Genomic DNA, 72,089 nt, shown 5'->3' on the forward strand with positions numbered 1-72,089 from the left:
TTTTTCAATGAATTGCGTTGTAAGGACTAATTTTTCCGCAATAAAACAAATTTTGATTTTATTTATTTATCCTTGCAATGACGTGTATGAAAAAATTGATGTTTGAATGTTTCTAATATGAGCAATAATGGATTTGATTCTTAATTATGTTGTTTGTGGAAATGTTGAGAATTTACCAAATAGGGAAAGTTTCTCATCGTCCAAGTTTCAATTAGACAGAAACTTGGAATCATGCAACTTGATTGCACGATGAATGAGAAATTTCATATTTGGAAATTAGACTAACTCATTGATAAAGTGTCAAGTGAAGGACTAAGAGATCGAGTACACAAAGTTGTGTGTTGATCAAGTCCACCATAAGAGTAACAAAAATATTCGTCATGATTTACTAAAGGTTTTGGTAAATATGATTAAGTGTAATTTTGAATTGATTGAAAAAGTTTAAATCAATAGCAGAACGAATAAGAAGAATCAAGTAGGCAGAAAGATAAAAGTTTCTCCATTCTAAGAAGAAGGGAGAGTACCTTTTATGCTTTATGATAGGTCTTAATGATTAAGAACCATATCTCAATTGATCCTCTAAGTGAGTCTTAGTACAATTGTATGTCTAAGAAGAGGAATCAAGAATTGAAGAAATGGTTAAATCGAGAAGTCAATCATACTTCGTTCCAAAACAAGTCTTAGAGTTAAGATTGTGATATTGAGTGATAAGTATTAAGAAGGTTTATAACATTCATTAAATGTGGAAAGTTGTGATGTCTTGGATAAGACAAAGACCAACTAGGACAAATTTATGAAGTGTTTTGATAAAAACTACACTAACTCTTGAATATTTGGTTGTCAAGAAATGTTTATTGACAAGAGAATCTTATATGTCAAGGAGTCAGTGGGAGTCTTAATGGTCTTGAAGGTTTCAAGAACAAATCAAAATAGACCTTATCGATCATCACTAGCACACGAGTTGAGGTTTACAACCTATCGTATAGACACTATTTTGTTTCTGTTCCATTCCAATTGAGTTAATTATGCATGTGAGTTCTATGAGTTCTCATTTGAATGCATAAAAGGAAAGGATCTTGATCAATGGAAAGTACATTGATAGGAAAGGGTGATCTGCTTAACTACTTGGAAGACATGGTGGGCAATTGTGTTACCATAAGGCAAGAAGTCAAGATTAAGAAAGTTTGGTCCATATGAGTTTGAATTTGTCGTAAACTTTGATTTTGACAAATTCACATGGATAGGAATACATACACCATTAAAATCTAAGTGTCATAAGATTCCCTCCTTCATGAAAATGACTGTGAGGAAATGCTTTCACTAATAGAGATTTTAAGAAGATAGTGATTGTGAAATTGTATTCTCAAATTTGATAATGGTTACGGTATCCCTTTCCATGATTCGAATTGTGAAATTTGGCAATTAGTCTAAATTGTTTAGACACACATATGAGCTATCTAAGGGAAAAGTGTATAAGATTAGATAAAGGATTATCAAATCATTAAGTATTAGAAACATGAACTTAAGAAATTCAATAAGTATTGTTTTTCTAGAAGTTAATCTGGTTTCTGAATAAATGTCAAAACTAGTGGGAGCATAAGTGTTATGTTTATAATAATCATCATGATAGTGGGAGCATAAATGTTATGATTGTATGATTATTATGGAAAGTATTGCAAGTTAGCAATATTAATTATAGAAAACAATAGTTATACTTTGCAAAGTTGCAAGAGTTGAAAAGTTGTTTTGCTATAATTAAGGGAGAGAATATTATGCTTCATTTCAAATCTAAAGGCTTAGGTTGTGGAATGTTAATAATTTAGTCAAGGAAACATAGTGTGTTCACAAATTTCAATTATGATTACGGCATTCCTCTTCATAGTTCTAATTTTGAGAACGTAGCACATAAAATATTATGGCAAAAGATTGATAAAGTATCAAATCTTTACGTAAGACATTATGCATCGTGTCCCATACGCTTCGGGTTTAGGATCGATTGCAAATGCTATAATATTTGACCATTCTAAAATTTTCCAAATGTCTAGCGCATTTAGAGGGAAAAAGGACAAGAATCGGTTTTGACTAAGATAATTAAACAACTATCAAAGGACAATCCAAAGTTCGCCGAGGATTGGTCGCTTGTGAGTAGTTGGAAGCATGATATTGGATGGACCATATCGACATTATTATGAATAGATAAGATTCTATTAAGAATGAGTTGTCATATGGAAAATATGGAAACGTGTCCGTATTGGGAATTGAATATTGAGAATCAATGTCTAGATTAGAAACTTTTATGCAAAAGGATGTTCAAAGGAATGTACTTTGAGTGAGAGACATCACATCTAAGGAATTGTATTGTAAAAATCTCCGATAGAGGACTTTGTAATATCATTGGCAATAGTCATTGTGACTTTTGTGCTATGGCATTACGAAAGGATCATTGCATAAAATGTTAGAATCTAGCATATTCCATAAGTAGCAAGAATTTGATATTCTTTCACTTGTGAAAAGGATTAGGAGTTGTGAAATGAGTATGATTAGAAAAGTGTTCATTTGATCTATTTCACAAAGTATGAACCATAGGTAAACATTGTGTGCATCCTAAGAGCATGGGACAAGTGTTGTAATAATTCAAGTAAAAAGTTGATTACTCGAAACAACAAATAATGAGTAATCGATATGGTTATAAATAAAAGGTGTTTTATTTATGCTCAAAGGTTTGAGGCCATATGGGATTAGTATTATTCTTGTGTTTCACTTTGCATGTTTTGACTTCCTGAATAATTTAATTAGTTGAGAACAGTCAAATTATTCGAACGGGCCACAGTCGTTCATATGTTAGAAGTAGGTATAAATAAAGACTGTCGTGAATTGGTGTGTGGATTGTCTAAAAGGTATTAGATATAAGCAAATGTTTGCTGCAACGTTCATGAGTGCTTATGAATATGATTTGAGCATTGGATTAAACCCACGCTCACTTGGATCACTCCATGAATTGTATCACGAGTGATTGGTGAGACGATAACATCTTATATTCATGAAACCGAGATGTGTGAGTTGTATCTTGCAAATCGGTTGCACATTGATAATATGTAAACGCACCAGTAACTTGGTGTCATAAAACATATTGTTGTGTGTGATTCGGTGAGTGAGTGCAAGCGGGCATTGAATCAAAGTTTATCCGTTCCTTTTATCCAATGTAGGATAAAAGCGATATCTTTGGGCCCCTCGATGATTTAGTGATGACAAATGTAAATGCTCGGCCGGGCTAGGGCTAATTTGATTTGTTCAATTAGTCAGTCGTCATAAATCGGAAGTCGAGAAATAGTACAGAGAGAATGATTAGAAATCATGTCTTATACGATATCTAGAATGGAGGAATATATGATCCCTTATCTAAAGGACACGCGTATCTGATACGATTAGAGTTGACAGTGGCTTTGGAAAGCTACGATTGCAGATCAGGATCTGAAGTCATACGCAGAATAGTTATTAGACTTATCCAAGTGGGAGACTGTTGGATTAGTGTCTAAGTCCATAACTATTTTGGTATGTACTTGACCCGATGGTGCATGGTCCTTTTGGGTTGCCTTCACCAAAGCAACTTGATAGGATGAATTATGGAGAGAAAGGATTAAATATGATTTATTAATATATTATGAGAATAATATACTAAAGGAGAAATCATATTGTTTAATTAATATTAGTCAAGAATTAATAAGAATTAAGTTTGTGACTAAAAGAGATTAATTAAACTTAAGGGACTGGAATTGTAATTATAAGATAATTGCAGTTTGGGCTATGGATTGCCTTATATTAAGGAGTGGACGAATTCTATGGGGAAACCCATTAGAAATCGTCCAAGGCCTTTAAGGAAAGGAGTCCATGGGTTGCTTAGGGCTTAAGCATCCAAATTAGGGTTTCCTTGTTAGATAACCCTAACAGCCTTACTATATATAGAGCCCTTATGCCCCAAAAACGTGAACAAGCTTCCTTCTAGGGTTTCCATATGTTTTGGGCAGCCTCCTTCTCTTCTCCTCTTCATCCTCTTGCTCTTGGTGTTTATGAACCATTAGAGGAGTGACATTTGTGACTCTAAGCTTTCTAAAGTCAATACAAGGAGGATTTGAGATTGTTATTGCTACATAACAATCAAGGTATGATTTAAACCCTAATTATATGTTATATTAATTATCATATGCTAGATATAGGGTTTATAGTCTTGGATGACTTGCATGTACAATAGAGAAACCTAGATCCAAGCATTAGGGTTTGTATGAGCACATAGGATGTTCTTATGACCAAAACCCATCACTTATAACACCCTTGTACCCTTTATTGATCATCCTCCACTCCTCGATACCCTAGGATCGAAACCCTAGCCTCCCATAGTGTGTTCTTGAGCTTTGGAAGTAATTTTGTGTTGTATTGTGTGCATTGAAAAAGGTGGTTCTTGGTGACTAAGCTTTAGTTGGACTTAAGGTTGTAGATCCATAATCTTTATCAAGTTTGCTTGCTCCAAAAGGTATAAATTTCTTATCGTGGAACCTCTTTGTGTTAGATTGAGATTAGGGCTTGTTTTTTAGCTTATTATTGTCTTTTGGGTTCTCTTTAGGAGTTTGAGTCACTCCATGAGCTAGGATGCTAGATCTTAACCCCTCTGATGTTCCTTGTGGAAAAAGGTGCCATCTTGATTAATCATATTGGTCCATGCATGAGTTAGAGTCCTTATTATGGGTCTTAATGGATAAAATCGGGTTTTGGGTCACATTAAGACTTGCAAGGTGATAGAATTGCCAACTTTATGCATTAATACCTTGAATGAAGTAGATTTGAGGTTTGGATGTGACATCCCCAATTTGGCAATTTCACGGCCGAAAAAGACCGATTTGTTTATGCTTTGTTTTATAAATCAGAGTAATCGTTTAAAGAAAACAGTTGCAGAATTTGTTCCCAAAACAAAATATGATAAGAATTTATCAAAGCATTTCTTTAAAGAAACGTATTTTCATTATTTAACAAAAATCTCGGGATGTCATGTTCAATATAGAACAAAAGCATAAGCAGAACAATTTGACCTTACAACAATTATTTACAACTACTGGTCTATTATCCAAAATCTCTCATCAAGTCCACCAACTTATACTCTTGTGTCATTACCTGTAATACAAAGAAAACTGAGTGGGTCAGGCTTGGGAGCCTGGTGAGCATATAGGGTTTTCATCCCACAATGTTATATCATATATTTATAAATATAGAACATTCAAACTTGTACATTTTCACCATATAAAGACAACTCTTATCCCACCCCATCGATCCTCACAATGACACGATCTAAACTCTCGTATCTAAAATTTTCCTCTTTACCTGATCCTTACTCACGAATCTAAAACTATCCTATTCACCCGATCCATACTCACAGATCTAAAACTACCTGATCCATACTCACGGATCTCTAACTCTCCTCCTGATCTGATCCATACTCCCGGGTCAATAATTGTACCCAATCCATACTCCCGGAATAGGAACAATTAACTATACCTTAATCCTGATCTGATCCATACTCCCGGATCAATAACTATGCCCAATCCATACTCCCGGACTAGGGACAATTAACTTAGTCTTAATCCATACTCCCGGACTAATAACAATTAACTTAGTCTTAATCCATACTCCCGGATCTAAAACTAACCTCTTGGTCTAATCCATACCCACGGATCTAAAACTAGCCTCTTGATCTGATCCCTACTCACGGATCTAAACTAATCTCTTGATCTGATCCATACTCACGGATCTCATCTACCCATGTCCTACCCAACATATTTATAGTTACAAAGTACATATACAGTTTAACTCATTAAAACCTATATAGTTCGTCCATTCCACCAACATCTCAAATAAACAACAAAATATAAACACATAGCACGTATTTCATAGCAAATACTTAATATTTATATGTTAGAAGAAAGTGACCACACACTCACTTGATTAGAAGATGATCGGATAGCACTACGGCTCTTCAAGTAGAAATTCTTCGGTGAAACCGGGATCACTTCACACACCGAGTTTCTCGCGGGCAGAGCTTCGGCTCGGAAACTCTTTTCTTCTCGGGATCTTCGGGCTTCGGGACTTGCTTCAGGTCTCGGGGTGGTACAGGGGCTTCGGGGGGTTAAAATTTCACGTAAAACGATGTAATATGGGAGAGAGATGAGAGAATGAGCAACCAAACTCGGCTGGCCCTTCAAATCTATTTATAGGGCAAAATCTGCCCTTGCCACGTCCTGGCACCTTTTTCCACGTCGTGGGCTTGGTCGTCACTGCATGCGTCATCGCAAGTTGCATCTGGGGGACTCCCGGAGGTGTCAGAAGACTTGCCACATCGTGGTATCTGACAGTTTTGGGGTTTCGCGCCCCGAACTTCAAAAATTCACAACTTTCGCATACGAACTCCGTTTTTGACGTTCTTTATATCGACGCGTAGGTGAGATTATGCTCTACAACTCTCGTTTAGACTCCATTGGCTAATTTAGACTTTATTTTTAATATATTTTTAATATATTACTTATATATTATCTTTAGTAGGCCGGGACAGGAAAACTCCGTTCGAAATTCATAACTCCTTCATCTGAACTCCGTTTTTGTCTGTCTTTTTATCGTTGGACTACTATAGAAGACATATTCGACTCTCGTTTAGATCACTAAGGATAGATATCTATCTACCTTAAATTCACTATTTACGTCGCGCTGGGTCGTGTCGGTTCTGTCGCGAAACTTCGACAGGTCATAACTTCTTCGTTATAACTCGGATTTTGGCGTTCTTTATATGCACGGAAACCTTATGACATATACTAAAACTTGGTTAAGATTAATCCTTCTAAATAATCTTCCATCAAAAAGTCATTTGTGATGCTTATCATCTCTAAACTGACTAGCCCAGATCTACGGGCGTTACATTGGAAGTTAAGAGCTTGAGTGGTTAAGACAAAATTGGAAAAATTGGGCTTTGGCCGGTACGCGATGCATAATCTGTGCGTATTAGGTCAACTATCGTTTTCAAGTCAACACTCGTATGTCGCGCGTACGAAGAGTATGTTGAACATACTCGGTGAAGTGGATTTTCTTTGTTTGGGCCTTTTGGACTCAGGATTATTTGGGGCTTTTAGAGTTTGGGTCATTAGACTTCTGACTTTGGGCTATGGATGGACTATGGGCCTTCTATTAGGTCCATGATAATTTTAGGCCTAATTAGGAAGTTGGGCCATAATGAGCTTCGGGATGCCATTTAGGAATTTGGTCCTTTTGAGTAAATGGATTGGGCCTTGGTTTTGGGCCAAGTAAGAAAAGAGTAAAATGGTCTTTTACCCTGGATGTTGGATAAGTAATATAGATTCTTGATTTTGGGTCAAGATCCAATTATTAATTGGATATTATTGATGATGCTAGTGCGGGGATTTTCCGGATCAGCAGACTAAGATTTTATCTGAGAGATTCAACAGTTTGATGTGAGTTTCCTCACCGTGTTTAACGGGTCGAAGGCACCACTGCCGACCCATGGTTTATTTGTAACATATATAAAATTCATGAAAATTTAAAACCTTTTCAAGCATCCAAAAGCCATTATTTATTACAAAGATTTTTCAAAATAGTTTCATATCAGAGTATCCCACAAATCAAAATCATAAAATGTGAGGATGTGCATGTTCAAGCATTCGCCTTCCCGCGATCATCCGAAATACATGAAACAAAATCCAAAACTGTAAGCCTGAAGCTTAGTCAGTGCCTCTAAAATACCAATGACATACAAACCATAACCATATCATAACAAACATTATGCATATAGAGTTTTTAGTATGACTGGACTGCCCTCACCGGGCCTTTAGTCTATCTGGCCCACTCTCAGAACCTTCAGCATGTATGGTCCACCCTACCGAGCCTCCAGCCTGTCTGGACTGTTCTCCGGGCCTTTGGTCTGACTGGTACGCCCCATCGGGCCTTCAGTCTATCCATTCCGCCTTGGGTATGTTGGGATACAGCACAAAGTAGGACCGCCTCAACCCATCCCCAAGCATACAATTAACACATAGATAACAAATGCTAGCATATACAAACAGTCAAACCGATCTAACAAATCACTAATCATAGCATCATCCTATATACCAGGATACCGACCTAAATGTCACTAAACATAGCATCATCCTATATACCAAGATACAAATCCAACAGATCACTAAGCATATCATCATGCGATAACCAGGATAACAATCCAAAAAAGGATCGGTATTGGTGCCTTCGGCCCTGTTAGTATAGTGAGGAAAACTCACCTCACAAGTAGTGCTGAATCAAGAAGATCAAACGCCAACTCTCGGCTCCAAACTCAACTGCCTGTAATCACCATATGAATGATTCCATTAGAATCCCAAATTACCATAATACCCTCATAAGTAAGACTTGCTCAACCCTTGGTCAAATTCAAAGTCAACGGTCAAGGTCAACAGTCCATGTTGACCCAACTCGTCGAGTTCATCTACTGACTCGTCAAGTTCCTTTAAAATTTAGAAACCAAAAACCTGAGTCAACTAGCCGAGTTACCTAAGTAACTCGTCGATTTCTTCAGTGTCCAGAAGACCAAGAAAACCCTAATCAACTCGTCGAGTCATCTCACCCACTCACCGAGTTCACTCAGAATCAGAAGGCGGGTAAACCCTATCCAACTCGTCGAGTTCCTTCATCCCTTTTCTCATTCGGACACTTTTAAGAGAAACCAAGGCTCCAAACTATAGATCTAGCCTCCTAGGGTGTAGTTACCACGTAAAGTTGCTAACTTTACGTGCATACAAGGCCTCAAGAGGCTAAAACACCCAAAACTAGTATTAGGAAGAGGTTTAGGGCATGGAGAAAGTCCAAGACTAGATAAAGTCGATAACTTTATGACTATGGGGGCTTAGAGGAGTCCAGATCTGAAGTTACAAATTTCAAATCATGCTCAACTTCCAAAAATGGATCCATAGTGGGCTAAAAAGGCGTTAAACTCTTGAATGGAGAGATCTAACAAGAAAATGATCAAGGTAATGACTTTTTACCTTCAAAAGGTTGCTTCAACTGAGTAGATGTCGGATCTATAAGCTACTTCTCGTTCCAAGCTCCTAAACATTCAAGTTTCTCTAAGAAATGCACCAAACACACACTATTTAGCCTTGTACACACTCAAAATGGAAGGTTAGCTCGTTTAGGGTTTTCTTCTAGACGATAGAGTGGTAACATAGGCTGGAGAGAGGACTTAAGGTCCTTTAAATAATCAGGATGAAGATCCCTATACATCTTCGTTGCCCCGGGATGGATTGAGAACCTAGACTTGTGCGCCTCCTCCATTAGAACCTGACGCACGCCGCCCCAATACGAAACTTAAACTCATCGATGCAAAGTCAACAACCCACGACTATCACTCTTGCTCGCTATCGGGTCCTTCGCCCCGTAATAGTCCGGAGCTCCACTTTCCCGGAACTCCCTGAAAGTCAAGGAACGCGCTCCCACCAAGGCCACATCTCAAAATGAAACGTGCTCAACCGCTCATCCAAAATCTCCATAATGCCATCCTTGACCATACCAAAGATCACAGGAGTCTACTCAAGAATGCAACGCAGAGTCACCATACTTAATGTATATCATATAAACTATCAGAAAAAGCATCAAAATATATCGAGGGATCACAAACTCTACAAGCTTCCTGGTTTCATCGTAACTCTCCTTGACTCGAGTATGAATCCTCAGCTTCCAGTAGTACGGGCCCATACTACCTTCCACATATATCCGTACTTTCCTCAAGGATTTCCTTGAATCCACAAAGTCACCTTATATCCATACAATTAACCCTCATCAAGACAAGGTTCCAGCACTAAATCTCATCCTAGGTTTTCCTAGGGGAAACTCCACACCACTCTCTGCCATCAGCTGCAGAAGGAACTATCGCTAACTTCCTTTAACTAGCTCATGAATACAATTACATATCACCGAAACCCGATAATTCTTCAAATGATAGGTCTCACACTACAATGGTTGGACTCAGACAAGAGTTGCACAATAGAGTTCAAACCTAACCTTCTAATATTATTTAGTTTTGCATAATATGTAACTTAGCATATTTGTTTACTAGTTAGCTGAAGCTAGTGAGAACTCCTAAAAAGCACAAAGCAAGCATCATTCGAGCATCAAGTAATCAGAACCAAACATAACCTAATCAAGCCACCCTATCACTGACTGATCAGTACTAGCATGTAAGTCTACAAGCTCATACAATAGGCATACAAAGGCATCTCTCCTAGCATTCTATCATGAAAATATTGAGCAGATCCTTAGCCCTAACTAACATGTGGTTCACAGATTCACAGATCAAATCATATCAGATAACATGTATGAGTATTTTGGGAAAACTTATCTGAGCTCGGTCTATTGCATGCACCACACCCTTTCTTGTCTTAGAAAATCTTTTCTTAAAAATGCATTTCTTTTTTAAAAACTTTACCATATCCTCAGTTTGAGTTCAAACACACCCAAGAGTATGTATGAATCCCTCAAACCAAGGCTCTGATACCAACTTGTAACGTCCCAAAAAATAAGACCCCAAAAATTTCATTTTTGATTTAATAAAACATTAATCCAAACATTGTCATACAAACCCAAAAGATCAAAGAATGTCACTACATCAAAACATATCAGATTAAATCTCAAAATACAAAAAAAAAGGTGGTGTTTGCTCTGCAATCACCCCGAGCTCTTCCCTTTTGATCCTGAAGTACCTGAAACATAAACTGAAAAACATAAGCACAAATCTTAGTGAGTTCCCTAAAATACCATATACTATACATAAACAAACATATAATGGGCCCCGCCCAATGAGTGTATCGGTCCCCGCTCACACTCACATAATGGGCCTTGCCCACTGAGTATAGCGGGCCCTGCCCAAACTTGCATATCGGACCCCGCTCAATGAGTATAACGGCCCCCGCCCAAACTCACATAACAGACCTCGCCCAACATACAAATCATATAAGCATATACACATACAAGAGTCACACAGACATCTAGTATCCTAGCATAACTAATCATGGTCCGACATTGGTGCCTTAGACCCACTAAACATGGTGAGGAAACTCACATCGCACTGCTGAAATCTCACAGAACAATATTTGGCTGCTGGCCCGCTAAAATCCCCGCGCTATCACAAAATAACATCCAATTAATATTTGGATCCCGACTTACACTAAGAGTCCGAACTAGGGTAAAAGTCCTTTTTACCCTTTCCCTGACTTGGCCCAAGGATAAAGCCCAATTCAATGTCCAAAAAGCCCAAATTCCAAATATAATCCAAGGCCCAAATATGGCCTTGAGCCCATGCTAAAGTTTCAATCAATTCCTGCCAATATCCACGCCAGGAAATTAAAAACATAAATCTAGTAACCCAAACCAGATGTCCAAATAAAAACATCCATGCCCAGACTGATAAACTATTCATACCAAAAGGGTTATATCCATTAATAAGTTGTGAAGAGTTTAACCATAAATAATCTCTTAACCAGCCCATCAAATAAGTGGAAGATTCATTAAACTGCGAAACATTACCCTGCCATAATGTAATGTGCTTCCAATACCAATAAAAAGTAACCCATCCAATGGTATTTAACATCCAAAAAACTGCCAAATAAAATGCGTCCCAAGCCGAAATATCACAAGTACCGCCTCGTCCTGGGCCATCGCACGGAAAACTATAACATAAATCCTTTTTATCTGGCATTAACTTGGAACCACGCGCATCTAACGCACCTTTTACTAAGATCAACGTAGTTGTATGTAAACCCAGAGCAATAGCATGATGAACCAAAAAGTCCCCAGGACCTATTGTTAAGAATAGTGAATTACTATTCCCAAACCCCTTATGGGCCTTCAACCAAGATCCAATAAAATATCTGTAGCCCAAAATAATATTATGATGGCCAAACAAGGCCCTAATCATCTAGAGTCCCAATTATAGCCCACAAGTCGAAAGCCTACTGCTGAGTACGTAGGGTGTACTCAGCTTATACGCTAAGCATACTCACTTAAGGGCTTGTACGCGCAACGTACCTGCTTGTACGCACAACGTAGTCCACCCTCTTAATCAGCTTCCTCATTAAGCTCTTAAACAGTTAATACTTCACTCCAACACTTAGATCTGACTTCCTTAAGGTGGTTTATCAAGTAAAGTTGCCAACTTTACGTGCATGCATGGCTTAATGAGGTTTTTAGAGCTCAAAAGAGCTTAATAAATGACTTAACACATGCATGAGACCACAAATGCCATAACGCTTGCATTTTTATGGACAAAGGGATCTAAAGGACCCTAAATCTACCATCAATCACTTCTGGGGTGAATCAAGAGGTTCAAAAAACCCAACCATGGACTTAAAAGTACCAAAAATGGCACCAAACTATATCTAGCAACATGGATTATCAAGATTGAATCTTTTTACCTCATAAGGGAAGCAAATGAAGAACAAATCTCAAAACTTCAAGCTTCGAGCACAACTCCAAGTGGTTCACTTCTTCTTCTCCTTCACAAGCACCTAAAAATCACACTTTAAGGCTTAAACTCTCAAGATCTTACTTAGGGTTCGATTTTCCGGACAAGAGGAGATGGAGACTGTCTAAACATTACCTAGTAAGGCTATCACAAGGTTTAAATTGGGTGCAACACCCTAAAATTGGGGTTTCATTAATCCATGCGTACGTCGTGCGTACTCCACGTACGCCCAACGTACGTGGTCCAAGGTCGCGATCCAAATTCGGGCTAGTACGCTAAGTGTACCATGTACGCCCTGCGTACTAGCTCAAGGACCAAAATGCAATACTGTTAATATTGGAGGGATTACATATGAAACTTACAAATTTTCCAAGTGTTACAAGTCACAACTAGCAGCTTTAGTGCATGTCTACTTATCCCAACAGTTAATGGCTCTAGTGCACGTCTAACCCTGAACATGTCGACATATCATACAACCAATCAATCAAATAATCAATATGCAAAAGACTTTACTAACCTATTTTCCTAATCAACATACTACAGTACCACTACATCCTATCATACAAAGGATACATATTGTAACACATAGTATAAAGAGATAACTCGCATGAACAGTTACTTGAAAAACTATTAGTGATCCAACTGGCAAGCATGTGCACCAACACGTATTCACCTATAATACTATAATTGATCAACAACTATGGTAATTTAGTAGCTAATAATTAGATCCTTCATTAATTCCATATATACTTTCATGAGTATCAAGTAAGGATTAACCAGTCAAGACAATCTGGAGGCAGGACCATTTCATCTTATAGACTTTGTAAAATCCAACAATTAGGCCAACATGTCTATCCTAGACACTGTAAGTATATCAATCAATATAATAAATGAGATTAATGATTAATCTCATACTAAAGTTAATCCTTCTTTTAAGGATCCTTCCAAAACTTCCAACGTTTCACTAATGATATTTTAGAATGAAAATTCAAATCATGAGGGACCGAGATCATGAGAGGGAGAGAAAGAGAGGGATTTTTAATCTAAGAACTACAAACTTAGAGAGAGAGAGTTTTTTAATTTAAAAACCACGAACCACAAACTCAACACCTCTAATTCAAATAATTTGCTATTACAAGAGAATATAATATTCAATTATTATAAATAAAATATAAAACACAATTTACTTTTTTTATTTTATTGTTTTAGAACGTGTCACACCCCCGAACCAGATGGCGGAAACGTCCGAGGGCTCGCGTGACTCAAAGTGAATATCATCACAATGAATATACATGAAGCATAACATAAACTTCACCATGCATTAATACATTACAACTGACATTGTTCACATCATGTACATTGTTTAAACATTACATTTCCATAGCATAAATTGTTTGAAAGTTTTCAAAGCATAACACCCTATCATACTTGGTATTACTCTTCAGCTTACCTGTTACCTGTGAATACAAGTTATTTTGAAAACGTCAACATATGGAATGTTGGTGAGTTCATAAGCAGGGTTGTTGTGAAAATGTTTTGTGTAGTTTATAAAACCCAGAAAATCCGATATTTTCTGAAAAGGAAATTGTTTATACCAAAGTGTGAAGATCTATAGGTTTATGCATGAATGATTTCAAAGCATGTATAAATGAAAAGTTTTGCATTATAGTTATTGAAAAGTACAAGTGAATGGTGTTGATTTCCTCAAAAAAGATGTTTTCCGATAATATAATATAGTATAATTGTTTCGAATTGTTATACCACCACAACGAATGATTATGATTTTCCTTGATTACTCAGATAGTATTGGATTTATTTATGTGAGATGTTATAACCATGCATGATAATGACTAGTTCGTCTGTCTTGGCATTCTAGTGAACGCCGGAACTGATCTTAAGATTTTGTCACCCTAGACTGGCTGAGTCTAACTGTAGCGAACAACTGAGGTGTGGGGGAGTCACCCCCGTATAGATCTATACACAAACTCTCGCTCTCCCTCCAGGAGACTTTGATTATAAGACTATGACCGACACTCAATGGTGTTGCCCGTTATTACTCACTTAATCCAAATGAATTTGATTACTCTTGATTAACGACCTGATTTTTGTTTACTTGAATAGAAGGTAAGCCTAACAGACGAGGAGAAGAGGTCCACGAGGTCCTACTAATCGTGTATGTTATCTAAGGCTGTCGAGTATACGAAGGACACGTTGGCCTATTTCGCATATGATTTATTTGGACCTTACTAGCAATGCTAATGGGCCACTGAGGCCCAATAGCATGTGAAAGCCATTGAGGGTCCCTTAAGCATGTAATTGGGTCACAAGAGGCCCAATAAACATGGATTGTTATTGTTAGGTCCAAAAGTCATGTCAATAGATCACGAAGGCCCAATAAGAATGATTAGAATCTTTCAAGCCCAACAAGTTGAATAGTTACTTGTTTTAGATATAGTATGATTGTCGGAAACTTGATTGAACAATTGTTAAATTCGTAACGGCACGAAGCTTTTCGATTGTTTATAACGATATTTGAAAATATATGTATATTTATCATTCTATTTTCACAAGTTGTAATTTTGGTATTTTTGACCCAAATATCTTAGTAATAAAATAATTGATTTGACCTATTCAACTATTCTTTAATAAAAATGACAATCTTAGTCCCTTTTTATAAAAAAAAATGACATTTTAGGCCTTTAAACTATTTTCTTGACATCTTTGGCCCATAGACTTATTTAAATAATGCTTTTAGCCCAAAATTTACTCTTTGGCAGTTTCAGCCCCTTTTGGAAAGGATTTTCACTTAAAGTCCAAACTTTTCGCAAATTTTACAATTTTGACCCAAAATCCAAAAACTTTGCATTTTTGATCCTCTTTGGAAAAAAAATCATATTAACCCCTGAAATAGTTTTGTTTACCATTTTTACCCCCTGTTTTGAGAAATTTACCATTTCAATCCCTTGAAAACCATATTTTCGCAATTTTTTTGGGCCTATGGGCCGAAAAGCCCACAAATTGGCCCATTAGGCTACAAATTACAATTCTAGTCCTTTGAAGAGTATGATATTCATAAAAACATTTATTTTTATTGTTTTGACCCTTTTGGCTCTTAAGAAAACCGTGAATGACAACTTTTAACCCAACTTTTATTTATTTGACAAATATAGCCCAAAAATGAGTTTTATGTTGCAATGTGTTTATTATAACCTTAGAAGGTAATTTTTCTTGACTTGTTTAGTGTAATATATCTTAGATCATGTTTATTTTCCTCCTTGAGCCATAGATCTCGAGATTTCTTTCCTTTTTGTTACATATTTACCACATAAACACATGAAATCATACATAACATACGCATACACATAGATCTACACATTTTACTTGTATTCCCCCCTCCCCCATAAAACTTGTGAAAAACCGAAAATAAAGGGGTATGAACTCACCTTTGCTTGTTGTTTTCGATTTGAAGAAGAAAGGGAAGAGTTTGATGCTATTTTTCGGCCCTAGCAAGCTTTCTTGGGTTGATTTCAAACTTAAGAAGCTTCTAAGGAGTAGATCATGAAAATTATGTGAGTTAAGAAGAAGTTTTGATGAAATAAAGAGACTAGGTTATGGATCTAAACAATAACTTACCAATGATGATGATTCTTATGGAATAACCTCCTTGGAATGCCCTAAATCTCGAATTTTTTTGATGAAGAAGAGGAGATATGATGGTGTTCTTGAGAGAAAGCTTAAACGAATTATGTGTGTGTTGTTCTTCCCTTGGGCTGAGAGTGATAAGAAGAGAAGGAGAAGAGATAGAAGTGAAGGGATAGTGCATGGAGACATGTGAGATTTGCATGGAAATCCCTAGGTAATAAGGAGGTGGCTAATCCTCCTTAATCCTCTAATTTCCTTTTTTTTTTACTTGGGCCGAGAGAGGGAGAAGAAAGAAGATGGCTTGGCCCTTTTTATGCTTGAGCCCATATTTCGGACCCAATTTGATGGTTTTTGGTCCATTTGGCCTTTGAAGATGGTTCACGGCCCAATATTCATCAAAGTATAAGTTTTATGGCCTATTAGGGCTAATTAGATTTGTTATGGCCCAATAAGGCCCATTAAAGATAAACTAGCCCATTCTAGGCTTATGAGGCCCAAAATGTTAAGTTTCATGCAAATGGGTCCAATTAGGGTCCATTTAAGAGTTCTAAGCCCAAAATAGTCAAATTGGAAGCTTATTGGTCCATTAGGCCCAATAAGAAAATCCTAGTCCAAAATGGACTTAAACCGGATTTTTTTATTAGGGTTTCCAACATTTTGTTGACTATTTGAATGTTTGTATAGGGTATTTGATGGAATTTGTTGTCATTGAATCAACACCATACATGTTTCAAAGTTTTAGCTACAATGTCATTCTTTGTTAAGTGTTTACAACGTATCAAAATTCCTAGTTGTGACAGAACGACGGGTTAGTATATTGTTTGGGATAGAACTCAAGACCTTCTTGTTAGTAACTCCTTATTAGACATTTTGTTAGCCAGATGAGTTAACCCCAACTTATCATAGTTTACTTTCAACATAAAACATGTATTATCATTCATTCTTTGCAATGTGCCATTTAACAAAACTATAATTTTATTGGTCCTCCAAACATCAATATATATCTTGATCATGTCATATTTTTGCCTTCAATTGACTTTTATAATATAAATCATAAATTGAAATTCAACTACTATACTATATCTATGTAACTTTCATAAATAAATGAACTAAATGTTCATTTTAACTTTTTTTTTTGAATAAAAAACAATAACATAAACTTCAAATAAAAATATATTTATATATCTTGGCCTCAAACATTTCTATATCTAATCGTATTCAAACAAAACATGTATGTAAATCATTTCCATTATGATGGTTACGTAAAAAAATGTAGAAAATAAAACATAAAAAAATATAAATAAAATAATATATTCGAATAAAATATTAAAAAATTAAAAGTTTTGTAAATTACAAAATAAATAAATGGACATAATAATAATAAATAAGTAAATAAGTAAATTACACCAAAACTTAAGAGATTAAGAGTAAATAAGAATTAACATAACCACAAATTTGACCTTATTATATGATCGAAATTTGTAATTTAGCCTTTTTTTTGTTGAAAAAACTTTTTTCATAGTATATCATAAATATATAATGAATAGATTTATAGTTTTTATATCAAGTAAAAAAAATTTGAAACGGATTTCTGCAAAATTTTATATCAAGTAATTCAAAATCTATATCATTTGATACAAAAATATCTTTAATTTAACAACGAAATATGAGTTCTTGTCATTAAGTTTTGTTTTATCAAACAAACAAACATTTATCAATTACATTAATCATAAATCATAAACTTAAAAATAAAATAATCATCAACTACTATTTACCTTTTAAAAAAGAAATAACTATACTTTATCCAAATAAAAACAAAGTCTTTAGATACGTTGCTAAAATCGAACACTTCGAAAATGCTCGACCTTTAACACATGCGATTTTGAACTGTTTCTTTGCCCTCTCTAGTTTTTTGAATTTCTAGTAGACCGTTTATTCTCTCTCCTCCCCTTCTCTCTCTACGAAGAAACACTCTCATCCCTGCCGGCGTGTGTCTGATCGCAGATCTATCAGTAATTGTGTTATTCTGTCATTCCGATTTCGTGTTTGGATCTTCAAACGTGGTTGTAAGTTATTAATTCCTTTTCCGTTTTTGAAACTCGTTTACCTCTTCAAAATATCATCTTTTAGAGATTGAAGTATCAAATTGCTTGATTCAATATGAAATTTTCTCTCTTTACACTAACGAATCGACATACTTGAGCTCACAGTGTTTTATTTACCGGGCGTCGTTCGAAATCATGGGTTTTTCTTTTGATGATTATTAGGTTTTTTTTTTTTTTCCTTTTAATATTTCGAACTGCTTCTCTTATTGTTAGTTATTTGTAGATGACTGAAATTAATCGGATTCGGATCTATGTGCAGGAAAATTAAGTTTATCAGTAATCGAGTTAACAGTAATCTGGTTAAAACTTAAAAGGCTTGTTTGTGGAGAGCTGGGGTAGGGTTAATTAAAGCGAGTTTAGCAAAGATATGATCTCATGGACTCTGTTGTTTCTGAATTAGTGTTTCTTCTTTAGTTTCTTCTTTTACATAATAGCCTCCACTTTAGTTTCCGTTTCACTTTCCTTTCCTTTCTCTTTGTGTGATCTTATGCTTCTCAAATGCTAATTAGGGTTCTATTTGTTTTCTCTACTACACTTTATTACGCAGATAGATTCTCCTTGCAATTACTAAGACCTGATAATGCTTTTGGGGGAACAATACATAGAGATTTACAAGCAAGCATGTAATAAGGAGATCAGCAATGGAAAGCGATTTGATGGGTTCTTCTTCTGATGGCCTCAACAAACCACTTCAAAAAATGCGATCTCTAAATGGGTATGCTGAATGTGAAACTATCAAATATTTATTACTCTTAATGTGCACACTAAGCTAGGAATTCCTTATTCCTTATTCATATAAATGTCATAATATGATTTGATTGAAAGCATCACATTTAAGCCTTGTATAACTGATAAAAGTATGCTACTTTTTTGTAGGAGAACTAGTGGCCCTACAAGACGTTCAACAAAGGGGCAATGGTCTGCTGAAGAGGTAATTTGAACCCTATGGTTTATATAATGAGTAAATTGTGTAATATGATTATGCATGTGGTTAGGGTTATATCGATCCATTTGAACTTTAATTTAGCTTAATAGTCTTTCCTTTTTTGTTAATCTTGTTTTTCTCTGAAATAGTAATTCTGCTTCTATAGATCTGTTCTCTTTCCTCTATCTTTCTCCACACTCATTTTGTGTTTCCATACATTATATTTGATGGATTCTTAAACTTGATGGAATGTTTCTTCACTTCTAGGATGAAATTCTGTGTAAAGCTGTTCAGCAATTCAATGGCAAGAACTGGAAAAAAATTGGTACTTTTTCTTCATGTGTCCTATTTTTCAATGGTTCATCTCAATTTAGGATAAGTTCATACAAATCTCCTTTTTACCCCTAACATTATGACATGTTCAGCTGAGTGTTTCAAGGATCGAACTGATGTTCAATGCTTGCATCGGTGGCAGAAGGTTTTGAACCCTGAGCTTGTTAAAGGTCCATGGTCAAAAGAGGTTAGTCATAAATCATAATTTTGGTTATATAATATAATATATAATATTAATATATACCAAAAGACTACTAATTCTTTTAATTTTTTTTATAATGTACTCAGGAAGATGAAGTAATAGTTCGTTTAGTAGAGCAATATGGAGCTAAAAAATGGTCCACCATTGCACAACACCTACCTGGACGTATTGGTAAGCAGTGTCGTGAGAGGTATGATTTTACTTATATAATATTCTTTTTATGAAAAACCATTTACACCTTAATATAAAATCATAAACAATAGAAATTTGCGATTTTTTTTATAGCTATTATGAACTTGTAGAATGTTCTTGTGATCATGTCCTATTTATTATGATTTAGGTGGCATAATCATCTGAATCCTAACATAAACAAGGAGGCATGGAGTCAAGAAGAGGAAATAGCATTGATTCATGCTCATCAAGTTTATGGGAATAAGTGGGCTGAGTTGACAAAATACTTGCCTGGAAGGTATACTTTTCCTGTATATAAACAAGGGCAAATTTGTAATTTTGTGTAAGGTTAGGATCTAATGGAAAAAAGAAACAACACTTTGGTAATAAGTTATATTCCTAATGTGATTCTCAGATCGGATAATGCTATCAAGAATCATTGGAACAGTTCTGTTAAAAAGAAACTAGATTCCTACTTAGCATCCGGTTTGCTTCCACAATCCTCCCAAGGATTGCCACCTGTCACCCGAACTAACCAATCATCTGCTTCCACATCATGGGCACAACAACAACAACAACAACACAGTGGAGATGAAAGCATCCGAAAAGAAACTGAAGACATCTCAGAATGTAGCCAAATGTCAATTGTTATGTATCCTCAAAACGAAAGTCAACCACATGAAAATTCAAGTCAACCCAATGACTTTGACTCTTATCCGACTTCAAGTTTGACCCGTGATTCCTTAATCATGGACCAATCTTTCTCACATGATTGGGAAATGATTCAGATTCCGATTTCAATTCCTTCCCTGGATTCAACAGACCAATCAGAATTCATCAACTGTATAGATCTTGATCAAAACCATGAAGCCGTGTTACCATATCCAATCGAAAATATCGGTAATGATGACGTGGCAGATGTTATGCTGATGTCAGCAGCAGATGAATCTGAAAATCCGAATAGCAACGAAGTTTTAAATGAAACTGATTTAATAAACACACAATCATATTATTCAGACTTGTTGTTAGCTTCATGTTATCAGTCTGCTGTATACATGCCAATTCAACCACAATCTTTTCCTCCAATTGAAGAACAACAACAAGAACAAAAACAAGAAGAAGAAGAAGAAGAAATTCCTGTGATTTCCGACACAAATGATTCTAAAAATTCTTGTAATTGTGAAGATATTAACAACACAGGATCACAAAGTAATGAAACGGGAGTTTTATCATATGATCCACCTCGATTTCCGAGTTTAGAGATCCCGTTTTTCAGCTGTGATTTAGCACAATATGGTGGAGGAGATATGCAACACGAATACAGTCCATTGGGAATCAGGAAGTTGATGATGTCATCAATGAATTGTTTTAGTCCGTACAGATTATGGGACTCGCCGCGAACCGCCAGTCCGGAGGCGGTGCTGAAAAGTGCCGCCAAGACTTTTACAGGCACACCGTCGATTTTGAAGAAACGAAACCGGGATTTGTGTTCGCCTTTGTCGGAAAAACGATGTGAAAAGAAAGTGGAGAGGGAATCTTTTTGTAATTTGGCTAGAGATTTTTCTAGGTTAGAAGTTGTTTTTGATGACAATAAGGAACAAGATTTGGGAACATTTGTTGAAGATAAAGAGAATTTGAATCCAGAAGGTGTTGATGGGACCTTATTGAAAGTGAGTTTAATTTATTTATTTGTTTATTTTTTTAATTGGAATAATGAGATTATTGTTTTTTGAAATGTCAGGTTCAGGTTCAGTCATCGGGGGTTCTTACAGAACAGAATTTGGATAATTTGTCGTTTTTTTCTCCTGATAAGTTTACCAACAAATCGGATACACCCAAGGGGTCGAATTGTAAATTTTTGGAAAAAAGAAGCTCAAAATCACAGTTGGGTGTTGAAAATTCAGCAAATGATACTTGGGGTGAAAACTTGAATATGTAAGCATACAATGTTAGGAGGGTATTTACGTCTTTTGTAAATGGTCGTATTATATTTTTTGTTTTTTGTTTGTAGATTTAGTGAAACACCTTTGAAGAGAAGCTTTGAATCTCCTTCTGCATGGAAATCCCCTTGGTTTTCTTTTCTACCTGGGCCAAGAGTTGATACAGACATAACAATTGAGGTAATTTCACATCTAACCCTTTTTATTTATTAAGTGGATAAAAATGTTTATTAAAAAAAAATGTTTATATGTTGTAGGATATTGGTTACTTTGTGAGTCCAAGGGAAAGAAGCTATGATGCTCTTGGGTTGATGAAAGAGTTAAGTGAGCACACTGCTACTGCATATGCAACTGCTCAAGAGGTGTTAGGAGATGAAACTCCTGATTCCATTATAAACAAAAGATATGCAGAAAAGACTCAACAAGAATCATCAAATCTCTTGGTATGTTTATCTATATTTCTTATGTGAAATAGTGTATTTATCTATATTTCTTATGCATTTATATTTTGGAACATTTGCAGACAGAAAGACGCGTGTTGGATTTTAGTGAATGTGTGAGTCCTGCAAAAGGAGCCGAGAGTACAAGACATGTGACAAATTTAAGTTCAAGTTCATCTTCTTATCTGTTGAAGGGTTGTAGGTGACTTCACTTAAAAAACTCAAGAAAAAGTTTATATACATGTTATATATTAAGTATATATGTTATATATTATTACCATTTATTATTACTTTATCAAATCTTTGTTGTAATGTAATGTGATATAATTATTGTTTGTCTCTCTTTGCATGTCCTAGAGCATATCGGGTGAGACAAAGTTCTAGTTTTTATTATATTGATATCAGTCTCAGTCCTAATTCAGTATTAGTATCAAATCTCGTGTTTGGACATTGATCTTTTGAATCATCATTTTGTTTTTAATGAAAAATATCTTATATCGCATGACAAAACAGTTAGACAACAAAGAGATAAAGGTTTTGTTTTCATTTTTTTTATTAAAAGTATCTTATATGGCATAACAAAAATGTTAGACAACAAAGAGATAAAGGTTTTGTGTTCATTGTTTTTATTAAAAATATCTTATATGGCATAACAAAAATGTTAGACACAAAGTTTGATTTTTTTATTTTATTTTATTGTTTTTATGATAAACATTTTTTGGCGTCAGTTCTTGGTTGTTTTGTATCTGAATGATGGTAGTTATCGTTTTACCTTGTTTTTTATTAGTCTCATATAAAAATATGTTATGAATGAAATTTCTAAATAATTTTTTTATCGAATAATTAATTAAATATTAAATTCATCGAAATAGAAACATGTCTCATAAAAATTGCAAGTTACATTTTAGAGAACAAAAAAAATGACAAAATGGAGAAATGAGCATTCTTTAAATAAAATGGCTAATATTGTGGAAATATCTCATAATGACCGCCTATTTTATAATGTTATGTGAAATTGGTGACAAAATAGATTTTTTTTACCACAATTTAAAGTAAAGTTGGTTAATTCACTACAAATTGCTAAATTTTGCCAATAAAAGAGACAGAAGTGTCATTGTTTTTTCATACGAACTCACGACAAAATACTTCTTGTTCTTTTTAAATTTCTAACTTAAAAATGTTTTCTAAGCAGGTTAAGAAGAATAGAAGATGGACAAGGTTATGAGTTACAAGCACCTCAAATACATAAAGAATTGATTATTGTTGCAAATATCTTTTTCCAGATGGTGCCTAAGGTCATAAAAACTTTTGCCGTAGCAGTGAATTTCCATGTATGTTTTTAGAGCTTTTGACTAGTGATAACCCTTAGCCATAGCTAAATATTGAAATAGACGTTACCTCTTCTTAATTAACATTTAGCTAATTAACGCTATTTCTATAAAGAATTAATGGAAATCTAGAATTTACATGTAGCTAACTAATTGTATTTCTATAATTTACAGATTGTAATGGATATAGTTCTTTTTTCCATCAACAACTCCTTGTCTTTTTTAATATCAATGGTGAAACTCTTAGAGAAGTCGAAAAGGTTTCATATTGGCATCATATACTATTTTTCCGCGACTTTAATTTCTCTTTTTATTGTTAGTAAGAATTTATTTCCTTTTTGGATTTCTATTATAATATTGTCTCTATTTGCAATATTTTTCTTGCACCTTTCAACATATCTTTGGTTGTCTTGTTCACAACTCTGTATAGAAATCAATATATAATTGTGTATCAGTAGTGGATATTCACCACTATGGCAAATGTCTAAAATATACATGGAAAAATAACAAACTCTCCCATGACACCATGTAACATCCGAAATCTAGAAGACCAATTAGGGAAAGGAATTCCCTTTCTAGAGGCCAACCGTCGAGTTTATGAAATAAACTCGACGTGTTGGGAGCTTTTGGGGCGCGTGTTTTTAAGGACGAACTCGTCGAGTTGGTGAAGGGAACTCGATGAGTTGGACACCGTTTGAGAAAACCTAATTTTTTGGGTTTTGCACCCTATTTAAACACCTTAAGTTCCAGGCCTCCATAGCCCCTAACCCTAATCTCGAAACCCTAGAGTCTCCTTGAGTGTTGTGAGCTCATTGTAGGTGTGTTTGGTGTGTTGGGAAGCTCATTGAAGGGAAGAAAATCTTGGTGCAAGGTGGTGGTTCAAGTAGGAGCTTTCAGATTTTGATTCTCTGCTCCATTTCCAGCACATTTTGGGTATAAAGTTCTAACCTTGCTTAATTTTTGCTTAGATCTCTTCTTTGGTTAGTTGCATGCTTTTAGCCATGAATGGGTGATTATTGGGGTGGTAGAAGTCCTAAGTGTTTATTCTTCCGATCTATGATCTTCATGAGTTCTTTTGGCATAAAGGTGCCAAATTTATGGTCTTAAAGGCCTCATGCATCTATTAAGCTCTTCTTTTGGTCTCTTATGAGTTTTTGAGCCTCCCTAGCCATGCATGAGTGTAAAGTTGGAAGCTTTACGTGACCATGTAGCCTTAAAGGACCAGATCTGTACTTTGGGGCTTTGTCTTGGTGATTAAGTGATTATTGATTAAGCCATTAACCTTTTAAGCCTAGGGTTTGGGTTTTGAGCCTACTTGGTTGGTCCCTAAGGGTAAAGTTGAAAACTTTACCCTTCTAGACGTTATTTTAGTTAAAATCTGAGTGGGGAAGCTGTTAGTTTCGATTATGTAGGCTTAATGGATTAAGAAGTTCGGTTCCTGATGAACTCGGCGAGTTGGATTGGTTCTTCTTGATTTTGCAGTCTGATGAAGGAAACTCGACGAGTTAAAGGGCAATTCAGCAAGACTTGTCTTACGGATTGTTCTCTGTTTCAAACCTATCGTTTTCTTCTTCAAACTCTCTATCCAGATCTTCATCAACGTAATTTTCAACTTCTCCCTCCGATTCTGATTCTTCATCGATGATGTAGAAAGAGAAGGCCTACACTGTCCTCTTTGATCCGACCATAAAAGTTTTTTTTCCTCCAAGTTACTTCAACGAAGCTTGTCCTGTTATGTTTCGTCGCCATGTCTTCACCTTTTTTGGACTCTGATGAATCTGACAAACGCAAAACTTGAAACCTAATTTGTTCTTCTTATTATCTATCGCACACCCCGCTTTCTGGAATAACTCCCATAATCTTCCCTCATTCCAGTGGTTGCTATTCTACCAACTAACAAGTTCTTCGTTCGAACCGATCTTGCCTTTCAATGTGTTCCCACTGATCAAAATTAATTAGTCAAACAAAATGGTCAAATAGGGTTAGGTTTTTTTTTTTTTTTTTTTTTTGGAAAAAGGGGCTTGTTCTTTCGCCTGAGATCCTGGTTTGGTCTCTAGCCAAAATGTAGAAAAAGAGCTTGAGACCGGGGAAGATCCCATTCACCTTCTCCGGTGAACCTGACGTTAGTTTGAAAGGGAAAGTAGAGATCTGGGAAATCTGTGCTTCTCATTGCCAAAGGAAACCATTACAAAGGGAGATTAGGCAAGGTGGTATGAAGTTCCAAGAATTACAATGAAATCTTAGATTTACATGATATCTCGTGGAGAATTTAAAGCCAGATCCCGAGAGGAAGCATATTTTCAGAAGATTGATATTAGGGAACGGAGGAGTTTAAGTTTGGTGGTTCCGATTTGGTTCCCCAAGTGCTAGAGGAGTTTGTCTCCGGCGTGTATCTGGTGACTATGGAAATGTAGAAAGTCAAGGGCTCAGGGGGTGTTTGGGATAACTTTTTCAGCTCAAAAGTCCTTTTTATAAAATGACTTTTTGTAAAAGATCTTTTTCTAAAAGTTATGGTTTAAAATGTGTTTGGATGGTAAAAAGAAAAAAGTTGCTTTTAAGAAGTACAAAAGTTCCAAAAGTCCCAAAAGTCACGTTTTTGTGGCTTTTGAAATCAGCCTTTTTTCCTCTTGCTCAAAAGTTGTTTAAAAAGAACTTTTTAACTTAGACAAACATCTTTTGCACTTTTTTGACTTTTCTGAAAGTGAAAAGTCAAAAAGTTGTTTTTAAAGCATTCCCAAACACCCTCTCAAGGGAGAGAATGAGATGGTGAGTTACTATTTACTGTTGACATATTGAAGTTATTCCGGCAAGGTTAATATTCTGAGTTCGTTTTTCTGGGTGGTTCCTTTCTACAGTTGTGGTGTGAGATCTAAGAAGATGAATAAGGTTTGATATTCAACTTGTGTTTGTGTGCAAACGAACAATTGATTTCGTCAATTCACTTTACTTGAGGGGTGTGTTTTTGTATGTTTATCTGATGGCAATCTGCCTTTGCTATAAGCTTCCACCTATGAGGCTACAAGAATGACAGGTACACTACTTTTAATTTGAAGTATATTACTTTATTAGGCCATCCGTTATATATGCAATGAAGATGCTCGTTTGTTTAGCTAGCGGGCCACAAACCATAATTGTAAACACCACCTTGCATGTTAGTGGTAGAGATGGTTTGTGTTCATTTGTGGTAGGAAGATTAACCATCACATACAATCATCTTCTTTCTTTCTCTTCATTTTTATTAATTAAAGTATTTATATTTTTGATTTAAATAAAAAAATAAGAGGGATATAGTGGTGGTATACCAGCCTTTTAATGGTGTGTGGTGATGAAGTGACACTTACTATATTAGTGATTAGTGTTGGGTATACCTTCGATAAATCTTTTTATAGTGAAGGACACCACCTCATCAACACCTTTGCCGTATTAGTTAAATACATACCCTAAATTGCTTTGTATACTCCCCATTATGTGTAATAGTATTTTGTGTATATATGATCGAATAATTTATGTAAGTGAGGGATATGTAAGATAACATCCTTAAATAAATAATAAATTTATTAAAAAAAACTCTTAGTTAAAGTATTTATGAAAAATAGTTTTATGTTTATATTTTATTAAAAACACAATTAGAAAAACACCATCACAATAGTTATAATTTATTAGAAAAATACTATTATTATTAATTAAGTGAGAACTGAATTAATAATTTCATGAGTACTGAAAAATACTATTATTATAATTTCATGAAAACTGAATTTGATCAAAAGTCAATCCAAGTACCCAATGGAATTAACATTATCGATACTGGTACCGAGAATGATACCTGTTTTCGGTACTAGTATCACCATCGATAATACCGAATCTCGAATTTTGTGATTTTGAAGTACCGAATACCGTCCCATATTTTTAAATTGGTACGGTATCATATATATATATATATATATATATATATATATATATATATATATATATATATATATATATATATATATATATATATATATATATATATATATAGGGTGGAGATCGGTTGAGAATTCATAGTTTTCTGAGAACCTAACAACTAAAGGTGGAACATTGGATCAAAATCAAATCATTAAGGGTATGATCGTCATCATACCAATCCCACTTAATTTTTTGTATTATTGGAAATTTAATAAAAAGCTCTCAAATTAACATTATAAAACAAAGTTTTGGATTTATTTATAAAAAAAATAATTTTTGTTTTTTTTTTAATTCAAAATTTTAAAACTTTTTTGGAAAGCATAAATTTTAAAAATTTTTATTTTTTCCTTAAAAAAACTACAAATTTTTTAATAAAACTCTAATTTAAAAAAAAAAAAACTGTAATTTTTTCAAAAAGACTGCATTTTTTTCTAAAATACTTCAATTTTTTTTCAAAAAAAGTGCAACTTTTTCAGAAAAAACTGTAATTTTTTTAATAAAGCTGCATTTTTTTATAAAAAATATAATTTTTAAAATCAGTAAAAATATATAAAAAAACTAGAATAATTAAAAAAAAACTCTAATTTTTTTAACAAAAAAATCAACATTTTAGGTGCATATATTCATATTTTTTTCAAATGAATATATGCATATTTCTTATACTATAATATTCGTAAGTAAATCATAAAAAATCTCATTTTTATTAATTAATCTATAAACATAACATTACAAGTATTTTATTCGATACAAAATAAAATATAAAAAAATAAAAAATGCTATGAAGATTCACAATGTTATCATTTCTTCATATCAAGATTTTCATATTTTCTTCAGTTTATCACTTTTCACCTCTTCAATATTTTCCACAAATTCTTCAAAATGTACAAGAAAATTAAAAAAATTTGATTAATGCAAGAAACTCACAAAAATGCACATGCATATATCATATAAGATTTACATGTGAATCACATGTAATTCATATGTGAGTTAGACGTTATTTACATGTGAATCACATGTAATTCTTATGTGATTCACTTGTGATCTACATGTGAATCACATGTAATTCATATGTGAATCACTTGTGATTCATATGTAACTCATATGGGATTCACTTGTAATTTACATGTGAACCACATGTGATTTATATGTGAATTATGTAATATATATGTGATTCACTTGTAATTTACATGTGAATCATGCAATTCATATGTGATTCACTTGGGATTTACATGTGAACCACATGTGATTTACATGTGAATCATGTAATTCATACGTGATTCACTTGTGATTTACATGTGATTTACATGTGAACCACATGTGATTCATACGTGATTCACTTATGATTTACATGTGAATCACATGTGATTTACATGTGAATCACATGTAATTCATATATGATTCACTTGTGATTTACATGTGAATCACATGTGATTTACATGTGAATCACATGTAACTTACATGTGATTTACATGTGAATCACATGTAACTTACATGTGAATCACATGTGATTTACATGTAAATCACATGTAACTTACATGTGAATCACATGTAACTTACATGTGAATCATATATGAATTACATGTGATTCACATGTAATCAGAAGGCTAAAATATTCGTGTAAGAAATTAAAGTTATGAAACTATTTGAAAGAGACTATAAGTGAAAATGAACTTTTACAAAATGGCAGGTGATATAATTTCTCCCTTAGTTAAAACATTTTCAATTTTGGTCCCTCGGGCTTTTTATGATTTTGTTCTTCATTTCAAACTTTCAGGGACCAGAACCGATATGAAACCTTGAAAAAAGGACCAAAAGTAATAAAAGTTTCAATTTTTGACACAAAACTGTTAAATTTAAAAAAGTACAGGGCCATTTTATTAAATATTACATTTATAGCTAAACACTTACAATAAGGAAGTAACTATTTTCTGAAAATGATATTGCAGTAACAGCCCCAACATGCCCATCAAACCTTGCAACATTTGCTTACAAAAATCAAATGATATAAGATACAGAAAAACGATGAACTAGGGGCAGTTTTGGAATTTTACCTGACTCTTCACATCCTAGATTTGAACAATAGATCCAGAAATACCAGTTCCTAGAATGAGACCATCAGGATGAAAAACTGTAGATGTGTAGCCAAAATAGGTTTATGTGTCCAAAACAGGATGGAAAGGGATATTTTGAAGGGAAAATGTGTCCAAAACAGGGTCAAATCGGTTCAGGGGAAAAATGGTAGGAACACTTACAAAGAAAAAGAAGTGCAAGAATTATATATATATATATATATATATATATATATATATATATATATATATATATATATATATATATATCACACTTATAAAATTTATACACTAGACCCTTTACCTACTACATGCTCATCTCTACTGCTAGATTAGTGAATCCGGTGATCGGTTATCACATAAACGAACTTAATCGATTTAAAGAGCACAATATCACTATATGATAATTGATAAAAGTTCAGAACTTAATCGTTGAAAAAGAAAAGATGTAACACAGGTAACAAGAAGTAAGTGCTAGAATCAAGGAATTTATGTTTCTATCAGTTTACAATACCTTCTAATTGCAATTACATTTGAGAAATTGTCTTAATGAAGACTCTGTCACTCAATTAACCGATTAAAATAAATAGAATAAAATAGATTTATACCATAGGAAAGAGAAATCTTCGCGACATGATCAATCGAGGAAGAAGACACGAGAACGAGATATTTACCACTGGAAGGAGAGATCGTCTCCTACTGTAGATTTAAGATCTGTAGATGTGTACGTTTTTGGTGAGATCAGAAGGCATCAAAAAATCGATCCATTGGAGGAGTTGTAATACTCGATTGACAGAGGATCATCTTCTCCAACCGGACATTCGATTGGATCTCTATACGATCGATTCCACTCCAACTGGACATTCGATAGGACTGTCTTCTCCAAATCGACAAGTCAAGATCAGATTCAGAAGAAAACGACCGACCTAATGCTTCTTTGTAGACGATCTGCGTAGGTTCCAATGAATTATACGTTGCAGTTCTTCATATCCTGTAACACTTCAACGACGATTTTAGGATTTAAGATCGGAGGTGTGATGAAGGGTAGAGAGAAAGAGAGAGAGAGAGAGGATCGAGAGAATGAGATAGAGAGAGAAATGGCATAAATTGAATGGGTCTTGAATGGGTCATGTGGACCAAGTATTATTGCTGGAAAATGGGAACACGTGGGCTTACTGGTTCCTTGTTTGAGTTTGATTAATTTGTTTTAGTTCCGTTAGGGTATGTAGGCTATAAAAGCCTCTTTGTTTTCTGAATAATAGAAGCAGCAGTTTTGAGTTGATAAACAAGTCTTCTTCTTCTTCTTTTCTCACATAACATAACAGAGATATATTTTAGTGATTGTGTCGATAAAGAAGTCTTCTTCTTCTTCTTTTCTCACATAACATAACAGAGATATATTTTAGTGATTGTTGCTGCAGTGAAGTGATTATAAAGGGCCTGATATTCCAACAGATTTAGTATGCATGGTAGTAGAATGGTTCTTGAAGAGGGCTCACCCTACAAGAAGACATCATATGCTGTCCATATAGACACGCTCTTTTGTTAGGAGGTTGTCTATCTAAATGGGGTGCCTAAATCCATAACCTCCCACAAGGACAATAAATTTCTTGGCCAGGTCTGGCTAACAGCTAAGCAAACACTTAGGCAATGTTTCAGAACATAATAGAACTTTATTAGTACTGTCTACCTACAATCTAATAGGAAAACTAAACTAGTCAACCAAATATATGGGATGCAACCCTAGCACAAGTCGAATTTGCTCAGAACATCACTATTTATAACTAGATTGGGATGTCACCATTTACTGTAGTATAAAAACACCCTCAGTGGTGGATTTGGTTGATCTACCTGGAAAGAATGATGAAAAAGCCAATGAAATTATAAAAAGACATGTTGAAGACTCATAAGGAGATGAGGGAGAAGATTTTCCGGTCCAATTCTAAGTGCAAATAAAATGCTGACAAATGTAGGCGTCAGTTACTTGAAGTGGGAGATGAGGTGATGATATATTTACCTTCGAAAAGAGTGATTTCAAAGAAGACAAGATTTTATGGGTAAAATTGATTCGAGCTTTTCATGGTTTTCATGCAGGTGTGGGATTCAGTTTTAACCAAAACTGAGACCATGTTATATGGTCTAGGCTTGTTCGGTTAACAAAATGCATGAAAATGGCATCACACATCATTCCAACATGAAAAAAAGAAGTGGCTATGGGGGAGCTACTATGTTTTAGAATGATGTTTGGTGGGTAATTCAATTTGGAAACAAATACTTTTTATTATTATTGATCAATCGGCTAATAATACCTGTGAATGGAGTTGGAGACGACAAAGATAGAACCGGCATACAAAATTCACATGTGAAGGAGTTGATAAATTTGGTCCAACCTAGTGATTGTGTTGATAAATTTTACATGATTTAGGGACATTTACAGTCAATGTGACTAGGATTTATGACTTTCTATTACCAATTGGGATGACCGGATGGAACCAAAGATTACTATTTTAATAGCGTATTTTGATGAATTGATTGCCAACTATATATATTGTAAACTTTAATAGACGTAGATTGGATGTTCCTTAGATGCTAATAAAATTCAGCTGTTCAAAAAAATGTCTTTTTGATGGGTGATTTACCTCTGAACATACTTTATAGGTAGCATGAAGCTAACAACAAGAATGGTGTACTTGCACTTAATAACCATACCTTGGTGGTAATTTTTGGTTGACGTGTATGTATTTCTGCAAACAATAATCTAAAAAGGTAATAATAACAATAAGAGTAACATGGCAGTAAATAGGGATATGGTTACGAAGAAGAAGAACCATGGTATTCCCCACTAACTAGGGGATGTAAAGCACAATAATATAAAAATAACAATAATAGTTAAAAACATATGGTTACAAAGCAGCAGCACTAATTGTATGAAAAGCAACTAATGATGCATATATACCATCTTTGATATTGATAAGTTTCTCATGTGTCCCTCTCTCTGCAATGACTCCATTTTTCACCACTGCAATAACATCCGCCCCTTGGATTGTGGATAACCTATGAGCCACAACAAGTGTGGTTCTATGTACAATAACTCTATCAAGTGCATCTTGTACCACTTTTTCAGATTCAGCATCTAGAGCACTAGTGGCCTCATCTAGTAATAGTATCTTCGGACCCTTTATTATTGCTCTTGCTATTGCCACTCTTTGCTTTTGCCCTCCCGACAATTGGATACCTCTTTCCCCCACATTCGTATCATACCCCTGAAAATTCACATAGAAACGTTTTATATTTTGCTTATATATGTAACAATAACAGTATTAGCAAAAGTACAATATCAATGAAATTAAAAGTAACAGGATCACCCGGTGTAGGCTGCTAATGAATTTATGGGCATTTGCTAGTTCTGCAGCTGCCATGATTTCTGCCTCTGTGGCATTGCCTTCCTTCCCATACTCAATATTTGCACGGATGGTGTCATTAAACAAAACAGGCTCTTGACTTACTAGACCCATCTGCTGTCTTAACCACCTCACTTTTAGCTTTCGGATGTCAACTCCATCAAGAGTTATTCGGCCTGAATCAACATCATAGAACCTTTGCAACAAAGAAACCACAGTTGACTTTCCACTTCCACTTTCGCCAACAAGAGCTACAGTCTTGAAAATAAAATGTTAAACACAATTAGGCAATGTTTCTTTTGCAAGGAGCAAAGTTGTCATTTACTGTTGTTATCCAGTAAGAGAACAATCTTTGTTCATGTTAAAGATCATCACTAGCCCAATAAAACAAATATTATTTAGAAGACTTTAGCTTGTTCTAGAATGCTCTAGAAGATTCTAGAACATTATGGAAGACTATGGAAGACTCTGGAATATACCGGAAGAGTCTAGAATACTCTAGAACGACATGGAAGACCCTGGAAGGATATGGATCATTCTAGAAGACACTGGAGCAACGTAGACCTCTCCAAAACATGGTAGAACGTTCTAGAAACATATGGAAGCATGCAGAGTATGTTAGATAGTTCTAGAGTTATCTAGTATGTAGTAAGTGTATGCTAGTATCTAGAACCTTCCTAAGAGGCCTATAAATAGGTATGGAGCTCATTTGCTCCAAACCATCCAAGAAAGCCTCAAAGAAAGAAAAGTGTGTAGTAGTCTCACAAAGTGTAAGTTCTCCTTAAGTGTCTTAATAAAAGTCTTGTTGTTTCCCATATAAAAGAGTCGTGTTCAACAATCTGGTATCAGAGCAAGGTTTCTTGATAGTGAGAACGAGTGATTCTCGTTGTATCGTGAGTAGTTTGTGACTCTGCAAGTTTAGTATCAAAACTAGCTTGTTTGTTATTACCGAGGTACTGCCAACACAATGGGTGATCTCCAAGTAGTCGGAGGAATCAAGAAACTCAACAACAACAACTACAAAACGTGGGAAACATGTATGAAGTCCTACTTACAAGGACAAGATCTATGGGAGGTCGTTGGTGGAAGCGAAACTACGCCACCAGAGGAAGACGTTAATGGTGCTTTACGTAAATGGAAAATCAAAGCAGGCAAAGCAATGTTTGCCTTGAAGACCACAATCGAAGAAGAGATGTTGGAGCATATTCGGGATGAGAACACCCCGAAAGAAGCTTGGGATACGTTTGTGACGCTTTTCTCAAAGAAGAATGATACGAGACTACAACTTTTGGAGAACGAGCTATTATCAATCTCACAACGTGACATGACGATTGCTCAATATTTCCACAAGGTCAAGTCGATATGTCGGGAGATTACTGAACTAGATCCGCAATCCGTCATTGCAGAAGCTCGAATGAAGAGGATCATTATCCATGGACTGAGGCCGGAATATAGAAGCTTTGTTACTGCTGTACAAGGATGGCCCGCTCAACCATCACTTGTAGAGTTTGAGAATTTGCTGGCTAGCCAAGAAGCTATGGCTAAGCAAATGGGAGGCATCACGCTGAAGAGTGAAGAAGAAGCACTCTACACAAGTAAAAGTCGGAGGAATTTTATGCCACCTCCTAAAGAAGGATACAAAAATGCTGACAAAGGGAAGAGTCAACCAGGAACCTCACAACCATGGAGATCTCAAAAGACCGACAATAAGAGTTCTCGGGGGAGGAGGTTCGAAGGCAACTGCAACAACTGTGGAAAGTGGGGCCACATGTCCAAGGATTGTTGGTCAAAGAAAAAGTCTGTGGAAAGCAATGTAGTAACTTCCAAAAAGGAAATAGAGGATGAATGGGATGCTGAGGCATTATGTGCCATAGAAGAAAATGAGTTGGCACTCATGACAATGATGGGAGAGCGTATCAACTATGAAAATGACTGGATCATTGATTCAGGATGCTCCAATCACATGACTGGCGATCAGAACAAACTACAAGACGTGAAGGAGTACAAAGGGAGTCGCATGGTACTTACAGCCAACAATGCACGACTTCCAATTGCTCAAATTGGAAAAACGACGATCATGCCTGGTAATAAATCTGACATGGTGTCACTACATAATGTGTATCACGTGCCAGGTATGAAGAAGAACTTGTTGTCAGTATCGCAACTAACATCGTCAGGCAACTACGTCTTGTTTGGCCCACAAGATGTGAAGGTCTATCGAGATCTTAAAATATCAGAAACGCCAACAATGGAAGGACGAAGAGTGGAGTCCGTTTATGTGCTCTCCGCAGAGTCTGCCTATGTAGATAAGACTCGTAAGAATGAGACAGCAGATCTATGGCATGCACGGCTGGGACATGTTGGTTATCACAAGTTGAAGGTAATAATGGAGAAATCCATGCTCAATGGCTTACCTCAACTTGAAGTTAAAACAGATGTTGTTTGTGCTGGATGTCAGTATGGTAAAGCTCATCAATTACCATACAAGGAGTCAAATTTTAGAGCAAAGAAGCCACTAGAGTTAATTCACTCAGATGTGTTCGGTCCAGTCAAGCAGACATCAGTTAGCGGGATGCGGTACATGGTGACGTTCATTGATGATTATTCGAGATATGTGTGGGTTTTCTTCATGAAAGAAAAATCTGAAACATTCTCAAAGTTTCTAGAATTCAAGACAACGGTTGAAGGAGAAGTGAGAAAGAAGATTCGGTGTCTACGCTCAGACAATGGAGGAGAATACACCTCAGAAGAATTCAATCGCTATCTAAAAGAATGTGGTATACGTCATCAATTCACATGTGCCAACACACCTCAACAAAATGGTGTAGCTGAGAGAAAGAATCGACATCTTGCAGAAATTTGTCGAAGCATGCTACATGCGAAGAATGTCCCAGGAAGATTTTGGGCTGAAGCAATGCAAACTGCTGCCCATGTGATCAATAAACTTCCCCAACCAAGGTTAGGTTTCATCTCACCATTTGAGACACTATGGAACATGAAACCTACTGTTAGCTACTTCCGAGTATTTGGCTGCGTTTGCTACGTATTTGTGCCTAGTCATTTACGTAGCAAGTTTGACAAGAAAGCAGTCAGGTGTATATTTGTTGGATACGACAATCAAAGAAAAGGGTGGAGATGTTGTGATCCAACAAGTGGAAGATGCTACACTTCAAGAGATGTAGTGTTCGATGAAGCATCTTCATGGTGGTCCTCAGAGAAGAAAGTACTACCAGACTCGGAAAATATTGAAGAAGTTTTAAAACAAAAGATAGGGGAGCAAACTGCACATATTTGGTCAAGTGTTGATACACCTGAAGATCCGAGCGACACTGATGTCATTGAGCAAGAAGTAACTCAAACAAGTGATGCCGGTGAAAAGGAGCCGCCGCCTCCACAACTTCGAAGGACGGAAAGAATCCGAAAGCCTAATCCCAAGTATGCTAATGCGGCCATTTTAGAAGACGGTGTTAAAGAGCCGGAGACATATGAAGAAGTAGTTAAGAATAAAGCATGGCAGAAGGCAATGGAAGAAGAAGTTACAGCCTTAAAGCAGAATCAAACGTGGGAACTGGTACCAAGACCAAGAGATATAAAACCGATTTCCTGCAAGTGGGTTTATAAATTAAAACGATGCACAGATGGATCAATTGAAAGATACAAGGCTCGTTTGGTGGCTCGAGGGTTCTCACAACAATATGGACTGGACTATGATGAAACATTTAGTCCAGTGGCGAAGATAACTACTGTACGGGTGCTGCTAGCTCTTGCGGCTAGTAAAGACTGGAAATTATGGCAGATGGATGTGAAGAATGCTTTCTTGCATGGAGAATTAGATCGGGAGATCTACATGAACCAACCAAAGGGATTTGAGGATGCAGTTAATCCCACTCATGTGTGCAAGCTGAGAAAAGCTCTTTACGGATTGAAGCAGGCACCAAGAGCCTGGTATGGTAAGATTGCTGAATTTCTTACCCGAAGTGGTTATTCAGTTGCACATGCAGACTCAAGCCTGTTCGTCAAAGAAAAAGAAGGAAAGTTGGCAATTGTGTTGGTTTATGTGGATGACTTGATCATCACCGGGGATGACGAAAGAGAAATCCATCAAACAAGAGAAAATCTATCGGTGCGATTCCAAATGAAAGAGCTGGGGGAGCTTAAACACTTCTTGGGGTTAGAAGTTGATCGTACAAAGGAAGGGTTGTTCCTCTGCCAACAAAAGTATACAAGAGATATACTTCAAAAGTTTGGCATGTTGGAGTGTAAGCCAATATCAACACCAATAGAGCAAAATTCCAAGATATGTGCTCATGAAGGAAAAGAGTTGGATGATGGAACGATGTATCGACAACTAGTAGGTAGTCTTATCTACCTAACTTTATCTCGGCCTGACATTGCTTATGCAGTTGGAGTTATGAGTCGATACATGCAAAGTCCGAAGAAACCTCATTTGGATGCTGCCCGACGGATCTTGAGATATGTCAAAGGTACAATTGACTATGGTCTCTTGTATAAAAGAGGAGAAGACTGCAAGTTGGTTGGATATTGTGATGCTGACTATGCAGGAGACCATGATACCCGAAGATCAACCACTGGGTATGTGTTCAAGCTTGGGTCGGGACCAATATCATGGTGTAGTAAAAGACAACCAACAGTATCATTGTCAACCATGGAAGCGGAGTACAAAGCAGCGGCCGTAGCAGCTCAAGGAAGTACATGGTTGGTACTCCTAATGGAGGACTTACATCAAAAAGTTGACTATGCAGTACCACTTCACTGTGACAACCAATCTGCAATTCGGCTGGCAGAAAATCCAGTATTTCATGCTAGAACAAAGCATGTGGAAGTGCATTATCACTTTATCAGAGAAAAAGTCTTGATGGAAGAAATTGAGATGCGGCAGATCAAGACCGATGACCAAATAGCAGACTTGTTCACCAAAGGGCTAAGTACTGGAAAATGTGAAGGTTTTCGCTGTCAGCTTAACATGGTACGAAGAATGAGGGCTAGTGTTGAGGGGGAGTGTTAAAGATCATCACTAGCCCAATAAAACAAATATTATTTAGAAGACTTTAGCTTGTTCTAGAATGCTCTAGAAGATTCTAGAACATTATGGAAGACTATGGAAGACTCTGGAATATACCGGAAGAGTCTAGAATACTCTAGAACGACATGGAAGACCCTGGAAGGATATGGATCATTCTAGAAGACACTGGAGCAACCTAGACCTCTCCAGAACATGGTAGAACGTTCTAGAAACATATGGAAGCATGCAGAGTATGTTAGATAGTTCTAGAGTTATCTAGTATGTAGTAAGTGTATGCTAGTATCTAGAACCTTCCTAAGAGGCCTATAAATAGGTATGGAGCTCATTTGCTCCAAACCATCCAAGAAAGCCTCAAAGAAAGCAAAGTGTGTAGTAGTCTCACAAAGTGTAAGTTCTCCTTAAGTGTCTTAATAAAAGTCTTATTGTTTCCCATATAAAAGAGTCGTGTTCAACAGTTCATACAACAGTACTATAGGATGATAAAGAGGCTACCTGGCCTGAACGAATGGTCAAACAAAGGTCTTTGAAGATTTGAATGCCGGGTCTAGCAGGATAACTAAAAGTGACATGACTAAACTTGATACCCCCCTTCACATTTTTTAATGTAGTTCCGGACTCATCAGTATAGTCGATTTTTGATTTTTGGTCTAGAAGAGCAAAAATTGAAGCCGAAGCAGTCTTGGCTTTTCCAGAATCTGGAACAAAGGATCCTGATTGAGAAACACCCATTGCTGCCATACTCAACCCCAAAAACACCTTCAAATAGCAAAACAAATTTGTACCACATCACTACTAATTAACTAACAAAATGTGTATATATAAATCACAGAAAAATCCATTGCTAGTTTCCTTTAGCAGCAAATTAGTGACGGTTTACTGTCGCAATTGTGATGGAATATCCGGTTTCTAAGTATCACCAACCAACCACCTCAAAAGAGATGGGAAGCTTGAAAAATAAGTCAACTCGGTTTACCTGGAATACTTTAGGGAATGTAGTCTTTCCGGCTTCAACAAAGCGAGCTCCGATATAAAAGCTGATTGCATATACTAAATATAACAATAACATAGACATGCCAAATCCAGCACCACTAACTAAACCTTGTTGGATTCCTGCTTTTTGAGGTTTTTCACATTTCTTTTCATATACTTTCATCACCTTCTCTTCTGCACAAAAAGCAGCAACTGTTCTAATGCTTCCAACTGCATCACTTGCAACTTGACTTGCATCCTCGTATAGTTTCTGAAACCAATACAAGTTTACGTCATATATATGTTATTTCCATTTTACTAGTTTTCATTTTTGTTATATAGAAAAAAATAGTAACATAGTTTCGCTGATTTGTTTGTTATAGCATCCTACTTTTATTTATTCTATTATACATTGCACCTTGTAAAAATCTAATAAGGTATAGGAATGTTATCCAAATAGAAACCAATTTTTAGTGTTATGATTGAGTGGATTTTTAAAGTGTAATGTCATAATAAAAAAAAAGATTGAAAGTGAATGCTGCTATAATTGGGAAGATATTTTATAGTGTAACTCCTTAATATTTTTTTTGAATGTACAATGCTGTTATAGAAAGAAATGGAAGTATGATGCTAAAATACATAAATAAATACAAGTAGGTTGCCTTTTTTTCTTTTTTTTTTTCAAAGAAACTACTCAACTCAACCTCTATTTTTCCCTCCACTTCCCTAAATATGTTGTCACTTTCCCAATATTTTAAGACATCATTAATCCGAACAATAGTTAATGGTAAAAAAGAAAACATTTTTTTAATCCAATAACATAGATATGTGTCTTTAAACAACTTAATGCAAAAGGAACGACTTACTATTAAGTTTTAACTTTTTACTGAAAATAGCATTATGTAACCTATAATAGCAATGTAATTATAATTACTTAACTGTAATAGCAACATACTTAAAATTCTTCTATTGATATAAGCAATATGTCACAAATAAAGTATTCCAATATTGGTTGCAAAATATGAGTATGCTACTAGTATTGGTAAAACATAAAGTATACTCTGTGTTGCTATTATGAGTAAAATGTATGAGTAGATTGCTATTCTGAGTAAAAAGTAAGTATATTTGTATATATGGTGAAAGTAAAGTAGGTTGCTTTTATGAAAAAATAGCTCACCTTCGTATCAGCAGTGAATCCTGTAATGAATTTTAATTGAAGATACCCGTTAAGGCCAATTAGTGGTAACAATAACAAGACTATAAGAGCCAACTGCCAATTTGCAAGAAACGCGATTATTAAACCGCAACCAGCAGTGGCGGTGTTCTGAACAAGTAAAGAAAGCGTATCCCCAAATAAACCTCGCACTGATACAGCATCTGAAGACAACTTTGCCCCAATCAAACCGCTCGAATTTTCTAACTTATCAAACCAACTTATCTCCATTTGAACCAGTTTTTTGAAACATTTTAATCGGATTCTTCGTATCAGTTTACAACCAGCAACACCATAAAAATACATTCTAAGTGGTGTCGCTATTAAACTTGCAAACCCAAGAACAAGAAGCATCAATGCCCAAAACTCCGAATCCTTTCGAAGTTTATGAGCGGGCTCAAAAAATGTCTTTATAATACTCGAAAGAAGATAACCAAAAATAGGTAAAGTTGCTCCATTAACTAGAGCGGCTATGGAACCTAGTAGGATCAATGGGAATTCAGGCTTGTTCAGATAAGCCAAGCGTAAAAGGGAAGAATCGGTTTGATTATTGTGTATTGGTTCCTTGAAATCAGTAGAGGGTATGTTAAATGAGTGATGATTACTATTACTAAGATTAGATGATTTATGAGCTATGGATCTTGAGACAGAAATATGTCTGCTTGAATGTGTTGCAGAGGCCATGGTAATCTTGGGCAATTCTTGATCATCCTTGTCTTGATTTTGTGATTGTTTGGTGAGTTCTTGCAATCGTATAAGTTGGGAGTATGCACCGTCAGGATCTTTTAAAAGCAAAGAGTGTGAACCTACTTGATTAAACAAGATGTGAACGTAAGAAATGAAAGCAAAGAATAGAATTGAACTTTCAGTTTTTTTATGAGGATGTTATAATTTGAAAAATCTATCCAGATGAAGCATTGAAAATTGTTTTGTATTTAGTTGACATTGTTATAGTTTGGTAGGGTTTCAAGTAAAATGATGTAATAAGAAGAAGTGAAAGTAGGATGATATAATAAACAATCAATGAAAATACATAACTATATCACACATTGGGCTACATGCAAGAGATAACAACGTATTTTCATGTGGTTGTCTATTATAGCATAGTAGCTTCTTTTCATTATATTAAAAAACTGAAAATTTAATGTTTTTCTTATAGAAGCATCGTGCTATGAAAATATATCTCATTATACTAGTGTACTTTCAGTTTTTTTTAATTATTATTATTATTATTATTATTATTATTTTAATTTTTTTATCATAATGTTATACATCAAAAAATATATCCAATTATACCTATTTTTTGGATGACATTGCTATAATTGGGTGGATTTTTTAAAATTACAATTTTTTAATAGAAAGAAATTAAGGGTACAATGCACAAAAAGGAACTTAATAAAACCGCATTGCTATGTGTTGCATAAAACTAAAAACTTTATGGTATTAAGTTTTAAAATAATAAGGGTCATGCTATAATACACATGTGATGGATTTTGTAAAAATGTAATCATGGAACCAGAAAATATGATGAAAACAAGGTTAGATAAGAGGACCTTTCTCAACAATCTTCCCATTGTGAATAACGGCAATTACATCAGAATTTTGTATAGTGCTCAATCGATGGGCTACAATGATAGTAGTTCGGTTAACCATGATTCTATTGAGCGCTTCTTGAACAACCCTTTCGGATTTTGCATCAAGAGCACTTGTAGCTTCATCTAGTAGTAAAATCCTTGGGTCTTTCAAGATTGCCCGAGCTATGGCTATTCTTTGCTTTTGTCCTCCTGACATATGAGTTCCATGATCACCCACCATTGTATCGAGTCCCTGTATGCATTTGACCAATACAAAATGATTTAGGTAACTAAGGTATGGATCATTTTTCAAGGAATGTGATTATTTTCTCTGGGGTGAAAATTTGATTATGAGGAATATGTTTATTTTCCAATCTTGAATGCAATTAGACGATATATTATAGTTACAATCTAAATTTTGTTTTATGACCTCCATATAAGACCATTGTTCCAAAAAAAAAAAATCAAAACTTTAATTAAACTAATTATTTGTATTCTAAAATAACTAAAACTATGTTTTAAATATAATTTTCTTTTGAGAATTTTATAGCATTCTATTTCATAACTTTTTTGATATTTTAGTAGAATTTTTAAGAGAAGTGATAAATAAAAACTTCATTACCTGTTTGTATTTGTTCTATTTATTGTTAACATATAGCATGCTTCAATAACTTTTTTCATTTATTCATTTATCCAATTCCATTGATGATGTTGGAACTGTGCGACAGATTAGTTAAGGATTGAAATCCAGCGCCAATCTGTCGCTACTTTTAAAAAGTTCTAGTCTTTTTTTTCCCTATGTAGATTATTTTCGTTGCTAATTCTGTGTAGTCATTGTTCTAGTAGTGTATGAAATTCAACCTTAGGGAATTTTTTGATAAATTTGGCAGCATTTGCGAGTTTAGCAGCCGCTTTGATTTCTTTAACTGTTGCACCATCTTTCCCATAAGCAATATTCTCTTTAATACTTGAACTAAACAAAACAGGTTCTTGGCTCACGAGACTAATCTTTCCTCTTAGCCATCTTACGTTATACTCTTTGATATTAATAGCATCAATAATAACTTTTCCTCCTTGAGGGTCATAAAACCTCTCTATTAGGCTAATTACTGTCGATTTCCCACTTCCACTTTGTCCCACTAAAGCCGTGGTTGTGCCACTTGGTATCCTCAGAGAAAACCCGTTAAAAATAGGCTCCTCGGGTCTGGATGGATAACTAAAAACAATATTCTGGAGCTCAATATCACCACGAATGTCATTAAGTTTCTTGCCACTAGTGTCATAAGGATCAATTTCTGACTTCCGATCTATCACCTGAAATAGTTTAAATGCTGCAACTCTTCCAGAGGCAAATGCAGTCATGCATGGTGAAGCCTGCCCTAAAGAACTGATTAAGAAGTTTTATGAGGAAAAATTGAAAGAAAACTAGTAAAAAAAATCATGCCAAAGATAGAACTATTAAGAACCAAGTCTACAAAAGGGTTAGGCTAAATGTAAAAAATAGCAGTGTATTTTTTGTTTATTTGTTTATTACAACATCCTACTTTCACTCTCATTGTATTTTCCATTTTTTCCGATACTATGAAAGGTCTACCTAGCTATACACTTTCAATATATTCGTTTTCTTACTAGGGCATTGTAATTTGAAAAATCTACCAAAATTTAAAGCATTGCTTGGTGTTTGGAAGACATTGCTATACTTGGTTAGCGTTTTCAATGTACAACGTCGCAATTGACAAGATGAAAAGTAGGTTGCTAATTCTTGCATTTAACCTAAAGGGTTAATGGTGATTCTTCCCACTCATTGTATCTTGAAAAATCTACCCAATTACAGCAAATAAAGTTTTTTTTGAATTCGGATAACATTGCTATATTCGGCTAATGGGATGAAATGAATGTAGGATTCTATATTATTTCGAAAACCGATTACTTTACAAATTTTCTTCCATTACTTTACTAGTAAAGCATGAAATAAGGTCCTTAAATGAAAAGTTATGTCCATGATCATGAGAACTATTTCGAAAACCTGAAAAAGCACTTACAAAGAGCTTAAGAAGATCACAGTCATGATGTTTATAACCTGTCCGCCTGTATATCCTTTTTCTATAATCAATCTGCCACCATACCATATGGCCAAAGAGTAGCAACAGAATACACACAACATAAATATACCAGAACCGATTCCAGCAACCAAACCCTCTTGCACCCCAGCCCTGTAAGCTTTCTTTAAAGACTTATCATATTTGGCAATGGCTTGCTTCTCCCCTGTGAATGATGCAACCTGTAGTTATAAAAAGTCATATCAAAATCAGAATTTATAAAAAGGTTACATACAAGAAATAACAACAAAGTTTCATACACATGTTTATTTTAGCATCATACTTTCATTTCATCGTATTACACCATTGTAGTGCAAGAAATCTATCGAATTATAGCAATGTCATCCAAATACAAAGCAATATCATTGGTATAGTTGGGTAGATTTTTCAAAGTGTAATGTCCTAACAAGAAGATAAAGTGAAAGCACAACGCTATAACTGGTTAGATTGATTTTTCAAAGTGTAATACCTTAATAAAAAACGTTCATATACAATTCTGTAATAGAAAAAATGAATGTAGGATATGCTAAGATAAACAAATTCTCACGGTTCTGATAGAGCTGATTGTCTGTTCAACTACAGTTGCACCAAGAGAATAAGCAGTTTGGCCCTTAGACTTTAGCTTTTCCATCACAACAATCATAAAGGCTGCTGAGATCACAAGAAGAGGAATCGAAGATAACAACACAATGGAAAGAAGCCACCCCTTTGAAAACGCAATCATAAATCCTCCAAAGAATGTTGAAGCCAGTTGTATGAAAGTTCCGACCTAAAAGTGAGACGGGTTAACTTCTAAAGTTATATCAGATCATAAAGTAGATATAAATTGTATGGTCCTTCTTGTTACACACAAGACATGATATTACAAGTTATACTACTTTTGATGTGCATCACATTGAGACATTAGTTACATTAGTACCTTTTCTCCCATAGCATCCTGAATAATAACTGTATCACTAGACATGCGTTCAATAATTTCTCCAGTCTTGTTTTCTTGATCAAAAAATCCCACATCTTGTCTCAACAATGTTTTCAAGTATATACTTCTGATACGTGCAGCCTGTCTCTCACCAGTGACCATCCAGCAAACTACCTCTACAGAGTGACATATGTGGGTTCTTGGTTAGATGCTCAAAACCTAGTAATCAAGCAATCTGTTATCTTTGTTTGGTAGACAAAATAGACCCATTGTATTGCTTTTGTTGTGCATTGGGATTAGACTAGGAATGATTTCAATGGGACAAAGATTGCTATTTTTTTATCACACCCCAAAAAAAAGGGACAAAGACTCAATCTCGATCACTCATCATTGGAGTAGCCCTAGAAAGTATGTATAGTTTTTGATCCATGTAATAAAATCAGTTTTGATGTTAATTATAAGCTTACGAAAAAATGCTGCAGCTCCTGACCCCAAAGCCAAGTAGACATATTTGAGGGATACCTGGAAATTATTTATGAGTTAGAGAGCTAATGCACTTGTTAATTTGTCATAGCAAGTAATGACTTGATAAACTAGATATATAGTACATAAAGGTCCAAGTTGTTTTAATATATGAAACTGGGCATTAGCATTGAGATACGATCTACCTTGGAAACTTCATGAACAATGGCGTTTTTATCTGTAGTGCCTCCAAATGTGTCAATTAGCTCCCCAAATAACAATGTCTGGAGAGGCATATTGATTCCACCTCCGATCGCAGTAATTGTCCCCACCACCATTAGTACATAATCTGTGTAGTCAGCAAAGGCAAAAAGCTTGTGATATGGAACTACGTCAGTTGTTTGCTTCTTTTCTTTAACTGAATCCTTCGTTTTCTCAGACATTTCTGGAGCTTCTTTTGTTGATTTGATACCTTCTTATGGTTTCATGTCTCCCGTAGCACCAGTCATTATTCAGTGAAAAAACCTCCCCAAATGATGTATATATCAACTTCGATTTGGGCTACAAGAGAAACGACCAAGAACAACATATATATATATATATATATATATATATATATATATATATATATATATATATATATATATATATATATATATATATATATATATATATATATGCACTGCTAATGTATGCATATCTGCGTCCGCAGTCCATGACTGCTGACGCATGCATGCATATATGCGTCCGCAGTTCATACGATTGCTGATGCATATATATGCATGCATTTATAGCTGCGTCCACAATTCATATGATTGTCCGTAGTCATATTGACTACGGATGCATATTTTTTCAACTGCACGCAGATGGTTCGCAAGTTCTCAAACATTTTTTAGTTTTCACTATAACTCAACCCATATATATATATATATATATATATATAACAACCATCTAGACTAAGAACACTACTTGAATTCGTTTAATATTTCGAGATTCTGTTTGCGAAGATGATAAGTTGCTCTCATTAATTTACTTTTTATATTGCTTCATTATTTTATTTCACTAATTATTATATGGTTTATATTTTATTTATCAAGTTGGTTTAATTATGTAAGGATCAAAAATCATAAAAGCACATCGCAACACACGAGCAAAGTGTTATATAGGTAATCCATGGACGTACTAGAGTGGGATTTTATTAGTCGTATCCATCATACACACGCTTTCTGCATATAATATAGAGGTACATGAAGATCTATTTATAATGACAAGTTGAACTAAAAACCGTTAATCAGGCGAAACCCAAAAAACGTCATTAACGAAACGGGTTTCTGGACCAGCGTGCATTGCTGATCTACACCGCAGACATAATTATCTGAGCACCATTGATGTGGCTCGAGCCCTGCAGTCCTAACCTCAAACGGGACTCCATTGCGAAGTATCAACAACAATGAGGTCAAAGGAAAAATAATGCTCCACAACTCGAGAAGTTAATTAATTATATTATTGATTTATAGTATGTTAATTTATAGAAAATAGTTGGTAAGCAGTAGCTAGAAAGAAGGTGGGTGTAAGTTTTATTTTTGTACATACAAATGTTTGGCAAAAATAGTTATACAAATGTTTTTATTACTAAAAGCTAAGTATAAGAAATATAAAAGATTAATATATATTACAAATAATAAAGCACTTGCCATGGTAGAACATTATATTTATATTGAATACATAAGATAATTGAAAAGCTCGCGTCAAACAAATAACAAAAGTTAGTATGGCGTTGATGAAGACGATTTAGGGGTGTTTGGTAAAAAAGCCTATTATTTTTAGTTTATCTTAACTTATTGGCTTATAACCTAATAAGTTAGAAAAAGTTAACAAAAATGGGAATAAGTTAGAAAAAGTTAACAAAAATGGGTTATTAGCCGTTTGCCATGAACTATTTTTATCCAAACATTTTTTAAGATTATAACGTGTGAAACCGTTAATAAGCTAATAAGTTTTCCAAACACCGCCTTAATGATAAGCTTCTAGACATCGAGTGACATATAGTAGTTGTAGTTAAATAAAAACATAAAGAAGTTTAAACCTTTCACTACTAGATTACTGAGCTTCAACAACGAATCATGATAAGAACATGATGCTAGTTTAGTTTTAATTCCACCACCAGCAATATTATTTTTAATTAAGGCGATGGTTTTGGATTTTCTTATAGTGCTGATTATCCTATATGATTAACCAACAAAATCCCGTCAAACTGAAAGCACTTGAAAGCGCAGAAGAAGAGTTTTTACCTTACAAAAACAAATGACACACGTTCTTGTCAACTCTGATCAACAGCTAAAGAAGAACTGTCCATGCAACTTGTGAACAATCGAGGAATTCATGGTGAGTTCAACTGAAGTAAAAATAATGGAACATTAATTAACACTTGATTCCAAGGAAGATTAACCAGTTTATCTCGTCTTTCTTGAGATGGCATGGGATATATATAGGAGTAGCCAACTCAAAAGATATATTTGATAACCATTAGCTTCTTAGTTTATGACGCATTATTGTTAATGAGTTTAACTTACATGATCTTTCTACTTGTTTGGTCCGTTGCCATGGAACTTTTTCGGCTAAGAATAATAAAAATGATAATCACCAATCTGTATTGTTTTAATTATCATTATTTTCTTTGTTCTATTCATTTAGCAGCTTCCTGCATGCCAGTCGAGATGTTGGGAAACATATCGATTTATAGCATTTACATGAATATCATCAGATTACTGATTTAATATTAAGATAACTAGATAAGATAAGAAATTAATATACATGTTTAATGTGCCCATTATATATTTTTATATTTAAGGGAGGGATGTGACCCAACACGATTACAATAATTTCTTTGGGTTTTGGTATTGAATATTGCTAATTAATAGTACGTAATGATTTTTTTTTCTGTTTTCTTTCCTTCATACTCTACTTGTACTGTTTTATATTTTCCTCCTCATCTCCTTGATGTGGACTTTATAATATTCGCCCTTTTCCAAAAAAAAAAGTACGTAATTATTTGGCATGTAACATATCCGGTCCTTTAGAGCATTTTAATATGCTTATTATTATTGTGAATTAGGAAAAAAAATGAAGCCTACAGTGTACTTCTGTAGTACTGGTGCTAACATGGCAGCCATGTGCTGATGTGCCCATGTTTACCATTACCGGTCAACTTTCAAAATCATTATTAGACCGGAAAGAGTGAGAGAGTGAGAGAAAATTTCCTTATTTTTGTGGATCATACCTTTATTTTCCTTCTTTTTCTTTCCCTCACGTAAAACCCAATGAATGGGTGGGAAGCCCTTCGGAAAATAGCTACGGAAAATTTCCGTAGCTACAGAATGGGATGCCCTAATTTAGTAGCAGAATAGCTACAGAATAGCTACGACATAGCTACGGACGTCAGTCCGTAGCTATTCCGTAGCTAATTAGCTACGGAATGGGTACATAATAGCTACAGATTCTGTAGCTATTCCGTAGCTAATTAGCTACGGAATGACTACGGGATACCTACATATACTATTTATTTACGGATTAGTTACGGAGTATGCTTTCCGTTTGAATTCCGTAGCTAATCTGTAGCTAAGTAGCTACGGATTAGCTACAAAATTTTCTTATTTTTGATTTTTCAGGCACCAAACGTCGTTTTTTTCGCTTCGTTTTTTTCACACCTCTACTATACATGATTATCTATATTTTCACCAACCTATAGCTATTAATATCGTTCATAAAGTCGTGTGCTCCTTCAGGATCAAGTACTCATTTCATAGTTTAACATTGTAATGCCTATACTTTTCACCAACTTCTGATGGATTATGTTTGTATATGTATATTTATATACATGAATGAGTTGTGATATATTTGTACGTGTATATGTGTATGTATACATGTTTGTGAGATGTATGTGAACGTATTGATAAGCATTATAGTGTTAAACCACTAAACGAGTAATGAATCCCGTATGTGGGTAGGTGTGGAAGGTAGTATGGGCCCGTACTACTGAAAGCACAAGACCCACACGCGTAGCAAGGAAGTCACAATCCCTAGGGTATAGTCGGGAATTGGTTCCCAGTTATTATGAGAATTATCTAATATCGTTTGGTTTGTTTCAGAATGGAGATGACGAGGCGCTTTGTGACGGGATCTGGTTCAGGATCAGGATCAGGAGACTGAGGCCAGGAGGGGCCAGCAGCACCTGAGCCTGTGGTGTGGATGGGTACAAAGGAGTTGGATGCCAGGATCTGAGAGATCCTACAGGATGAGGTTGCTGTTATGTTCCGGGCATAGCTGTCGGAGATGTTTGGGTCTATTAAGACCGAAATGGTTGAGTACTTCGATGAGCGCTACGCAGCCCTTGCAAAGACGGCTACCGCAGCAGCTGCATCAGCTGTATCCGTGGCAGGGGGAGGAGCTAGTAGGGGTTTTCAGTACAGAGACTTCGATAATACGAAGCCCCCTACTTTTGATGGGACGCAGGATCCCATCAAGGCTATGAGATGGATCTCAGATATTGGGGGATGTTACTTTACTTGCTCATGTCCTACTAACCAGAAGGTCAGGTGTGCTCTGAACCTGCTAAGGTCCGGGGCCAAGGACTGATGGAGGTTTACGACTGGGTCATATACTGATGATCAGAGAGCTGTTGTTACTTGGGAGCAATTCAGGGATATGTTCCGCGCTCGATTCATTCCCTGGGTTGATCGGGAAAGATTGGCTCAGGAGTTTTTGAGTTTGAGACAGGATGGAGAGTCAGTGACGGAGATCACCCGGATGTTCACGGAGAGGGCAATGTTCTGCCCGAAGTTTGCCTCGGAGCAGGCTCATATGACTCGTTATCTGAGCATGCTCAAGACTGGCATTCGTCAGTTTGTTGCCACACAACGATGCGATACTCTTCTGGAGTTGCAGGAGGCTGCTAGGCGGCGTGAGTTGGAGATTGAGTTGCAGACGAGGGAACAATGGCAGGCTACGACACAGTCTCAGCTGATGTCGAAGCGGCCTAAGACCGCTGATTCTAGGGTTGGGAGCCAGTAGAGCCGCCTTTGTGGGAAGTGCGGCAAGGGCCATTCTGGAGTTTGTCGAGCGAGTAGTGGATGCCACACGTGTGGCAAGGATGGGCATTATACAAAGGATTGTCGCTAGCCCACCACGGTTTCGAGTATGAGGTTATGTTATCACTGTGATCAGGTTGGCCACTTGAAGGCCAATTGTCCGTTGCTTGCCGCTAAGCCGTCACAGGCTCCCGCTCCAACTACATTGAGGATTACGGATGGGAGGACAGGTAGGGCAGAACCCCCGAAGACTCAGGGGCGTGCTTTTCAGCTCACAACAGAGGAGGCCAGGGCAACACCGGATGTGGTTGCTAGTATGTTTCTATCCTTTTATCTCATTTATTATATATGTGTTATGCTTATCTATCTTAACTGTGCTTAGGTACGTTTTTAGTAAACTCCTTTCCTGCTTTGGTTTTATTTGAATCGGGGGCGAGTCGGCCATTTGTATCTCAGACGTTTAGCAGGGAGTTCAGTGTGCCGGTAGGTGAGCTAGAGTGTCTGTTGCAAGTCTCTATCGCCAACGAACACGAAGTTTCTACTTCCTCGGTCTACCGAGGATGTGAGTTGAAGATATTCAGAGTGTCTTTTCCAATAGACCTGGTTCCGATCCCCATGCAGGATGTATGCATGATTGTGGGGATGGATTGGCTCAGTCAATTTGGTGCCCTGATTGATGGCGAGGGTCAGCAGGTAGTAGTTCGAACCCCAAGTGGGGGAGAACTGATTGTTTATGGCGAGGGCACCAGAGTGAGATCAGGCTTTTGTTCAGCCACCAGGGCTCGACAATATATTCAGCACGGGTGTGCAGGTTATCTAGCATATGTGGTGGAAACACGGGTCAGCGATCAACTTTCAGTTGCAGAGGTTCCAATGGTCAAGGAGTTTGCTGACGTTTTTCCAGAGGAGTTACCCGGAGTGCCTCCGAAGAGGTAGGTCAAATTCAGGATCGACCTAGTGCCAGGTGCGGCCCCTGTCGCTAAGGCGCCGTACTGATTGGCACCGCCTGAGATGCAGGAGTTGTCATCCTAGCTGCAGGAGCTGCTAGGCAAACAGTTCATTCTACCTAGCAGTTCTCCATGGGGAGCGCTGATACTCTTCGTAAAGAAGAAGGATGGATCACACCGGATGTGCATAGACTACAGGGAGTTGAACAAGTTGACGGTGAAGAACCGTTACCCACTCCCCATGATAGATGACCTATTCAATCAGTTGTAGGGGGCATCATGGTTCTCCAATATTGATTTGAGGTCCAGGTACCATCGGGTCAGGATAAGGGATGAAGATGTGGAAAAGACTGCGTTCAAGACACGGTATGGGCATTATGAGTTTGTGGTGATGCCATTTGGGCTCACCAATGCGCCGACGATATTTATGGACCTGATGAATTGGGTCTGCAGACCGATGCTCGATCGCTCGGTCATTGTGTTCATTGATGATATCTTGGTGTATTCTAAGACTCGAGAACAACACGAGGAGCATCTGCGGGAGTTATTGGGGGTTTTGAGGCGAGAATGGCTTTATGCCAAGTTCTCAAAGTGCGAGTTTTGGTTACGAGAGGTCTAGTTCCTGGGGCATCTCGTTAACCAGGATGAGATTTTGGTTGATCCGGCCAAAATCGAGGTAGTTATGCAGTGGGAGGTTCCGAAATCTCCCTCGGATATCAGGAGCTTTTTGGGTTTGGTAGGGTACTACCGGAGGTTTATTCAAGATTTATCCAAGATTGCGGTACCTCTCACTCGTTTAAATAGGAAGGGGTGGATTTTCGGTGGGGCCCTGAGCAGCAGAGGGCGTTTGAGACCCTCAGGTAGCGTTTATGCGAGACTCCAGATTTGACCCTTCCTGAAGGGAAAAATAACTTTGTGGTATACTGTGATGCATCCATCACAGGTCTGGGAGCGGTCCTCATGCAGAGAGGAAGATTGAAAGCCTACGCTTCGCGGCAGCTGAAGCCGCACGAGGTGAGATACCCCATGCATGATCTGAAGCTGGGAGCAGTGGTATTCACTCTCAAAATTTAGAGACATTATCTCTATGGGGTCTGCTGCACCAGTTTCACAGATCACAAGAGCTTGAGATATATTATGGATCAACCGACTGTGAGATCCTTTACCACCCTGGTAAAGCGAACATGGTCGCAGATGGTCTGAGTCGCAAGACAGCCGAACCTTTTATTTCAGTAGCATGCATGAGGATATCAGTAGATACCCCACTCGTGGTCTTACTGAGGGAAGCTCAGGCAGAGGGTATGCGTAGGAAGAATTGGAAAATGGAGAGGATTAAGGGTGAAAACACTCAATTTGTGCTGGATAGTAGGGGATTGTTGACCCGTTGTGGTTGGGTCTGGGTTCCGATGTCTGTTGGGGTCAGACAGATCGTTTGGGTGGAGGCTCATAAATCCCACTTTTCTATTCATCCGGGGGGCATCAAGATGTACCGAGATTTGTGTTTGAGTTACTGGTGGCCGTGCATGAAGCGAGAGATCGTTTGGTATGTGGAAAGGTTCCTGACCTGTTGTCACACCCTCGAACCAGACGACGGAAACGTCTGAGGGCTCACGTGACTTTAATTGAATATTATCACAATGAATATACATGAATCATAACATAAACGTCACCATGCATCAATATATTACAACTGGGATTGTTCACATCAAGTACATTGTTTTAACATTACACATTCCTAACATAAACTGTTTGAGTGCTTTTAACAACATACATCCTAACATTACTTCATATTACTCTTCCGCTTACCTGTTACCTGAGAATACAAGTTATTTTGGAAAAAAAACGTCAACATATGAAATGTTGGTGAGTTCAAAAGCAATGTGGTGATAAAATGATTTATGTAGTTTGTAAAACCCAGAAAATCCGATATTTTCTGAAAAGACTTTTGTTTATCAAAGTGTGAAGATCCATAAGTTGATGCATGAATGATTTCAAAAACATATATATGAAGGGTGTTTTGTATTATAGTTATAAAATTTCGAGCGAGTAGTATTGAATTCCCCGGAAAACCCGATGTTTTCCGATGTTGAAATGTATTCGTGATTACTGATTTTTGTATTGTCTTAACGAATGAATATTGATTAATCCACATTGTATATTGTACTAATTTCGTCTACTTTGATTTCTCGTAAGCCTTAGCGAACGAAGAGAAGGGGAGCATTATGTCTCACTACTATCGTAAGTATCTTAGGCTGTGGTGGATGCGAAAGACACGAGGGTCTAACACGCATTTGATTACTGTGACCTTACTAGCTTTTCTAATGGGCCTCTAGGGCCCAATAGCACATAAAAGCTATTAAAAGTCCTTTTTATAAAATATTGGGTCATGGAAGGCCCAATAACATATAAGCGTTATCCCTTTGGGCCCAAAGATCATGTCGATGGGCTTGCAAGGCCCAACGAGCATGATTTGAAACTCACAAGCCCAAAGTTTGAAGATTTACTCATTGTAGTCATCACGTATCTATTGAAGTGTTTTGATTTAACGATTGCTGTTTTGTATTGATTCGAGACCGAATCAATTCGTTTATAACGATATTTGGTGTTGAATGTGTATTCGTTTTCCGTTTTGTCGGTAGTCGTGGATCTTGTATTTTGTCTTAATGAATTAATTTGTTTAAAAGTAGAATTTGACCTTTTCACTACCTTTCTTTTATAAAAATAACACTTTTAGTCCTTTATATAAAAGAATTTCATTTTTAGTCCTTAAAACATTTTCTTGACACTTTTGTATCATAAACTTGTTGAAAAGACAGTTTTAACCCAAAATTTATTTTGTTAATAGCTTTAGCCCTTCCAGAATGGTATATCTCAGTTAGAACCCCATTTTTTCGCAACTTTTACAGTTTTAGCCCAAAATCTAAAAAGTTTACATTTTTGATCCTTTTTGGAATTGAAAAGCATTTTTGACCTTTGAAATAGTTTTATTACACTTCTTATCCCCTGCTTTGTAGAAAGTTTCATTTCAGCCCCTTTAAACTTCAATTTTTTTTCGCAATTATGGGCTTATTGGGCCAAAAAGCCCAAATTTAGCCCATTAAGCTAAAAATTTGCATTTCAAGTCCTTTGAAAATTCTAATATTCAGAAAAATGATTACATAAACTGTTTTGACCCTTTTGACCCTCAAGAAACCGTGACTTGACAGTTTTTAACCCAAGTTTTGTATTTTTGAAAATTTAAGCCCTAAAATGGGTTTTATGTTAGAATATGTTCCTCATAACCTTATAAGTTATTGTTCTTGACTTATTTAGTGTAAAATAACTTAGATTATGTTTGTTTCCTTTCTCATGTCATAGATCTTGAGTTAACACCTCTTTTGGTTACATATTTATCACAAAACACATAAAATCACACACATATATGCATAAAATCACACATAGAATACACATACACATAGATCTACACATTTTCTTGTATTCTCCCCCATAAAACATATGAAAACCGAAAAGAGAGGGGTATGAAGCTCACCTTGTGTTGTCGTTTTGTTTTTGAAGAGAGGAGTGAAGAAAATTTCGATCCTAGTAAGCTTTCTTAGATGATATCGAATTTAGAGGCTTCTAAGATGCAAGATCACAAGATTGCATGGATTTAGAAGAGATTTTTGATGAAATGAAGTAGTTAGATCATGGATTAAACATCAACTTACCTTAGATTTTTGATATGGAGAAGAGATTTCCTTGTAGCCCTTGTGATTCACGAAATTTTTGAGGGAGAGTGTAAGGATGTTCTAGTGAGAGTTTGAGAGAATGGAGATGAATTTTGTGAGTGTGTGTGTGTTGTGTTCGGTCGAGAGAAGAAGGGAGAGGGGAAGAGAGAAAATTGATGAGATGTTTGCTTGGAAGCATGGGATTTGCATGGAAACCCACCAATTATTAGTGAGGTGGAAATGAGAAAGTCAACTCCTCTTTCTCTTGTGGGTTTAGGCCGAGAATGGAGAGGGGAGGAGAGAAGATTTGGGCTTTTTGCCCTTATGCCCATATTATAGTTAAGTTAGATGATGCTTGGCCCAAATAAATCAAAGTATAATTTTTATGACCTATTAGGGCTAAATTAAATTGGTTGTGACCCATTAAGGCCCAAAATATTATGTTTCATGTATATGGGTCAAATTAGGGCCCATTAGAGAGTTCTAGGTTCAAGATGGATAAATTGGAAGCTTATTAGTCCATCAGGCCCAATAAGGAAATCCTAGTCCAAAATGGATTTAAATCGGGATTTCAAAGGTTTCCAATTCTTTATTGACCATTTGTTGTGCTAGAATGAAGTATTTGATGAAGTTTCATTGTTATAGAATAAGCATCATGCATGCTTTCATGTTATTGATTCATAGTTGCTATAGGTGTTGTAGTTACAAGGCATCAAAATTCCTAGTTGTGACATCATCCCCCCGTTAGAGGGAATTTCGTCCCGAAATTCTTTTGAATGCTAGATTTGAGAATGAGAGAATAGATGAGGGTACTTCTGCTTCATTTGATCTTCGCGTTCCCACGTGAATTTTGGTCCGCGTCTCGCGTTCCATTGAACTTTCACAATTGGAATGCTGCTCTGCTTGGTACGCTTCACCTCTTGGTCGATGATTTCAACTGGCTCCTCGATGAACAGAAGGTTCTCATTGATTTCAATCTCCTCTAAAGGAATGACGAGAGTCTCGTCGGATAAGCACTTTTTCAAGTTGGAAATGTGGAACACAGGGTGTACACTACTGAGCTCAGCGGGTAGCTGCAATCTATAAGCCACTGGACTGATTCGGGCAAGAATCTCGAAGGGTCCAATGTATCGAGGGTTCAGTTTGCCCCGCTTCCCAAAACGAATTACTCCTTTCCAAGGAGAGACTTTTATTAACACCCTTTCTCCGACTTGAAACTCCAAGGGCTTTTGTCATTTATCGGCGTAGCTCTTTTGTCTGTCTCGGGATAATTGCAGTCGTGTTCTGATCTGAATTATCTTCTCAGTCGTATCGCGTATGATTTCCAGTCCCTTTAAGGCATTGTTTGGAGTCTGCCCTCCCGCTAGTTGGGTGTCTCCTACCTCAGCCCAACACAACGGTGATCTACATTTACGCCCGTATAATGCTTCGAAAGGATCAACTTTGATACTCGAGTGATAACTGTTGTTGTATGAGAACTCGATCAAAGGCAAGTGGGTATCCCATGATTTTCCAAAGTCTATTCTAGCGTTTGGATGGTTCGCACGCTTTGGCCATCCGTTTGTGGGTGGTAAGCAGTGCTCATGTCGAGTTGTGTTCCCATAGCTTTCTGAAGTGATTGCCAAAAGCGGGATGTAAACCTACTATCTCTATCTGAGATGATAGATACAGGTACTCCGTGGAGTCTCATGATTTCTTTGACGTAGATTCTTGTCAGGTGCTCCATCTTTTAGGATTCTTTTATTGCCAGGAAATGGGCGGATTTCGTTAGTCTATCAACTATTACCCAGATTGTGTCCAAACCATCCGTCGCCTTGGGTAGTTTGGTCACAAAATCCATGGTAATCCTCTCCCATTTCCACTCGGGAATTTCTGGTTGCTGTAATAGTTCGGAGGGCTTCTGATATTCCACCTTTACTTTAGCACAAGTAAGGCACTTGCTAACATAGGTGGCAATCTCCGCCTTCATGTTAGGCCACCAATAGTGTTGCTTAATGTCCAAGTACATTTTGTCTGAACCCGGATGGATGGAGTATCGCATCTTGTGGGCTTTGTTCATGTGACAACCCGAAATTTCCATTCTGTACAAACCATATCAAGTCAATAGAAGTTAGAACAGTTACAGTGAATTTCTAGACTTTTGGGTACAAGTTTGAGTATTTTAGGATTTACACTTAAGGAGATATCATGAGAGTGGATGCACTAGGGGTTTTATGCAACTCTGTTATTCCAAAACTCTATGATATTAGAGTTCATTTCGTGAATAAAATATTTTCTGCCAAAAATATTAGGACTATATATAGGATTCTGAACCATATTTATTCATTAGTTACATTTCCAACTAGAGAAAAGCCGATTTCTCTCTCACGGATCTTCGGGTTTTCATCCCAGAACATGAGTACTTCTATCTAGTTGTATTATATAGCTTAGATTGTGCTTAATAACATCAAAATCATATCTAAACAGGAATATTTGAGAGTTTACCGCCCAAGAACACCTTGGGGAGTAAACTCTTTTATAAGGGTCAAATGGTGCCTAGTCCCTTCCTTAAGCAATGAAACTAGTTTGGACTTGTACCCTAATGAGTTTAGGGCTAGAAAACAACCTCAAAACACCAAGGAAATGGTGTTCACAGCCCAAGATCTTCTTGGACCGTGAACACTAAATTTAGGGCCAAAGTGTGCCCAATGTCCCTCCAAACTTTGGAACTGAACCTAGAGACTACCCATGGCTTGTTTAGACATCAAAAACATTAAGAATCAAGGGCTAAAAGTGAGTTCATGGCCAAGGATGTTCTTGGGCCGTGAACTCCATTTTAAGTTGCCAAAATGCCCTAAATGCCTTCATTAAGCCAAGAGACTAGCATAGCACTTTACCTTGATGTGTCTAGGACCCAAAACAATCAAAATACCAACACCCATAGGTGTTCACGGCTGCAAACACATGACCAAATGGTCCATGGGCCGTAAACTCAAGTTAGGGGTGTTTTGATGCCACAAACACTTCCTAAGGCTTAGGCTTGAATTTAGAATGCTACCTTATGACCTTTAGGACCCTCATAAACATAAATGGCCATGAGTTTACGGCAGTAAACTCATAAGGGCCGTGAACTCCTCAAAAACTCCAAAGATGGTGGTCTTTTTCATCCTAGGTTAGAGCTAATGTCCCTAAATCATTCCCTAGCCTTCAAACTTGCATTCCCACATGAGTAGCCATGAGTTTACGGCCGTAAACTCCCTTGGGCCATGAACTCATGGTAGTAAACTCATGTGAGTGCCTTTATACCTTCCTATGTTGAATCATATGTGATTCCAACACTTGGTCAAGGTGTTTCCTAGTCCCGGAAGGTGTTTCCTTTCATATAGATGTTATAAACACTATATCCATGTCTATATGTGTCCTTATATGTCATTTAAGACTTATTGTGTCTCAGGACTTCATTCGTGGAACTTCTCATCCCTACACGCATACCCGTTAGAACCACTCACAACAAGTGAGTTCATACCCCTTAATCAATGTTTTAAATGATTTTAAATGCTTTAATGGGGTGGGGGTGGGGGGGGGGGGGGAATACAAGTAGAAAACAACATGTTATTTAATCACTCATATGTATTTATAACTGTGTTTTCATCCAGTAGATTTCACATACTTCAAAATGTGATGCATGAAATGGTTTTCTATCTTAAAAATACCTTGGTAGCAAAAGTATTACGTTTGAAATGTTTATTAAAATGACATCAAGTCATTGTTAATTATTGTTCAAAACTCTTAGATGTCTTACAAAACCATTTTTACCTTCTTGAACAAAACTATATCTATACACTTATGTTCTTATATATGTATTGATGTTATAGTTTTCAGCCTTCATTCATTTTCCCACACTCTTGTGTAGCAAGGGTGTATAAACCTGTTTGGACAATCAATTACCTTTTAGTTAACTATTATAGGGATAGTTAGGAGATACAAAACATAATTCCTATTACAAGGAATCACACCAATGTCAGTTCATTCATGAGTCTATACTATACATTACATGTTACATGAATACATCTACATAGATACGCTTACATGAATACCTTACATGAATACCTTTACATAGATACATTTACCTATATACACTTACATGGATACTTGTACCTAGATTCACTAGGATGATTTACTAGTACATTATGTGTAGATTGTCCTGCCTATCCTAGTTCAACGGGATATCTAGACGGAACTAACCATTCCGGAACCCATCAGTTAGCAACAGTGGTAAATGAACATCTACGGATGCCTACGGTTATTACTTATATTAGGGGTACCTTTACGGGACTAACCATTCCTTTGGCCTACTGTTCGCTACAGAGGTAAATCACCATCTACGGATGCCTACGGTTAATACTTATATTAGGAGTACCTTTACGGGACTAACCCTTCCTTAAACCTGCTGTAGCTACAGAGGAAAATTGAACAATCTACGAATGTTCAAAGGTTATACATGTCGCTATTCGCGATGTCGTGTTAATCTTAATACAAAAGGATAACACTTACATGGTTATATTTTTTCTATTACCTTATTTGTGATACATTCACATAAACGATGAGTTAGACTAAGTACTGTTAGTAATAGTAAAAAAGAAGGAAAACCATCTTTGTTATAGCAAAACACACGAGTCTTGGTAGAAGACTACTTACAAAACACACGAGTCTTGGTAGAAGACTACTTACAAAACAAACGAGTCTTGGTAGAAGACTACCTTCAAAACATTTAGGTCTTGGTAGAAGGCTACTCGTTATACTAATAGAAATCATAGGGATTTGCTAGAGTATTCAAACGTTTTCAACTGCTTTCAAACAATTCACACTTATACAGTCTTTTTCCAAAGGTTTCCAAGTCATTACTATACAGTTTTACAAATCAAACACACATTAATACTGATGAATTCACCAGCTTTACGCTGATACTCGCTTTCAAAATAACTTGTATTCTCAGGTGACCAGTTAGACATGTACGATGGCCAGGTTTTGAGAAGACGGAACACAGACAAGACTCGTCTTTTATTTTGATTACATATTTTGATGTCTTATTACAATGAAAGAACACACATGTATTAAAACTTTACTTTTAATGCAATGGATGATGTTGTTGCTTGTTTACTACCTTACACTGTTATGATACTTCACATCACGTCCTCCACCCCGAAACGTTTCCGCCGTTCTTGGTTTTGGGGTGTGACAGATTGGTATCAGAGCACTGTTTATAGTGAATTAAGTATATCAACCCATAAAAGATATACTAACTATAAATACATTGGGATTAAAACACTCTGTCTAAGAGTTTATACTTTTAAATAATAAAATATATAACAAAGTATACGTGCCTGCATTCATACTAAAATCCATGTCATAATGACAAGAACAAAAGTATTGCGATTGTTGAATATCACAGGTAAGCTCGTGGATGTATGGTCAGTCTTGGGAGTGGTATAGCCTGATCAACTATGTTGTTCCGAGGAGTGATTAGCACATGCCCAAGAATGGTTGTGATATGGCAACAAGTCTAAAAACTTACCAACATTACCACAATGAGAACATTATGACAGAACCTAAGTCTAAAATACCATAGGGGTGTTTTGTGTTACCATAATTACTTACTTGAGAACTAAAAAGGGTCTTCATTACTAAGTTGATAGTTGCTAACTGGATACATGATGTGTGTAAAACACAACTAGTTTTAAACCTACTTTTTAATAAAAATAAACACACAAAGGCAATGGACCTATCAGTTGTGGTAAAGCTAAATAAGTAGGGTACGAACACAGGGAACGGTAAATTAAAACTAAAAACTAATTTTATCTAAATTAATTAATAAGTAGGGGTTTTCTCTAGTTTTACAAGACTAGAAACTTACTAACTATCTAAAAACTAGGAAAGCAAAGAACTAACTAGATTCAATAATGGGAAGGAACTTCTGTTTAGTTCAACTCAATTGATCCTATGGTTGATTTCATGGTAATAGTGCAATGGATTAATTCTTTTATTGGCTACCGACTCTAATGATTAGCTTTGCGTTCACTACACTAACCCTTAGTGAAATAACTAACTCAAACAGTGATCAGTTGTCTAACTTAATTAAATTCACTAGATTAATTATTCGGGTTAATTTAGACTTGCAATAATTAACTAATTTGGTCCTTTAGTTAATTTCTTGTTGATGGTCATTATACAAGATCACACATGAATTTACTTAATTTTCTTATTAGTTCTAGTTTCATGTTCATTAATCCTAGACATATGAAAAAGTGGTCACATAAACATATGTGGTTGATAATCAAAATATGTTCATACTATATAATTACCTTCTTATTAACAGAAAATTAATTATCATTCACACACAAGGTTCTTTAGCAAGTTAAAATAACAAAAATCACCAACATTAAATTAATCCTACCAATAATCAAACCACAGTATCAATTTTGTATCCCCAAACAGAAGTTTAAGAGTTTTAGCTCATGATTGAAGTAAATAACAGCAACCAAACAAATTCTAATTGTCTAACCATAATGAAAAACAAAAGATTAAGTAGAATGATGAAATTTGCCTCAAATCTTCTTCGGAATTGGATTCTAGCTTGTACCTTCGTTCTCTAGGGTTTTTCTGGCTCTTCAATCGTAGCGAACCTCTCCATAATGGTTCCAGAATTCCCCCTCATCGTTCTGAGAAGTTATCTTTATATATGCAAAACGACCCGTCGAGTCAGGTGACGACTCGCCGAGTCCATCTCTCAGTCCCCGTATGCGATAAGTCTCTGGATCTTCGAGTCTTTATCTTCTCGAATATTCGCTTGGAATCGCCGCGTAGTCGACCCTACTCGCCGAGTAGGTGTTGTTTTTGGTGTTTTTTCTTCTTTGTTCAATTCCCGAGCCCCCAACCGCTTCTCCTGCTTCCTTCTGCTTCCAAACTTCACTTTTGAACTGAAAACATAATTCAAACACTTTTAAGTACCTTTTGTCCATGATATGCAATAATTTAGCTAATAAATGGTAAAAAAATCTATACTTAATATGAACTAAATATGCACATATCAATACACTATGGCTATATGTAACTAGGATGTTATAGACTTAGAATCGGTGAAAATTTTGCTTTACCCCTATTCCTTGTGAATATGGAGTTAAGGCCACTTATTCGAAGGCCTATCCTGTGTTGATTACATATAACTTGTATGCACTTTACAAATAACGATGTAACTAATGAAGATTTTCTAATGATTATCTAGATAGTTCGTCTAATAATTATTTTCTTACCCCAATTCTCGCGTAGATAACATGGCTGGACTCCATCCCCACGGCAACCAGTACCTTCCAAATGAGGTCATTGCTGGAGGGTTTGAAGAAGAACCAGAGAATGATCATCCTATCCCTGTGAATGATCACCATGATGAAGACTGTTCGGACGGTGCTAACTCCGAACCCGAGGTTGAGAACCAACCCGTGCAGCTCCCTTTCCTATTCCTAACCCTCGTCCGGCTTTTCATGGACCGACGCCTGAGTGGGTGGAATGCTTGGAAACATGGAGCCAAGGACAAGATCAACCCATGCCATTTAATGGTGACCGAAGCTTCTATGACCTGAACAATGGGGGCTCAGCAGACAGAATCTTGCCAATCTTGGTCCGCAGAGTGGCCCGAAATGAGATTCAAGGCAGGACAGCCCTACATCAGATCACTGAAGTTGTCGCCGATGCGAGAATGCATTCCCTCTGCACCATTTGTCTAGAAGATGCTCGTGAGAGATCTGAGAGAAACCATGAAACCCTGCTGCAAGCACTGGCTGAATCGCGAGCCGAAGTCATAGAACTTCGAGTATGCCAGAGGGTGTATGAAAGATACCTACTTGATGTGGACCGCCAACTGGCTGAACTGAGAGTTCACCAGAGGGATGACCGTCGCTAGTAGTAGATGCTTTACTTTATTTTCCTTGTTAGAAAGGAATCGTTTTCTGTCTATGCCCGATGTGGCATTTTCTATGAAACTATCTTGTACTGTAAGTACTTTTGGTTAGGTCTTTATGCTGTCGAGAACTATCTTCTCTGGATATGATGTAAGACCTTTTTACAAGGTCATTTCCCCAACTTGTACGTCGTGAATATCAAAGATATTGACAGTCGGCTAACTCCTGTGTCATTTTCCTTATTCAAGTACTATTATCATACTTCCATTAGAGTTTATCTGAAACATGCTCTAGTCAAGTCATTGGACTATAGCAATTTAACTCCGGAGACATCTCCAAGTCTCTTTTAATGGTTGGATCATGTTACTCACCAACCAACGATACCTCGGCTAGAATGACAAACATCTTGAGACCATTGTACGAACTTACTTCCAATCTTTGCTAGGACTGCATCATAGGGATGTAGGTCAAACCTTCGTGAACATATTTCCATTTCGTACTAGGACTGCATCATAGGGATGTGGGTCAAACCTTAGAGAGAACACTTCTATTCTTTACATGAGCGATCAAACTATGTCTAGGTTCAACCATACTCGCTCACAATTCATTTTTTCTTTCCGTGAAACAGAATCATGTCGCCAAAGAAAAACGATCAACCCCTCAACCAAACACCAACTCTTCAGATTGATGCAGCTACCTTTCAAGCTGCAGTCTCGGTTGCCGTGTCAGCTATTCTCACCCACCTTAACGCTAACAACGCAAATGTTAGCGGGATTGTTAACAACAATTCCAATCCGGGTAACAATCAAGCACCTCAACGAGCAACAAACTACCACGATACCCCGAGTTCCGAGACCAAGAGTAACAAACGGAAGTCTTGGGCTAAATCTAAGGACAAATCGCTTCGAAGGGCGAACAGGAAACAACCACCAGTAACAACCTTCATAGCCACGACATCGGTACCTCCTACTACCATCCCTTCGGGTATCCCAATTGTCCCTAACCCAGCCAGACAATATGCTGGAAATCTCCCAAAATGCATCAAATGCAGTTATCACCACCATGGACCTTGTCGGGAGATGCAGTGCTCAAACTACAACAAAAGGGGACATCATACGTTACTGCAAGAGCCTAACAAAGCCGATCAAACAAGTGCCCAACACCAATGTGAACCAGGCTTGCTACGGTTGTGGCAAGGTGGGTCACTACAAAAGGAACTGCCCAGAGGCAGCAAATGCTGGCACAGACGGAAGTATGCTACCGACCACCGCCGCAGGAGAGACTACTCCGGACCCACGTTAATGTAATTTAGGCGTTTCGTTTTAACAGACTTATGAACCATCCAAAACTAGTGCAACCAGAGTCTTATCTTTTGCGAGATCCCGTCCGTTTAGGGATGCTCGTGCTGCGTATACTTGTCTTTGGTAGTATACCTTGTTCGCAGCAATAGTCTTGTAGTAAATCTAAAGTACAGTAACTCTGTTAAAGGTTGCACTGTTGTGTTTTGTCTGTAACACCTTATGTTCAGATCTAATGTCTTTAGTTTCCATATGATTCTGACTTTATCATACGACTCAAGTAAATTCGATCCTCGCAATACCAGCTTCATACGTACATCTCTTTCTGCGAGATCGCTTTTCCAGCGAAGCCGTCATATCAGAACACCAAAGTAATCATGCATGGAGTACCTTATAGTTCTTTTTCTTTCAGAAGAAATCCCCGCAGTATCACTCGTGCAGTACGTCAAGTTCAATCTAAAGATTCATACGGTTGATCTATCACTGAAGAATGTATACATAAGGGTAATATATAATCAAGGTTCTACAAGTTTAGAATTGATGATTCCACTTTAACTTCTTTTCCCTCGATGGGATGTGAGCTTAAAGAAGAATCAGTTATTCGACTACCTTTTCAATCTTAATTATATATGACTCGTATACACGAGATTGTGATCGTTGAACCATGTATGAATTCTAATATGAACTTCCGGACGGAGACTACCCAAGACTACGAGTAATTACATTGGCATATGAAAAAACTTAGAACCTAGTATGACTCTTATAACCAGATCACCTTACAGTCTAAACACCTACGGAGATACAAGAACAGCCCAGACAACTCAACGAACTACGCAACAATAGAATTGGAAGACCAGGCTTCTCACCCTTGAGAGCTCCGGTCTTATTCTTCCAGAAGTCGACGGATTGCATCATATGTACCTTGACGATCGGGGACTCCGTTAAGATTTCCTTTAGAAATCATTATCTCTGCCTCGCATAGATGAATTGATTGAGCAAGCGCAGGGAAAGAATTATTTTTAGAAATGGACCTGAGATCCGAATATCACTAGTTCGAGTGTTAGGGAAGGATTTCCTGAAGACTTCCCTCCGAACTCGATGCGGACACTTCGAGTCCGTAGTAATACCCCTCGGATAGGACCAATACGCCCGTAGCGTTCATGAGTTTAATGAATAGAGTATGCCATTCTTACTTAGATCAGCTCGTCATTCTCCTTGTAATGACTTACTTATCTACCCTTGTAGTAAGAAGTAACCCATGGAAACATTACCCTCGGAGATACTTTTCGCAAAGTTCTCTGAACACGAGTGTTGGAATACAGAGTCAAAATTTCCTAAGACACAATATTAGTGATGTGGAAATTCTTGAGTACTCTGGCAAATTGTCCAAAACCATTGGGAATTTGTCGGCACCGAAGACACCGACAGAAAATTCGCCAAATTCTAGGTCTCACAGACCTACTATCGTAGTCCATTCAGAACTCCTCGTAAATTACAGAAACCCTTTCAACTTTGACCCAGCAAGGGGTGGCCCTTGAATGTGAAGTTAAGCAGGAGAATGAACCTTTGGAATTCCAAGTGAGAGACCAAATTCTTTAGGAAGTCTCACTCTGGGAATGGCTTAATAAGCTTCGTAAAGTGTGGAAAGCTAAATCCAATATAGTTAGGACCTCCGATATTCTTACCAGAATCGGTCCTATATCTCACAAACTAGACCTGCTACACGAACTCAGTAACGTGGAAAGCTTCCGTTCCTTCACCTCCAAGTTCTTCTCTATTCCACACAGCGCTTCACTTGTTTTGTTTTCCGCCTTCATGGCATCTGACTGGGCTGTCCTGATTTGTGAGGTCAGGTGGGATTGGATGGTTATTGAGAGAGTTTTCACACGATGATTTGAGTATTCTTTTCGACTCAAGGCATCAGCTACCATGTTAGCCTTGCCTGGGGGTACTTGATTTCGCACTCGTAGTCATTTAGCAGTTCGAACCATCTTCGTTGCCTCATGTTTAGCTCTTTTTGATTCAAGATGTGCTGGAGACTCTTATGGTCGGTGAAGATAGTGCACTTGGTACCGTAAAGGTAGTGTCTCCAAATCTTTAGGGCGAAGACCACTGCTCCCAGCTCCAGACCGTGGGTCGTGTAATTCACTTCGTTAGTTGTCGATACGTGTAAGCTATCACCTTTCCACGCTGCATGAGTACACAACCTAAACCGTCATTTGACGCATCACAGTAGACTATAAAGTCTTCCGTTCCTTCAGGTAGCGATAGCATCGGCGCACTGCAGAGTGCTTGCTTCAGAGATCGAAACACGACTTCCTACTTGTTCGTCCATACGAAAGGTACGCCCTTTTGTGTAAGCATGGTAAGCGATTTGGTCATCTTAGAGAAGTTCTGGATGAATCTCCTGTAATAGCCTGCGAGACCCAGAAATTGGCGAATTTCTGTGGGTGGTGTTGGAATTGCCCATCCTTTGATGGCTTGGATTTTAGAAGCATCCACATGAATTCCTTCCTGACTAACAACATGGCCCAAAAAGTTCACACTTCGGAGCCAAAACTCGCACTTGGAGAGTTTTGCGTATAACTTTTCGGTTCGCAGGGTTGCCAGGATTTGTCGAAGATGTTGGCCGTGTTCTTCTTTGTTTCGGGAATAAACGAGGATATCATCGATGAAAACAATGACGAAATTATCAAGAAAAGGTCGGCAGATTCGATTAATTAGATCCATGAATGCGTCAGGAGCATTCGTTAGACCGAAGGGCATTACAACAAATTCGTAATGTCCGTAACGAGTTCGGAAGGCGGTTTTTGGAATATTCTCATCCCGGACCTTGAGTTGGTGGTATCCAGATCGCAGATCTATCTTTAAGAAGTGACTAGCTCCTTGGAGCTGAACAAATAGGTCGTCGATTCGTGGAAGTGGATATCGGTTTTTGGCTGTGAGCTTGTTAAGTTCTCTATAGTCGATACACATCCTGAAGGTACCGTCTTTCTTCTTGACAAGCTCCCCAAGGTGAGACATTGGGTCGGATGAATCCTTTATCCAAAAGCTCACTGAGTTGGCTAGACAACTCTTGCATCTCCGCAGGAGCCAATCTGTAGCGTGATTTGGCGATGGGGGTAGCTCCTGGTACAAGGTCAATTCGAAATTCGACTTGCCTTTCTGGGGGTATCCCCGGAAGTTCATCAGGAAAGACATCTGGGAACTCACAAGCTACTGTAATGTCTTTAATGTTGACATCTTTCTACTATGTGAGCCAGGAACGTCATGTCCCTCTTTTGTAGGTACTTTTGCGCTTTAATGCACGAGATAAGACGAAGGTTCATGCTGGGTTTGTCCCCGTAAATAACTAGGGTTTTGTGATTTGGGAGATGAAGGCGAACGGCCGTCTCGTGACACATAATTTCAGCATGGTGGGGGCTTAACCAATCCATGCCGATAATCACATCAAAACTCCTAATGGAAACAAGCATTAAGTTTATTTGAAAGACGTGGTGATTTAAGGCTAGGGTACATCCGATATAGATTTCCCCAGTGGATTCTGTCTTCCCATTAGTCATTTCCACCGTGAAGGTTTCATTAAGCTTCTGGGGTTGTTGATTTATCAAGTGTTTGAATTTATTGCTCACAAAACTCCGTTCTGCTCCAGTATCAAATAGGATGCATGCATAAGTGTGGTTTAGGAGAAACGTACCAGTAACAACAGCGGGATCCTGAACCGCTTCTCCCTGACCCATAGCTAGCACCCTTCCAGTTCCTGCGTTCCTAGGGTTGTTGGTGTTGGGGCAGTTCCGACGGATATGCCCTGTCCTTCAACATCCGTAGCAAGTGGGGCTTGATCCTGTGTTATTGTTGTTGTTGTTGTTGTTGTTGATGTTGTTGCGGTTGTTGTTGTTGTTGCTGTTGTTGTTTCCTTGTGGTTGAGTTTGGGGAGGATAGGTCCTGCAATACTTTGCCGTGTGACCCTTCCGATTGCAACTAGTGCAATGCATTTCTATGCATTCTCCATTATGGTGGAGACCCCATTTGTTGCACTTTGGAAGAGTTCCCTAATACTGGCTAGGGGTGCTTGGAATAGCTGAGGCTGGAGCATGTGGTGTGAAGGGTACTTGAGTGCTTGCAACATTGACCGTCACTGTTTGTTGCTTCTTTGCTGATTCCGAGCCTAGTCGCCCTTTTCTCTTGTTATTCTTTCCTTTCTTGTTGTCATTCTCTTTCTTGTCTTCAGTTTCCGCTGGCTTCTCGCCCTTTTTGTGGTTGTGGTCGTACTGTTTCTTGACCAATCTCTTGGCACTGTCGAACGTTTCAGGTTTTGCAGCGATCACATTTCCTTGAATTGGGGAGGTCAGTCCCCAGATGAATCGTTCGATTTTCTTCCCTTCAGATGTAATCATGACAGGACACAATAATGACAGCTTGCTAAACTTTGATATGTATGCATCTATATCAGAGTTTCAAACGGTGAGATCCCACAGCTCTTGCTCCATCTTCTGGATTTCGCCATGAGGGCATTACTCAGCCATCGGCATTTCCTTCAGCTCCGTCCATGGCATAGAGTTGGCTACAGGGAGAGTCATGGCCTCTATATGTCCATTCCACCAGGTGAGAGCCTAGTCGACAAAGGTGCACGCGGAAAACTTCACTTTCACTTCCTCGGGGCATTCACATATTTCGAACACTGATTCACCTTCTCAATCCACCTTTTCAGGGCTATCACACCACCCATGCCATTAAAGGTTCGCGGCTTGGCATTGGTGAAATCTTTGTAGGAGCATGTTTTGGTCGGTACTTGATTGATCCCATTGTTCGAACTTCTCGCCCCTTGTCCGTTGACTCCTCCATTATTCCCTTGGTGAATCTGTGCCATTGATGCGGTGATCGCAGCAGACATAACTGCTTGGAATGCAGCTGAGTCAACTTTTGGAGGGGTTGGTCCAGGGTTACCGCGAGTTGGTCGTCGAGGCATCTTTTTGTCATGGAGTAGAAAGATGTTGAGTGCCTATGGTTTTTTGAGATTGTGATCCTATAAAATAGGTGTGTGGCACGAACTTAAGAAATTTCACATTTAGCATACAATCATGGATATATAACACATAGCAGATTACAACATCACAGTAGAACACATAAAACCTTTCATTAATATTATCCGCATTTTTGATACATGAAAATTTTGCTCAAAAGAGCATACATAAGTGGTGCAATTTCAGCAGCATAACGACTCTATGAGTAGTGTAATCACTTAAACATAGAGTCGGGGTACATAGCATAGATCCTAGTAACATAATATTAAAGACGGGTACGACTAGTCCTAGTCATGGTGGGATGCGCCAGGGAGTGGTACTGAGGAAGTGGACGCTCCCTGAAGACGAGCCACCTGTTGTTCCGCATCTCGAAGTCTAGCCTCCCACCTCACCTGTCTCATGTGGAACTCTCGGATAACCTCTCGCATTTCCTGCTCTGTACGCTCAACCCTAGTCCGCATCTGGTGCATCTAATCGGCGGTGCTCTGAGCTAGGTCGCCAGTGTTCCACAATCGTCTCACCATGACCGGAAGAGCACGATCGGCCGGTCCTCCATCCCTCAGGTCATATAAATCGCGTGACATGCTGAACAGGGGTCGCTGTCCCTGCTGCTTGCTCCACCTCCAAAGGTCGATACCCCAGGGGGGTGTAGGACCAGTGGGGCCTACCCGATAAGCGGGCACCCTAACCGGATAAGGGGGGTTGATGACTTCGGAATCTGCATCCGAATCACCATCTTCGTCTTCGCTGGGTTCCTCCTCGAGACCTGCTTCGGCTTCCTCCTCCTCCTGGTCGACCATTGGCTCGGCAGGTCCGCCTTCGGCTTCCGCCTCAGGTTCCCCTTCGGATTCCTCCTCGGGGTCTTCCTCGGGTTCCTCCTCAGGTTCCTCCTCGGATTCTTCCAACCATCCGTTATTCCCCTGATTAGGGAAATAAGGATCTCCGGGGCGATCGAAACCAGCCATGCTGTCTGCGAGGGTGTATAAACATGCTAATATCATTCCTAAGACGTATAGATTGAGTTGTTGTTCTCTTTTTGGTGATAAAGGGGTATGTTTTTAGGTTTTTCTACCATTGCGATTTCCTCAGGACATGTGATAGTTGTACCTTGGAAGAAATGTAGTTGATCAGGCTACATCCTCTCCTTGATACAACCGTGTACAGTCTTGGCTTACCCGAGGTGATAGCATTATCTTGTTTGGTTTGGTATTATATTCTGTTTCCAAATTCACAAAGACAAAGATGTTTTATAGTTGTGTTTTTATTTGTTTTGTTTTGTTCAGAGTTGGGTTAGTCCCTTTTTGGTTTATAGTAGCATATGAATGTGTGGTTAGATATGATAGTTCACTATAAACAATGCTCTGATACCAACCTGTAACACCCCCGAACCAGACAGCGGAAACGTCCGAGGGCTCGCGTGACTTTAATTGAATATCATCACAATGAATATACATGAATCATAACATAAACGTCACCATGCATCAATATATTACAACTGGGATTGTTCACATCAAGTACATTGTTTTAACATTACACATTCCTAACATAAATTGTTTGAGCGCTTTTAACAACATACATCCTAACATTACTTCATATTACTCTTCCGCTTACCTGTTACCTGAGAATACAAGTTATTTTGGAAAAAACGTCAACATATGAAATGTTGGTGAGTTCAAAAGCAATGTGGTGATAAAATGATTTGTGTAGTTTGTAAAACCCAGAAAATCCGATATTTTCTGAAAATACTTTTGTTTATCAAAGTGTGAAGATCCATAAGTTGATGCATGAATGATTTCAAAAACATATATATGAAGGGTGTTTTGTATTATAGTTATAAAATTTCGAGCGAGTAGTATTGAATTCCCCGGAAAACCCGATGTTTTTCGATGTTGAAATGTATTCGTGATTACTGATTTTTGTATTGTCTTAACGAATGAATATTGAATAATCCACATTGTATATCGTCCTAAATTCGTCTACTTTGATTTCTCGTAAGTCTTAGCGAACGAAGAGAAGGGCAGCATTATGTCCCACTACTATCGTAAGTACCCTAGGCTGTGGTGGATGCGAAAGACACGAGGGTCTAACACGCATTTGATTACTATGACCTTACTAGCTTTTCTAATGGGCCTCTAGGGCCCAATAGCACATAAAAGCTATTAAAAGTCCTTTTATAAAATATTGGGTCATGGAAGGCCCAATAACATATAAGCGTTATCCCTTTGGGCCCTAATATCATGTCGATGGGCTTGCAAGGCCCAACGAGCATGATTTGAAACTCACAAACCCAAAGTTTGAAGATTTACTCATTGTAGTCATCACGTATCTATTGAAGTGTTTTGATTTAACGATTGTTGTTTTGTATTGATTCGAGACCGAATCAATTCGTTTATAACGATATTTGGTGTTGAATGTATATTCGTTTTCCGTTTTGTTGGTAGTCGTGGATCTTGTATTTTGTCTTAATGAACTAATTTGTTTAAAAGTAGAATTTGACCTTTTCACTACATTTCTTTTATAAAAATAACACTTTTAGTCCTTTATATAAAAGAATTTCATTTTTAGTCCTTAAAACATTTTCTTGACACTTTTGTATCATAAACTTGTCGAAAAGACAGTTTTAACCCAAAATTTATTTTGTTAATAGCTTTAGCCCTTCCAGAATGGTATTTCTCGGTTAGAACCCCATTTTTTCGCAACTTTTATAGTTTTGGCCCAAAATCTAAAAAGTTTACATTTTTGATCCTTTTTGGAA

The 72,089-nt window shown here is 37.1% G+C and overlaps 3 protein-coding genes across 6 annotated transcripts; 1 reads left to right on the plus strand and 2 right to left on the minus strand.

The window, feature by feature from the left end:
* The first annotated feature begins 18,044 nt into the window (after positions 1 to 18,044).
* On the plus strand, positions 18,045 to 22,653 carry LOC111880472 (transcription factor MYB3R-4). 4 transcript variants are annotated; one of them, XM_042895859.2, is made up of 13 exons: positions 18,045 to 18,264; positions 18,563 to 18,668; positions 18,839 to 19,018; positions 19,180 to 19,234; positions 19,496 to 19,553; positions 19,654 to 19,748; positions 19,850 to 19,953; positions 20,104 to 20,232; positions 20,350 to 21,604; positions 21,676 to 21,869; positions 21,946 to 22,054; positions 22,132 to 22,317; positions 22,398 to 22,653. In XM_042895859.2, exons 3-13 carry the CDS (start codon positions 18,945 to 18,947, stop codon positions 22,518 to 22,520), a joined length of 2,382 nt encoding a protein of 793 aa, XP_042751793.1. In that variant the 5' UTR covers positions 18,045 to 18,264; positions 18,563 to 18,668; positions 18,839 to 18,944; the 3' UTR covers positions 22,521 to 22,653. The 4 variants fall into 4 exon arrangements, with proteins under 4 accessions (XP_042751793.1, XP_042751792.1, XP_023732676.1 ...); XM_042895858.2 differs by having other exon boundaries at positions 18,563 to 18,638; positions 18,851 to 19,018; XM_052764708.1 differs by lacking the exon at positions 18,045 to 18,264 and adding an exon at positions 18,288 to 18,465 and having other exon boundaries at positions 18,563 to 18,638; positions 18,851 to 19,018.
* A 9,906-nt stretch (positions 22,654 to 32,559) lies between these two features.
* Positions 32,560 to 45,795, minus strand: LOC111880413 (ABC transporter B family member 21). Its single transcript, XM_023876841.1, has 12 exons — positions 45,544 to 45,795; positions 45,343 to 45,397; positions 44,876 to 45,051; positions 44,504 to 44,725; positions 43,900 to 44,138; positions 42,719 to 43,244; positions 41,837 to 42,110; positions 40,248 to 41,089; positions 39,075 to 39,341; positions 38,594 to 38,857; positions 33,022 to 33,315; positions 32,560 to 32,919 (listed from the first exon to the last, which is right to left on the minus strand). Exons 1-12 carry the CDS (start codon positions 45,778 to 45,780, stop codon positions 32,560 to 32,562), a joined length of 3,756 nt encoding a protein of 1,251 aa, XP_023732609.1. The 5' UTR covers positions 45,781 to 45,795.
* Positions 45,796 to 68,362: 22,567 nt separating this feature from the next.
* On the minus strand, positions 68,363 to 70,299 carry LOC122194852 (uncharacterized). The gene is made up of 2 exons (XM_052765011.1): positions 70,068 to 70,299; positions 68,363 to 68,643 (listed from the first exon to the last, which is right to left on the minus strand). Exons 1-2 carry the CDS (start codon positions 70,297 to 70,299, stop codon positions 68,363 to 68,365), a joined length of 513 nt encoding a protein of 170 aa, XP_052620971.1.
* Between the last annotated feature and the right edge of the window lie 1,790 nt (positions 70,300 to 72,089).

The sequence above is a fragment of the Lactuca sativa genome, chromosome 6 (assembly GCF_002870075.4).
Source record: "Lactuca sativa cultivar Salinas chromosome 6, Lsat_Salinas_v11, whole genome shotgun sequence".
NCBI lineage: Eukaryota > Viridiplantae > Streptophyta > Magnoliopsida > Asterales > Asteraceae > Lactuca > Lactuca sativa.

What these genes read in the sequence shown, in the direction of transcription:
- LOC122194852 (XM_052765011.1), bottom strand. Translation starts at nt 70,299, where the DNA reads ATGGCTGGTTTCGATCGCCCCGGAGATCCTTATTTCCCTAATCAGGGG. An exon ending in ACCCAGCGAAGACGAAGATG is followed by an intron (nt 68,644 to 70,067) that starts GTGATTCGGATG and finishes CCCCAATTCAAG; the next exon opens with GAAATGTGATCGCTGCAAAA.
- LOC111880472 (XM_042895859.2), top strand. Translation starts at nt 18,945, where the DNA reads ATGGAAAGCGATTTGATGGGTTCTTCTTCTGATGGCCTCAACAAACCA. An exon ending in AAGGTCCATGGTCAAAAGAG is followed by an intron (nt 19,749 to 19,849) that starts GTTAGTCATAAA and finishes TAATGTACTCAG; the next exon opens with GAAGATGAAGTAATAGTTCG. An exon ending in GGTAAGCAGTGTCGTGAGAG is followed by an intron (nt 19,954 to 20,103) that starts GTATGATTTTAC and finishes ATTATGATTTAG; the next exon opens with GTGGCATAATCATCTGAATC.
- LOC111880413 (XM_023876841.1), bottom strand. Translation starts at nt 45,780, where the DNA reads ATGTCTGAGAAAACGAAGGATTCAGTTAAAGAAAAGAAGCAAACAACT. An exon ending in AGGAGCTGCAGCATTTTTTC is followed by an intron (nt 45,052 to 45,342) that starts GTAAGCTTATAA and finishes GTCACTCTGTAG; the next exon opens with AGGTAGTTTGCTGGATGGTC. An exon ending in CATTCCCTAAAGTATTCCAG is followed by an intron (nt 38,858 to 39,074) that starts GTAAACCGAGTT and finishes TGCTATTTGAAG; the next exon opens with GTGTTTTTGGGGTTGAGTAT.